Source organism: Pantherophis guttatus, chromosome 2 (assembly GCF_059756535.1).
Source record: "Pantherophis guttatus breed Tessera chromosome 2, ASM5975653v1, whole genome shotgun sequence".
Classification (NCBI taxonomy): Eukaryota; Metazoa; Chordata; class Lepidosauria; order Squamata; family Colubridae; genus Pantherophis; species Pantherophis guttatus.
In genome coordinates this window covers 41,113,556-41,185,644 of record NC_142064.1, presented here as the reverse complement: position 1 = coordinate 41,185,644, position 72,089 = coordinate 41,113,556, and the positions used below count along the sequence as shown (strand labels likewise).

Here is a 72,089-nt window from a genome sequence, read left to right as displayed (position 1 = left end):
GTAAAAATAGAAAATATTTACAGATTCTTATATACAAATTTACATTTCCAATACTTATTGATTACCATAATTATACCATCATCTATAATTATAATCATTTATTATTTTAAATGGTATTTATTATATATTGTTCTTACTGGCAGACCTTCCTTAAACTCCCCCCACCCGCCCCCGACACACACAAATATATTTTATATTTGCTTATATTTCTGAGTTATTCCTAATCTTTAATTTCTTTTATGTATGGAGAGGTGAATAGTTGATGAATGTCTGGAGGTCATCGAAACTATCCTGGTGATTTAGTACTCACCTTTGCCCCATTCAAGAACTTTGACATCTTCCTTGAATGTCAGAAAATAGCCTGGTTAATTAAAATAATTTACATTGAGGATCCTTCACATATACAGCATTTATGCTAGAAAAGGTATAGCATCACTCTTTAATTTTGGTGAAAATAATTATCTGTATAGGACTGCTGCTATGAATAATTGGAAAGTCGCCCACACATTACATCAGACATTGAATCAACCCTGAGACTGATCTTTGAATTGTAAATAGCATAGAGTTTGATGGCAATGCCGTATCTAGCTTCAAATGTCACACGTCTGTACTATTGCAGTGCACAATAAAATCCTTACAGTTAGCACACACCAGATACCTTAACTTACAAATATAGGCTTCCCACTGACGGCCAGGCATTGTGTTAATAATATAAAACACACTTGAGACTTTCAAAGAAAATGCAACAGCCTTGAAAAGTGCATTTAATATCTACATGAAAGCTCTTCTATACAAGACAGAATAATGAAGTCAAAATAAGATACAACTGCAGATAAAGAAGGAAAGAATGCCTAGAAGCTAATAACACTTTAGTAATAATTGGTATAACAGGACCATTATTCTGTTGGTAATACAATTTCTTACTTTGATCAGGGTGATGTTTTGAATTTTGAAATCTGAGTCGCTAACAAGTATGGAGTTCTCCTCTGCCTCCAATATCTAACTAATACTAAAGAAACAGCTTCAGAAAAACATTGTGCCAATATAGTTTAGCATATTATTCTCCCTGATCCACAAAATGGCTATATGAAGTTCATGAACAGAGATAATAATAGACTTTAATTCCTACTTTTAGTCTCCCAAGATATCCTCTAATATGAGAAAGTTTATACCTTTTATGATTAGCCACCTTTGCTGGTTTCATGAATGCTTTTGTCTTAGCTCCTTTTAAAAAACAACCAAGTTAGTCTATGTCATTACACTGAACAAAGATGAACTGTGCAAAGAAAAAATTACTTTGATCTATATTGATGGAAACCTTATTCAGGTTCATTGGATGATTTTGGGTTCACTGTTATAAGTACACTGGGGAAATATCACATTAAATCAAATTTCATACTACTTTATCATACTCACCTTAATCTACATTTTTTTCTAAAATAAAAAAAAAGTCTGAGATGTACCTTTTAGATATACATATTTTCTAGTTTCAAAATATCAGTTTCAAGATGTGGTGTTCAAACATCTGGCAAAGATGAAATTCATGATTATTAATTATTTTACATAAAATACTTTTATGATGATTTATCATAAATTTGTACAAAGGCATTATGCAAACATTATGTAAAAGGCATTATTCCTTTCTTAATGTTCCTAACTATATTTTATATTTTCCATAACAGACAAAATTGTGTTATTGTTTTCATCAAGCCATCTGCCATAACCACTTTTCTGATCAACCACGATTATATTTTATAATTTTTGTATCATATTTCTATTTCAAGTCCATCCCCTCATTTGAAAGGAGGGAAGGGGAGAGAGAGAGAGAGAGAGAGAGAGAGAGAGAGAGAGAGAGAGAGAGAGAGAATATGAGGGAGGAAGGAAGGGAGGGAGGGAGGGAGAGAGAGGGAGGGAGAGAGAGAGAGCGAGAGAGAGAGAGAGAGAGAGAGAAGACATATTGTTTAGAGAACCTTCCCTGCTTTGTCCTTCTTTTCTTTGTCAAACATAAAATGAAACAAAATAGAATAGAAAAGTGCAAATATTGACAATATATATAAAAAAATCTTTTGCTGCAAATCAGGTGAAAACCTTCCTTCCAGAATCTTTATCATTTCCAAACATCAGGAATATAGTAAAAAAAGAAGCTAAGCATCCTCAACATACAGTTATTAATATACCATAATATATTACCAATTCTGTTATTTCAACATGTGACTATAGTAGAGTAAGTCCAAACGACACATTGAATGTGCCAAGTCTTGAGTTGAATTTCCAGCTGCAAGACAACTGAAAACAACCATTGTTAAATATTACCTGAAATCTCTCTCTCCTTCCCTCCCTCCCTCCCTCCCTCCCCCCCCCCTCTCTCTCTCTCTCTCTCTCTCTCTCATACACACACACACACACACAAAAGCACACGGGAGAGGGTAAAGAATTATTTTCAGCAATCATAGCAACCTCACTCCACAACAAGTAAAAAGGTCCATCTATATATTGTGTAGCAATCTATTACCTATATCCTTTCATTGAAAGAATTAGATCTGATACAGATTTACTGGACCTGATGCATAGAAAACAATATTTTTATCATATGTTTTTCCCAAGGAACATCCATCAGGAAAAGAGTGGAGAGCCAAGTCAGAACAGATGTTTTCTTTTCAGGAGGTCTTCAGTTCAATGATGGCATCTCTGAAAGACTTTTAAGACATACTTGAGAATAACCTCTATATAAAGATATGGTGACTTCCATTTGATATATATGATTCTTACAAATCTCCTGAATTTCAGGCCCACATTTAAACTATCTATTTCTTGACCAATTCATTTATATTTAATTTTAATTTATAGCACAGTTAAACTGGATTTTTTGTATTTGGGATAAAATAAATAAAATCTACAAACTTAGTAACATTACACTATTTATATCTTCATTCTTTTATATGTCTCTTGTTTGATTTTATCCAAAGAAAGATTTGCACATGATTCTCAGCATTTCAGAAGCCATTGTTTGGTCACTATATATACATTATTCATTGTCATATGTTAGCATGGTGTCAAAGATAAAATATTACATATAATTTATATTGACCTTAACCAAAATTCTTGCTGCAAGTAACATTTCTCCATGTACAAACTACTTTTTGATATTCTAGACAATGAGCAATGGGGAAGTTATATTCAAAGACACATTCAATTGCCTAAAATAAATCTATTTAAATGGTTAGCAGACTATTTATTCCAGAAATACCTTATAATATATGAAAATTCAAATGACAAAAAAATCCAAATGATGGTATCATGTTGGTAAAGATATAATATGATAAATATAAGAATAAATATTATGCTGTGCCAAAACTGCTGTTTGAGAAATATTGATTGATGTTTGCTAATGATAGATCTAGTCCTCATTTATACATTTACACTGAAGAAAGAATAAGAATTTGAAAAAGGCCTCACTTTTTCCTTTTTCTTGCATCCAATAGGAGTTAAGTGCTATCACCTACTCATCATTTTTACTCTTAGCAATCGCATAGATAGACATACTCCAAAATACTATGTCCTCAATCTGCCCCTGCAGATCTCCCAACAATACATCCACTGACATCATAATCAAATATATCCACCTTGTTTGTTTATTTATTAAATTTATATGCCACCTATCTCACTGTCCTGAGTGACTTGGGACAACTTTGGTCATCCTCTTCTTCTCTTTCTTTCTACTTTTCCCAGCACTATATGCTTCTCAAGGTAGGTGGATCCTCACTTAATGCATCCAAAAGTATTACTGTTATTATTACTTAATACTAAGGTAATTTCTTACTTACTACTAAGTAAGGTGATTTAAATTTAAAAAAAGTTCTTCCAAACACATATTTAATTAAGAGATTTTTTAAAAAAACACTTTAACACTGATCACAAGGAATTTCCAGAAGAAGACATTTTGTTCATTTTTCAAAATTAGATTCTTCTTTATGAATTTTTAAACATCTTTTTTGCAAGTTTCATTTGAGGTAATATTATTTTGGCATGGAAATTTAAGCTTCAAATCAAACAAAAATATCAGAAAATTTACACTAACATTTTCTTGTCACCCAAAGTATAATTACCTGAAACTTTTATTATGGGGTGTTTCAGCAACCAATTCACTGCTTCATGCATATATTATGTGCCTAATGTAATATAAATTAAAATGTGTAATATTGGCATATCCTTAAGCCCCAGTACACAAATTTGGCTATTTTGTCATGATCAACATTCCAAGATATATGTATAACATAAATAATGTCCTCTTCAAGGCAAGTTTTGTTTTTGATGACCACATAGACAATTTGAAATTCTTTTCTTGGCAATAATATAGAAATGGTATGCTACCACCTTATCATGCAACTTTTAAAAGTTTTTCAACTTTCCAGTTTAGTTTATAGCCTTGAAATTGTGATATGCAAATCCTAATGAGGCCTTTTTTTTGTCAATAAGCCAAATGTAGCTCATTGCTACTAATTGGACAGAAACAGGTATACAGATATTGAAAAATGTATGCACACATTTAGGTATGATATTGCTAAAGGGAACATCTCTGTAACATCTGTATTTGCCTTACCTAACAAGTATTCTCTAAAATTCTCATTTTTTTTCAACTCCTAAGAGGTTGGCAGAAAAAGGAATTAAAATACAGAGTTTAAGGTAAATTCTCTTTGTATTCTTATTTCTGTTGTACCAGATTTACTGAAAGAAATATAATTTTCCCCCTACAAATAATTTCTTTGGAAGTTGGATTGTGGTGTTATCTTATAGCAATAAGTAAATAGCATAGTAAGAATAGTGGCAATTTCTAAAACCAGTATCTTTTGCTATTTTATATCTGACTGAGCAAAATACACCAGTACTTTTAGGGCTGGCTTTAGGGAAGTTTTGCTTTATTTTATTTATTTTATTTTTTTATTCTGATTCCAGAATAAAATGATAATGTTTAGGCAATACTTTTTAAACTTAGCAGGACCTTTACTGTTGGCCTTACAATGGGTCAAAAATATTTACCAGGATGGGACAAAGTCTCAGTAAAGCCACAGTTCAATATAAGTCTTCATTATCATTTCAGTAGATTATGGCAGAAAAGGTGCACATTACGTCAGTCTAACGTATATGTTTATTTGCTTGTTTAATTTATACTCTATCTGGACTGCTGATTAATCAAGATACTACAAAATGTTTTTAAAAAAACAGCAAAAAAACCCACAACAAATTAAAATGAATTATAAATAAATACTACTTAGTATTCCACTTTTCACATTTAACTGTCAAGTTCTGCCATTTTTCCATCTAAAATGAAAAGGAACGAAAAGCTGGAGAATGGAGAGCTATAGGAGAAAACACCCTTATAGCTGACATTTCATGGAAGCGAAAAGAAGACTGTTCAAATATAAATATAAAGTCTAATTATATTTATTTGACCATTTGTGTACACTGGAGGGGTTAACTATGAAGACCAAAACCACACATGGGCCTTTGAAAATATTGGATGCTGCTTTCAAAGCTGTTCCAGTTGCTGCCAAACTATGGGACATAGGGCATTCAGCAATATAAAAAAACTCATTGCACAAAAGACCTGTTGTAAATGTAGCCTAGTGGATTTTTGAATGAAAATAGCATTAAGAAAGTAGGATGAAGCTTATGACTTATATTTTGCATGGCAGTTAAAATTGTCACTAATGTAGTGCTTCTAGATTTCTTGCTTTCAGATCAGAGGTGGGTTTCAGCAGGTTCTGACCAGTTCTGGAGAATCGGTAGCGGAAATTTTGAGTAGTTCGGAGAACCAGTAAATACGACCTCTGACTGGCCCCGCCCCCATCTATTCTCTGCCTCCCAAGTCCCAACTGATCAGGAGGAAATTGGGATTTTACAGTATCCTTCCCCCGAAGTGGGATGGGAATGGAGATTTTACAGTATTCTTCTCCTGTCATGCCCACCAAGCCATGCCACACCCACCACGCCACACCCACAGAACTGGTAGTAAAATTTTTTGAAACCCACCACTGTTTCAGATGCTAAAAAAATAGTGCAAATATTTTACTTAGAAATTTCTAATGCATTTCATTTCTCTTCAGCTACAGTTGTTTAAGCCAGGAGTGGGGTACCATGGTCCTTTTATGAATTGTGGATTTCAACTCCAGAATTCCTGAGCCAGCCATGCTGGGTCAAGAATTCTGGGAGTTGAAGTCCACAAGTCATAAAAAGGCTATGGTTCCCCACCCCTGCCTTAAACCAATGTTATACCCAGATGCAGATTATTTTCACAGTGTATAATTAAATCTTCTAAGAGAGACCATAGTTTAGAAAGTTAAGACTGATGACCTGGATATTGCTGTGGTCAGAGAGCCATTATGGATTTCTTGAATTGCTGACTTTTTTTTAGACTTGATTCCTTGTAGAAAGAGATAAGTAAAGAATGAACTTTTTGAAGACTTATTCTTAAGTGGTGGAGAACATTTGGCCAATGCTTCATGCATCAAAGCTGGTAGATTGGTGATGATAAAGAATAATCAAAACTAGCAACTTTCTAGTTGCTAGTGTACTGCTTAACTTTTCTGAATATTAACAGCTCCACTAAACAAAATATATCACTAGGAATAAAATAAAACAAAGGCCAGTCTAAAAAAAAAAGAAGAAACCTTTTTGTTTTAGTGCAGACTTTAATTGAAGAAATGTATTTTTTAAAAAAACTTAGCCAGGTTTTCAAAAGCATGCATTAGTCACTAACAATATAGTCTCATGCATATGCTCAATATTTAGGCAATTTACTATTTTTATCTTAATTAAGATATATCTTTTCAGCCAGCAACAAGCCAAGTCATCTGTACTGTCATTATGTTAGTACAGCTCTAAATTCATGGGTCTGTCTGGCATTGGGGGATACTTCTTAAGGTAATTCTTTAAAATAATCTTATGTACATGTAGTTTTATTTTCTGGTGGTTCTTTAAACAAATGAAATTTAGCAAACTGATAATCATGTCATTTCTATTATATCTTTATAGTGCTGTGCCATGCTTCAGCATTGTCCAGATTTCAATGGGCATCTTTGACAGCTCTAATAACCCACTTCCTGCCCCAGAATATTTCTTCCTCGAGATAGATTTATCTTTAGTTCCATGCAAATCTCTGTGTTAGTCCTCTGTGTTTCAGTTCAAAAAATGGCTTGTCTTCTGATCCAGTATGGTGGCAAATCAATTTCCATGTTTAGGAAGTTTTTTTTTTTCTTCTCTGACATAATTTTCTGTATTTCTGGTTGATTCTCAGAGTGTTTTAGATTTTTTTCTTTTTTAGAATTGTATGTAATGGTAGGAACTTTCTTTATGGTGAGGTAGCTGAGGGTGCTGCTGACATTTCTTTGCATTTTTGCATTTGACCATCTGCAGCTTCAAATGTCCTGATCATCCTTCTAGATCAGAAAAGGTCAATGGGATGAAATTCTTTTTAGGATTTAATTGAAGGATGAGAAATCAGGGATATTGCAATCTAAGCCGATAAGCATAAGTAGTCCTTACTTAGTGACTATAATTGGGACCTGCAATTTGGTCTCTAAGGGTCATGGTTGCTAAGTGGAAAATCACATGACTGTGATGGCAACTGTGATTCACCTTTGGTCATTAGGCAAAGTGTTGTGGTGGCTAACCAAAAAAGATCACATGATATGATTTATGATTTTCCTTCCACCATTTCTATTAACTCTATTATATACAAACTGATTGAGAAACAAGCTGGTGCAATAATGTGGTTGCAGAATGCTGCAAGTCATAAATGAAAGAATTGGTCGCAAAACTATTTTTTACACTGTCATAACTCTGAATGGTTTCTAAACAAGATAATTGATAAGCAAGGACTACCTGAATAATAAAATATGAGACATATATACATATACTCATACATCTACATCTTACCCACTTTGGACCAAGTTGCTTTCCTGCAGCTAACCAATAGGAGAATATGAAAAATGGCACAAGGTAGCATTTTATGCAGGAATTCCAGCCTAGCCCTTACCACAAACACCATCTTCTGATATAGCACAATTGAGTGGCAAAGAAATTGTCTCAATTGCACAACAAAGTATTGTGCAATTGGAGCTAATCTGGAAGTGGCACAAATGTGCAGGTATCCTTGGTATGTAGTATTGGCTCAAATAACTGTTGATTAATAGGATGGATCAGTGGTGAAATCTAAAATTTGTTACTACCAGTTCTGTGGTGGTGGTGGGGGTAATGTGACTGGGTGGGCATGGCCAATTTTTTTTTTTTTTTTACTTTTAAAACCATTTTTTCTACAACCTCTTCGGCAAAGAGGTTGTAAAAAAATGCTTTCAAAAGGCTCTGACGATCCCAGCTGAGTTGCCTGATCGGCAGAGATTCTTTTTCTTTTAAATGCCTCTGCCGATCAAGCAACTCAGTTTGGATCGTCAGAGGCATTTAAAAGAAAAAAAGGTTTTTTTCTTTTAAAAGCCTTTGATGATCCCAGCTGAGCCGCGCAATCATCAGAGGCTTTTTTTTACTTTTAAAAGCAGTTTTTCGGCCGAAGAGGTTGTAGAAAAAATGCTTTTAAAAGTAAAAAAAAAGCTTCTGATGATTGTGCGGCTCAGCTGGGCATTGCGGGGGGCAGGGATTTTTGCTACTGGTTCTCCGAACCACCCGCCTCCATCGCTACCAGATCGGATGATCCGGTCCAAACCGGATCGGGTGATCCAGGAGCATTACACCCCTGGGATAGATAAGCAAGAATTCTGACAACTTTAATGCTGTATTATTCCAACAATTTAATAGGCCTTTCAATATTTTCTTCACACACTTAGTCTGTGCAGTAGTGTTTCTCAACCTTGGTGGTTTAAAATGTGTGGATTTCCACTCCCAGAATTTCCCCACCATCATGAGTGCTGGGGAATTCTAGATGTTGATCCACATATCTTAAAGTTACCAAGGTTGAGAACATTGCTATGGAGTAACAATTCCAGTTCTACCTTTGTGCACAAGGATATCCATTTCATTTTTAATTCTATTGGTGTGTAGCCAGCCATTTCAGATTTGCTTTCAACTGTTGTCTTTTTTCATTTGTAATGATGATTGGGATGGTAATAGTAAGGTTTCTGATTTTGACGGGTGAAGGGGGGGTGGAGGTAGGATGGTGCTAAAGTGTTCGTTGCAGACTTCTTGTGAATTTATCTTCATTGTTCTTCAAATACACACTCTGCTATTACTAATCCTGTCAGTGAAACCCATGCTTAAAAGGCTTTATCACCTACCCCAGTGCCTACATTTCAACGGGATTATTAACACAGTAAGATTGTGACTATCCATTCTCTCCCAGTTGGCAGAACAGTCATGATAGTAGGAATTAGTCTCTTTTGAGAATTCTTATGAATTTTGAAGCTTGTTCCAATGTGTGATGAATGTTCAAGAAAGCCAAGATAATGTTTTGATCAAGGAGTAGGATATTCGTATAACTGTTACAACTGCAGTAAGGATAGCAAAGCATTATTTCTACCACTATGGCATTTAATAGTGCTAGCTACCAAAATATTTCTAAACAATGTAAGATCACTTTTAGTTACCCTAAAATGTCTAAATTTTTGGTAGTATGTTATGAGTGTGTTAATCATAATCAGCATTGCTACTTGGTATTCAGTGGGCACTTCCAGTCAGGGCAGAGGTGGGTTTCAGCAGGTTCTGACCAGTTCTGGAGAACCAGTAGCGGAAATTTTGAGTAGTTCAGAGAATCAGTAAATACCACCTCTGACTGGCTCTGTCCCCATCTATTCTCCGCCTCCCGAGTCCCAGCTGATCGGGAGGAAATGGGGATTTTGCAGTAACCTTCCCCTGGAGTGGGGAGGGAATGGAGATTTTACAGTATCCTTCCCCTGCCATGCCCACCAAGCCACACCCACAGAACTGGTAGTAAAAAAATTTGAAACCCACCACTGAGTCAGAGGTATCTTTTTCCAGTTTTACTTAATTGATGAACCAAGACTGTTCTAACAATACATACTTGGTTAATGTTCTGTAATATGTAAGGGAAAAATCAGACTGGGGAAGGCTGTTGTATAAGAAAACATGCTTACCCAATTACCATATACCATAATCCCATATGACAAAGGAAAGAATCACTGCTAAAATGGGATTTCTATCCACTCTAAGGAACTGGTTCTCCTTCCCAATTAACTATGTCACACATTTTTACCAATCAAAATACTAATACCTGGTCAATTAATGTATATAGAAAGCATTATAAGGGCATTATAAGACCCTTATAATGGCAGAAATATTATTCTTTTAACAGAGCAAGAGATCTAGTAATTGGAATAACCACATACATTGCTGGGGATCCCATATTTCATCAGAATTTTTTATTGCAAACTTTGAGTGAGGAAAAGTCCATTTGGGGCTTTTGTAATTCTGCAACACACAAAGATCCAAATATGAATTGAAAAAAATGTTTGATGCTAGACTAGAGCTGGGACGGGAATGTTTATTTTGCTTTCCAGTGAATATTCCTCTACATGTCTTTCTCCTATATACATCCACAGCATTGAATTGTGTGGTTTTAATCCCTTTCACACTTAACTGGGAGATGGCTCAGCTAAGTTCCCTTTGCTATGTATATAAGAAGTGGTTGCCACTTCATCAAGCTGAGACTGGCATGGATTCATCCATGTGAGTTTCTTGGCAACAGTATAGAAGTGATTTCCCATTGTCTTCTTCTGGAATATTATTTTAACTTTCCATTCAAGCCTATAGCCATGGGATTTCTTTATGGTTTCCTATCTAAGTAGCCAGGTCTAGTTCTGCTTACTTTTTTTTTTTTTTCCGGCAAGTTTAGCATCTGGTGTGGAGTCACTTCTATAGAGGTAATTTGAATGTTCCAGAATTTAAAGAGAATGTGGCTAGGAATGTCAAATTGAGAAGGAGTAAGCTTTGATTATACATTTGCTTCACTGAAACAATGACACCAGACATCTTATTTGTGGTAACATGTCTGGTACAGCAACATTTAGGAATGTCCTAGTCAGCTTTTACATCTTCTGTTCTTTTATCAGTGTTTCCTCTTTATGTGAATTCTTGATCTTTATTATGGAAATACCCAATTTCAAATCAATACCTGAAATACTTCCTTTACGTTTGGGGATACAAAGATTTGATGAGCTTTAAAATATATTTTAAATTGCTTGAAACAAACAAATGGACAAAAAAATAAGAATGAGTAAATTATTTGGGAGGGGGGAACAAAAAACATTTCCACTTTCTAGGTCATTGCTGGGAAGTATTTATTTACAACATTCTGTACAACCCAAGACATATATTGATAGAAATTATTAATGTAGCAAAACTAGTAAGTAATTATGTTTTATTAATCTTTCATATTAGGATATCTCTACTTCTATCTCATCTTTCATACTAACTTTCTGTATCAAGTTTCATAGGATATACTCAAATGAGTTCTGATACTACAAATATATAAATATTGCTCAGAGGAACATATCTTTTTTTTTTCCTGAGCGATTTTATCTGCATGACAAAATTGCTCAGATTCGGGAGGGTCTGGACTCTGACTGGGTAGATCCGGATGGGATGATGGAGGTGGGTCTTGAGAATGTTAGCTGGGAGGAATTTGACCTTGTGACTCCCGAGGACGTGGACAGGGTTCTGGATAGGTTGAACGTGGCCACATGTTTACTGGACCCGTGCCCCTCCTGGTTGGTGCTGGCTTCCCGGGAGGTTACACGAGGCTGGCTCCAGGGGATTGTCAATGATTCTCTGAGTGAGGGTTTCTTCCCCGCTGCCTTGTAAGAGGCGGTGGTGAGACCTCTCCTCAAGAAGCCTTCTCTGGACCTGGTGTTTTATCAAACTATCGTCCAGTCTCCAATCTTCGCTTCGTGGCGAAGGTTGTGGAGAGTGTGGTGGCGCGACAGCTTCCCCAGTACCTGGATGAAGCGAACTATCTAGATCCGTTCCAGTCAGGCTTCAGGCCTGGGTACAGCACGGAAATGGCATTGGCCGCATTGGTTGATGATCTCTGGAGGGCTCGGGACAGGGGTTGTTCCTCTGTCCTGGTCCTATTAGATCTCTCAGCAGCTTTTGATACCATCGACCATGGTATCATGCTGCGTCGGTTGGAGGGGTTAGGGGTGGGGGGCACCATGTTATGGTGGTTCTCCTCCTTCCTTTCTGACCGTATGCAGTCTGTGTTGACAGGGGGGCAGAGGTCGACCCCGAGGCGCCTAGTTTGTGGGGTGCCGCAGGGGTCGGTCCTCTCGCCTCTCCTGTTCAACATTTATGTGAAGCCGCTGGGTGAGATTATCCATGGCTTCGGGGTGGATTTCCATCAGTATGCTGATGACACTCAGCTGTACATTTCCACCCCGGGCCACCCCAATGATGCCCTTGAAGTGATGTCCCAGTGTCTGGAGGCCATACGGATCTGGATGGGGAGAAACAAGCTCAGGCTCAACTCCTCCAAGACCAAGTGGCTGTGGTTTCTGGCATCCCATCATAGTCAGTTGGTTCCATCACTGACTATAGGGGGTGAGACCTTGGCCCCTTCAGAGAGGGTTCACAACTTGGGTGTCCTCCTGGACTCTCAGCTGTCTTTAGAAGATCATCTGATGGCTGTGGCCAGGGGGGCTTTTTATCAGGTTCACCTGATCCACCAGTTGTGCCCCTTTCTGGACCGGGATGCCTTGTGCATGGTCACTCACGCCCCCATCACTTCCCGTCTGGACTACTGTAACACTCTCTACATGGGGCTCCCCTTGAAGAGCACCCGGAAGCTCCAGCTGGTCCAGAATGCGGCCGCGCAGATGATTATGGGGGCAACTCGGTGCTCCCATGTAACACCGTTCCTGCGCGAGCTGCACTGGCTCCCAGTGGTCTTCAGGGTGCGATTCAAGGTGTTGGGTGCCACCTTTAAAGTGCTCCATGGCATAGGACCTGGATATTTACGAGACTGCCTTCTGCCTCCGATAGCCTCCCACTGATCAGTACACTCCCACAGAGAGGGAGTGCTGCTGTCAGTTAGACAGTGTCGACTGGCGACCCCCAGGGGGAGAGCCTTCTCTGTGGGTGCACCCACCCTCTGGAATGAGCTGCCCCCGGAGATTCGTCGGATTTCCGACCTCCGTACCTTCTGCTGCACCCTTAAAACGCTATTATTCCATCAAGCAGGGCTGGCCTGAAATATTATTTTAATGGGTTATTGTGTTTTAGATGATTGGCCAAACTATCTAATAATTTTAAACTGTTTTTAACTTTTATATTGCTGGTTTTTAACTTGGCTGTACACTGCCCTGAGTCCCTTTGGGAGAAGGGTGGTATAAAAATTTGATAAATAAATAAATAAGAGACTGTGAGCCGTTTGCAGGTTTTTGCATTTTTGCCAGTATCCATGGGGTTTGTGTGACTCTGAGTAAGGCAAGAGCAAGAATTCTAATCATAATTGAACTGGTGATTTAAGCAAAAATTATGTGATTTTCATTTTAGTATGTACACTCTGCCCTTTTTAGAGTTGTGATTAGGCATAATCTACTACTTGTCAGTGGGCAGATAAGTGTGGCTGAGCTCCATGGAAGTTTTTCTTTCAATACAGCAATTTCTTGGAGTCAGCACATATGTATCACAGTTCCCAACCAATACTTGGTTAGGCTTTTCTACTATAGTCCTGCACATGTTTATTCAGTAGCACTAATACCCTTTCTATGAGCAAAGGATGTGCAGATCTGAGATAGGGCACTGACATTCCTATTATGACGTGGGGCTTCTACCAGCCCTGGATAGCAAAGCTGATGAACGCTGCATTGTTCATCACATTGATTGGCATAACTGCCCCTCCAGAAATAATTTTGTGATTGCAGCTGCTCAGTGCTTTGTCTGGGGCTGAAGGGAAGGAACACCTATGTCAACCTGTTTTCCTTGCTTTTGGGCTTTCCACATCCCACCAGCAAGGGAGGTGACATGCAGGTAGTCCTCGACTTACAATCATTCAATCCGACTTACAATCATTACAATCATTACTAACCATCTGAAATTACTGAAATAAGTCACTTTGAAAAAGATCACTTCAAAGGTAGGGCAGAGTCTTTCCTGGCACTATCTCAAAGAGTAGGAACTCTTACAATCTATTTCATGTCTTCTCACTTCCTGCTTTACATCCTTGTTGGTCTGCAGTTCTGCACTAATTTCATCCATTTCCTAAGCCAAGGCTCCTTGCTTTGCATATCAAGATGATGAATGGTTACCTTATTTTCATAAACTGTGCATACAAGAACCGTATCACTCTTCATCTTCTTTTGTTTATAGACAAATGCATGATAGTATAATGTAGTCCCAGGAAACATTACACCAGGCAGGACAAGAAAGAACTTGGGTGAGAAGTAGCGAATAAGGAGAATTGAAAAAGCTATATTTACAATGGTTATGTAAATTGTAAATTATCCTGTAAAAATTCAACAAGTTTCAGAAAACAAGGCCTTCAAATCTTCCAATCTGTCTCTGAATAAAGAGAAATTACGTTAACAATAATTGGAATGTAATGGTCTTATGGAGAACAGCTTGTAGATCTACATCCATCTCTCCAAAATAGTAAATATGTGTGGGCACACTACTGAAAATGGGCACACACACTAACACTGTATGACTCATTCTATTGATTATTGATTATTAATAAATGCAATGATTAATATTTAGAATTACTTCTCATACTGTAGAACCATTACTATTATCAGTACTATCGGTAATAATATTGTAGCAGTTTTACTGCACAAAGAGTATTGTACAGTCGCTATGTCACTCATTTAACAGATTAATATAGTGGATTTGCACTTTAATTTAATATTATATTCACTCTAAGTTATTTTCATGCAGATCAGATTCAGAATGCAGTTTGAAGAATCAGTGGATAAAAAAAGACTAAATGAAAATCCTTCTTGCTGGCACTGAATGATAAAGACTCTAGGAATAGATATATAATAAAGTTAGATGAATAGTTAAAACTCTTGATACTACCAGCATTTCCAGTGCAAGGCAAGCCTTTATTTTGCTGATCTTTGCTTTTCTATATCAGTAATACTGTTCCCTCCAAGATTTAGTACTTGGAGTACTTGGGGGGTGGGGCGCAGAACTGGTTTGGTGACATCATATCGTCACCGCTACCGGCTCGGGACCGGGCCAAACCTTGGTACTACAGGGGTTTAAGGCACCCTGTTATTAAGCTTATTAAGACCAGCTGCCTGCAATTACTGCAGGTTCGAATCTCGCCAAGGCTCAAGGTTGACTCAGCCTTCCATCCTTTCTAAGGTAGGTGAAATGAGGACCCAGTTTGTGGGGGCAATAAGCTGACTTTGTATAAATATACAAAAGGATGAAGGCTATTGCTGAGCACATTGTAAGCCGCCCTGAGTCTTCGGAGAAGGGCGGCATATAAATCAAATTTAAAAAAAAAAAAAAAAAAAAACCAGGAGGAACCCACCACTGATATGCTCTCAGTATACATAAAAAGAAAAGATACATTCATTAAGAATCATAAGGTACAACACTTAATGATAGTCATAGGGTAAAAATAAGCAATCAAATCATACTAGGAAACAATCAATATAAATTGTATCTGGAGGTCAGGTAAGGTACCTTTTCATCTGAACTTCTGAGTCTAGATCTGATTTTTTTTTTCAATGCTTTAGCCAATAATAATAATAAAATAAAATCCACATTTGTTTCCTTTAAGGAAACATCCCCCTTCACTACATTCTTTTCCTTTTAACTATTCTAAACAGGGAATGCTAGTGTTTTAGAACTTTTATTACTGGAGTATAAAATACCTATGATTTTCTTATGCTTCCTTAACCAGCAAATGATGTGGTAAGATTGTGGGTAGTGGCAGCCTGTGGAACAGAATCATTTTAATTTGTCCCATCTGGCATATTAACATTAATAAAAGATGTTTAAAAAGAAAGATGCTTTGAAAGGCTTTCACCTACTGATTTAACAAGATAATAAGAAAAGCTTGCAATCTGCTGCTCAATCTAACTGATAAGAATAAGAAGGAGCTTAAGATGATGCCCAGGGAGATTAACCTCTGAATCACTGATATTAAAAAGCCTGCTGATTTCAAGCCAGGAGTGGAAAAAGTAGTTCTTAAAAACCACTTATTTTTGATTAATTGAGTAAATCCACCTATGCAGAATGTATATAAAGCTAATTTAAACAATATTGCCAACCATCTAGGGATATTTAGGCAACCAGGTCACTGCAAAAATTTGAGCATTCTTAACCTCAGAAATCATGCACAAAGGAAACCTCATGCTGTGTTATTAACAACTCTTTAATTGTCCCATTAACATTTAACTATCAAAGACTTCTATTTTAAGACTACGCTGAGGGAATAGAAAACAATATTAACTCCACTGGCACAGTTATACCCAAAGTTATTGTAGTTATTTGGATTAAAATTTTCTGTGCCTGTTAGCTTTCTGGGAAAGGTAGAATTATTTGCTGCTATGGTATAGTACTCTGTTAAAAATGGATGAGGATGCTACAGTTACCTATCCCTTAGGAACAACTTCAAACAAACACAACACAGAAAGTAAGGTCTGTTTACGAACGATATTATATAAACATTTCTCTACTGTTACAAGCTTCCTTCAGTTTAAACTAGGGAACTGGTCTAGAGACGGATGAAAATGAATTGTACCATGAATTCTACCATGAATTTAAATATTTCTGTACTAAATCCACATCAGATCCATGAAGGGAATATATTGATCAGAATGACGTCAGGGGAAAAAAATAGAAGTGGTACAGATTTTCTAAAAACAAGATGGGGCAAGGGAGTTGTTAAGTTTTTAAAAGAGTGACATGTTTACCATAGCTCTTGATTCCTAGAAAGTGCTAGAAAGCCTTTGCATTGTACTTCCTGTGGCCATTCCCTGGTTGTATGGGCGGTCGGAGAAATGCCAGGAAAGAAAATTCTACATCGGAATGGAAATATTGATATGCATGCCATTGTTAGTTGGTTGGCCACAGAGGATATATAAGTCATATTTCTCACTTTCCTTTGTGTGCCTACTAACACGAGGCCTTCTAAGGGAGAGGGGAAAGGGAGGGGGAGCAAGGGAGGGAGGGGAGGGAAGGGTGGGAGATGTGAAAGAGAAAGACAGACAGACAACTAGAAGTCAAAGCAAACATAGTGGAGACATAGCAATGCCATTTCATAAACACAAATGTCTTTGTGTCTGGATGTCTGGATTCTACTAGTGTTGTGCCTAATTTGCCTTCTGCCTATGTTTTTCAAACATTTCCTATTATTTTGATTGAAAAGAAATTGTGCTTTTTGTTTTCACAGAACACAGCAAACTTAGAGGACTTTTATGGGTGGAGCAGGGAGTCCTTTCACTTTAGTCATGAGATGGTCCAAGGGAGCGTGTCATTGTCATATTTCATTATATGAACATCTCCCTGGCAACCTGCGGTGTCCCTGGCTTCCCACACTTCAATTACATCCCAAGAGACAAATCATAAAAGATTTCCTCATATGGAGGAGGGTTGTTTTTTTTTTCAGATTAGAAATTAAGGACAGCCAGAGAAATTGAAGAATGACCAACATGAGCAGCAGTCTGTCCTCTTTTGCTCACCAAGGCAAATCAAAAGTTCCTGTAGAATGAAGTAGAAAAACAGTCACCTCTCTCACAAGAGATGAAAACTTTCAGGAAAATGGAGGAAAGATTTTGGCAGTGTTATTACAGAGATTTTAATCCTGATATGTATTCAGCACTTGTGTCCAATTCTATTATTCTGAAATGTTGCCAGTACATTCCTTTCTTACAATTCCATGTAACTCCATTTCCTCCTCCTCCTCCTCCTCCTCCTCCTCCTCCTCCTCCTCCTCCTCCTCCTCCTCCTCCTCCTCCTCCTCCTATTTTACAGTCCAAATCTTGAGATCCCCCTCTTAAACTCTAAATATGGTTCATGTTAAAGGATGATCAGCTTAGGTTTGCCAATCCGCACTATTTATCTATCAATTGCTCAAGTGTTTGTTTTCCCTTCTCTGCAACAAGAGGACAAAAAGAGGACAAGAGAACTGCTTGCTGTTACAAAAATCAGAACCTTCCTTCTGTGCTGAGAACAGGAACAAAGGTGTACTACCCAGGAGGAGCACAAATGTTAATAAAGCTTCAGGAATTGAATATCTGAACCTAAGATACTAATTATCCAGCTTAGTTTTCTCTGTATTTATATTTGAATTTAGATGTGACTCTTGATTTCAGATTTCTGAAAGGCCACTTTCCAGGGCAGAACATTTTTGTTTTCTACCATTTTCAAGATGGGATGGAACATTCTTAATGCCAAGAAGCAAAAAGCAAAATGGTCAAAGACTTGTTCACTGAGATCAAGTAGAAGTTGTAGAAGCTTCTTAAAGTAGCTTCTTGGTCACTCATCCAAGATTTCTCTTTAAATTGAGTAAAACTATTAATCTGTCCCCCCCCCCATACTTAAGAAAAAATTAAAGCAACATTTTATTTACTCTTGAGCATAGTGACTAACAATAATAATTAAATAAGACTGTAAAATAAAAAAATGTTGCAAGTTCTGTGAGGGACCGCATCTCTAGAATGGTTTCTGTCATTTCATTAGATTGGGGAAAGTGGGCAAGTTCTGCATTTCATTGGCGAAGGAATGTTACTTGGAGACTCCCAGGAAGAGTGTCTGTCTATCATGGCTCCTGTCTTGCAGAGTAGCCTCTTCCATGACATAAGGATGGCTTCCCACACCATTAAGCTTCATTAAGGCTGCACTGGGACCAGGAAGTTAATGACACTCTGATGTTGCTGAGGGTGTGCTTGTTATGCTATTTTTCAGGGGTCTTTCTTTAATGGATTGTGGATCTGGTCTTGCTTTTCTCTTTGCTCACTACTAAGAGAGTCTTTGGGAATGTAAAATAAATAAATAAATCCAGCATTTTGCCAATTATAATATTATTCATTTGTCACTGTCCTAACATTTCAATAAATAAGATGATTTATTGGTAATGGGGAGACCCCAGCTGACTATCCCTTTATCCTAGGTCAGGATAATTATTTATTTCTTTATACAAAAAATTAATTGAAGAACTTACATGATCAGGTATTTCAGAATAACTGGATAATATAGAGAAGAAATGTTGTTTAATTTCTTGTTCAGTTTCAGTAAACAACCAGCTGTAGTACAATTTCATAACAATAAATTATATGTATGCAAGTTACATATGGAAATGCTGAGAATGTTCACATTATGTTATTGCTCTATTATATTAAATACCCTTTCATTTATAGATAGAAGGAGGTGAGTTGATCTGTTTTTTTCTTCCTTTTCTGGTCCAAGTATGGCCACTGTGAGTGACTGAGTGCATCATTTTATATCCGAAAACAGCCTTTAGCATTCTACTTTTTCTGGTAAGCAGCTGCAAATTTTCATGCAAAGAAAATGAAATCTGTGTATGCATTTCGTAATTTTAAAAATCACTAATGGGTTACTTCGGATTTGTTCTCTAAAATGACTGGAAGGTTGAATGGAGCTGCAAAAGGGACCCACAAAAAAGAGTTTTCCCATGTACAAAATTCAGTGCCTCTCTAGAATTAAATTAGAGCAAGATTCTTTTTTTGTGTGACTTCAAAGCACATAGTTCCATTCTTGAAATCCTATCCTGCCCTATTTAATGCCCTTGCTATTCCAGTATGGAGGAGAGGGGAAACTGACCTGACAATCTTATAGCTCTGTAATATGCTTCACAAGTGGCTGGGACTAAGACCTATTTTCATCTGTTTCTAAGGCACTAAATTTTTTTCATCAGGAAACAATGGATCACATCACCAAATATATGAAATATACATGAAAATAATTTTGCTTCAGGAAAAAAGAAATCTGTTTTGTGAACACAGTAATTTCCATTAGCAGCATAAATAGAATGCCGAGAAGAAAATGATAACAATGAAACAATGCTGGTAACATAGTGGTGACAATGCTGAGACAGTAAGAATAGAGGGTATGGCTGTTTACTGAAAGTATAGGTTTTTATTTAGCATATCTATTTTCATCCAGTGGTACAGAACATATATTCTAAATGCATTTGGACCTGCAATTTGAGCAGGCCTGACAAAGATTCATAAAGAGATGAGTAGAGTGTTCAGTAGAGAAACCTGAAACACCCAGCAAATTAGTTCCACAAACAAAGGTAGCTTTGTGCATGCATTTCCAAAATATTATGCCACATGGCAACATCCTCGTTCATCTGCTCTTTGCTTATCTCACTTATATCCAAATTTTTGGCCCCAGTAGGTCTCAAAGCAACTTAAAAACAAGGTTGCATTTCCTGCCTCCTGATGTCACCTATTAATTCACACTGAGTTGTCAGAGGCATGCCAGCATGACGTTCTGAAGCTAAGCAAGATTTCTAAAGCAACTTACAATATATTAAAAAGTGGTTAAAAGGATGAAAAAGAGAAAAAAAAGTTAGGTTACAATTAAATTAAAAACAGAAAATATAAGCCTATTATGGGTTGCTTGTTTATGGTTTCCCATGTTGCATAATCCCAGCTGCAGGGATTTGCAAAATATTGTTTATGATTAATGAGTCGTGATTAATCAGCTGTGGAGGCATAGTGGTTAGAATGCAGTACTGCAGGCTACTTCTGCTGACTGCTGGCTGCCTGCAATTTGGCAGATAGAATCTCAACATCCTTCCGAGGTCGGTAAAATGAGGACTAAGATTGTTGGGAGCAATATGCTGACTCTGTAAACTGCTTAGAGAGGTCTGTAAAGCACTGTGAAGCGGTATATAAGTCTAAATGCTATTGCTATTAAGAGTATCTGGAAGCATTAGCCGATGCAAAATGTGGCAGCATCTGCAGTTATGTGTAGCCCTAGAACCGTGATGGTGAACCTATGACATGCGTGCTGGAAGTGACATGCAGAGCCATCTCTCTGGGAATGCTAGCCATCCCCTGTTGCTCTTCTGGGTTCTGGCACGCAAATGCATACTGGCCAGCTGGTCTTTACATGCACAGGAACGCCAGATACCGGAAGAGTAGCTCCCTGGCACGCACACATGCACGTGCTGGGAAGCTGAACTTCTAGTTTCCAGCACACACATGCGCGCTGGCCAGTTGGTCTTTGTGCACGCATGTACACCCAAAACCGGAAGACCAGGTGACCGGTGCACATGCACAAGCCAGAAACCAGAAGTTCAGCACGCACTGGGAAACTGCTCTTCTGGTTTCTGGCGTTCCCCATGCATTTGTGCGCTCGTTCACCAACACTGCCCTAGAACAACAAATATTGCACTTCAGCTGTGTAAGCTGCATTGATTATCAGTTTGCTTCCAGGTCAGCTCTGGTTTTGATCTTGAAAGCCCTATATGGCATGGAGCCAAGTTATTTTTAAGAAAATATCTTACAGACATTAATTTTCTGCTTCTATTAATCAAATGTTGAAATCTTTTAATTTCCCTGCTTCGTATATTGGTGGCAATCATGACACCTTCACTTTCAAATAAGTACTATGAAATGTGTCCCATTTATAATTTTCCTTTCATGATATAAAGTAAGTGACTACTTTGTGTTATTTATTATATTTCTATGCCACCACAGTTCTTAAGGACTCCTGGTAATGCACAGTTAAAACACATTACAATAAGTCAAGAAATCATCGCCATCAATCAATGGCAATGAAGCCACATATCCAGACAGAATTAAAAGCTAACATAACTTTATAAGATAACTGGTGTCTGCCAACTAATTTTGAACTATATGCTCTATGCGCAGTGTTTCCCAACCTTCGCCACTTCAAAATGTCTGGACTTCAACTTCTGGAAGTTGAAGTCCAGACGTCTTGAAGTGTCCAAGGTTGAGAAACAGTGCTTTATAGAATACCTCTATTTTCAAAGTGTTCCTGAAGTAGAGGAGTGAAGGTACATTACCAGAAAGCTATTGCAAATGGTAAACATACCTCACTAGAAACACTCATTCCTTGCTCTCCCCAAATTTCAAAATTCCATAACTTTTTAGTGCAAAACCTGTCACAACTCTACTGAAATTTCATTACCTTTGTAGGACTAGAAAAGGAATAGTTATTTGGAATTAACGGTACAATTCTACCTACACGAAGCACTCCAACAGGTTGACATTTTTTACATCCACTTGTTAGCTGGGGAAAATATTTGTCCAGCACTGCAAAACTGCTACTGACGGTTAAAGGAGAGGTAAGTGGCTGTTTGGAAGTTTTCAACTCCCCTCCCCATGCCCCCAAATTGGTAAACCTGTTTTATTTCTGATTTGATCCAAATTGGACTGAATTGTAGCTGTTGGATATGTTGAATAACAGCTCAGGCCACACAAGTATTTGCTTGTTCATATTACCGTAATTCTTGTTTAGTGTCTTTCTTTCCAAGCAACTTGGAGGAAAAAAATTGATAAAAGGTGGTTGAACAAATCAAATAAAAAACAAGGGAAACTAAGAAGCACAATATTAGAAATAAATGAGGAACATGAAATTATTTAGAACCGAAGCAGGTCATGAATACCTCGCTGCCTAATCAAGTTTCCACTCCCTTTGCAACGGTAGAGAAAAATTCCAGTCAAATTGACTATATTGTCAGACTACTCAACAATACTTAAATTGCATTGCTCAAAACAACAATAATTTCTCAAGTGAACATTGTATAGGACATATATAAAACAGCCCTCTCCGTCTAAATTAAGTAATCCTTCCTCCAGGACACTGCTTCAGGCCTGTATTAGAGCAAAGAGAATGGAAATTGAATTGATTCAGATATTGCTCCAAATCCCTGTTTCTTGTCTATGTGCTCAACTTTCATCTCTGTATGTCTGTCTCAGTGTCTTTTTAGCTCTTGTTTCTTATCTGCTGCCAGTTTTATTCTGCTGCCAGCTTAATAATTCATCACGTCCCTTCCTAGTGCTTGCCAGCAGAGTTAATGGAGAAAACTGAAGAAGTAGCAGCAGAGACCACATCTGTAGAAAGTCATCATGCCAAAGAACCATGCTTCTTTCAGATTATCTTGAAATTAAAATACATATACTCTCTATTTTTCACTGTAACTTGGTGATGGCTGTGGTGATGTTTGCAGAATCTTACAAAAATAAAGGACAATTATTCAGTTCCTGCAATGTATTAAGAGCAAATATTTCCTGGAGGAAAAAATTCTTATAAGGGGGATCATTTTTCATGCTGCACACATGAAGGAAAAAAACATAAATATCAATATTGATTTATTTGCATCCGTTATTGTTATATATCGGAGCCTGGCTAGGTGGCTCAGTGGCTAAGATGCTGAGCTTATCAATCAGAAAGGTGGGCAGTTCGGCAGTTTGCATCCCTAGGGTTAAAACTCCTTCTGAGAGGAATTAGGACAGTAGTTCACTAACTCAGTGTTTCTCAGTTACAGCAACTTAAAGCTAGCTGAGGGATTCTGGGTGCTGAAGTTCACACAGTGTATAGTTGCTGATGTTGACAACACTGCACTAACTTTCCATCTCTCTTCTTTGATATACTGTACAGGTAGCCCTTGACTTATGACCATTCATTTAACAAGTTACAACGGGACTGAAAAAAATGTTACTTACAGCCAGTCTTCACAATTACAAGTCTCATAGTATCTCTACAGTGCCATGATCAAATCCAGAAACCAGCATGACAGGACCGTGTGATTCCTAACTGCAACCTTCCCAGGGGATTTTCAACCAAGTTAATAGGAAAGCAGGATCCACTTAATGACTGCAGCAAAAATGGACATAAAATCAGTCATGACTCACTTAACAACCACATGACTTAGTGACAGAAGTTCTAGTCCCAATTATGGTTGTAAGTTGAGGACTACTACATATTGACTGACTGGTATCAATTTCTAGGTATGCATAGATTTGTGAACATACAGCAACTTTAAGGTAAACCTTTAATCGCTGCTGCTTCTACACCAAATGCATTGGTGTAATTCAACAGATATTTTATCTTTGCCTGGTTCCTTCTTATTTGCCAGCTGCTCTGGTCTCTTATATCTTACTTTCTAACAAAGTCATTTCCTGAATATATTCTCTGTCTAAAAATCATCCTGTTGTCTACAATCCATTTGTGGTCTATTAAACTTTCAGAATAATTTTTATCTTATAACCTAATTTCCTTCTGTTAGATTCCTTCCATGATTATCCATGTGTAGGAGTCTTCCTTTAGCTGTAAATGTTCCTGTGATTTCTCTGATATTTTTTTTAAGTCTCATTTTCTTTCCTTACCATTTTCTTCTTTTTCTTTTTTTACATTTTGAATGAGGTATGTTTTCTTGTCCTTTCATGCCTGACATTGAAAGTCATTGTTCAGTTTCATTCTTTTTAGTGTTCAAGACTTTCATCCATTGCTATGATGATTTTTTTTTATTGAAAGCCCTTGAGGTTTTTTTCTTTTTTGAAATTTTGAAAATAGTTTTCAAAAACTATATTTGTCATTTGGTTTACAATTTTCAACATCTTCCACCATCAAATACACCTGTATAATATTGAATTATATTAAATATCTACCATTTTATATGTGAGGGTGACATGTATTAAAGTGTCAGACCCCCCTTCACTTTTGTCAATTTTGTTATGCTGCAGCCTGATTCTACAGTTGTTGAAATTCATTTCATTACTCTTTTGCTCTGTTACAGTATGCGTTGTCAGTTGTGACACCTTTTGTAGAAGAAGAAGAAGAAGAAGAAGAAGAAGAAGAAGAAGAAGAAGAAGAAGAAGAAGAAGAAGAAGAAGAAGAAGAAGAAGAAGAAGAAGAAGAAGAGGAGGAGGAGGAGGAGGAGGAGGAGGAGGAGGAGGAGGAGGAGGAGGAGGAGGAGGAGGAAGAGGAAGAGGAAGAGGAAGAGAAAGAGGAAGAAGAAGAATTCTTTATTGGTCAAGTGTGATTGGATACACAAGGAATTTCTCTTTGGTGCATATGCTCTCAGTGTACATAAAAAGACAAGATACATTCATCAAGAATCAAAAGGTACAACACTTAATGATAGTCATAGGGCAGTGATGGCTAACCTTTTTGCCATCGCATGCCAGAAGCGGGGGAGCGCAGGGGGGGCGCATGTGCGTACCCCCATCCATAATTCTATCTACCCCCCACTCCCCTCATTCCTGGCACACAATGTCATGGTGGGCCCAGTTTTTCTCTCTCCCCAGGCTCCAGAGCCTTTCTAGGAACCTGGGGAGGGCAAAAACGGCCTTCCCCACCCCCCAGAGGCACTCCAGAGGCCAAAAATGGTCCATTTGCCAACTTCCAGTGGGACTGGAAGGCCTGTTTTTTGCTCTCCCCAGGCTCCAGAGCCTTTCTAGGAACCTGGGGAGGGTGAAAACAGCCTTCCTCACCACCACCACCTCCCAGAGGCCCTCTGGAAGCCGGAAACGGCCTGTTTGCCAACTTCTAGGCCCACCAGAAGTCAGCAAATGGGCCATTTCCAGCCTCCGGAGGGCCTCCGGGGGGCTGGGGAAGGCCGTTTTCGCCCTCTCCAGGTTTCTAGAAAGGCTCTGGAGCCTGGGGAAAGCAAAAAATGGGCCTTCCCCACCACCACCTTGAGGCTCTCTGGAGGCAAGAAAAAGCCTGTTTCCCTACTTCAGATGGGCCCAGAAGGCTTGAAAATCAGCTAGCTGGCACGCACATGCGCGCCGGAACTGAGCTCACATGCCCACCGATATGGCTACACATGCCACCTGTGGCATGCATGCCAAAGGTTCACCATCATGATCATAGGGTACAAATAAGCAATCAAATCATACTAGGAAACAATCAATAGAGAGATATGTGCCTTTCCAAATCATGCCCAATCAATTTAATTTACCAAGCAATGGACTCCAAGCAAGGTATAAAAACTTGTAAGCACCGATCAAGAGAAATGGGAAGCACGGAGCTAAATTTCATGTGTTGTTGCAAAGGGTGTGACTACTTATGTCAATACGATATTTCAGTTTTTCAATGTTGAGACTTTGGAAAAAGTGCAGAAAAAAACAACTAAGATGATTAAGGGCCTGGAGACAAAAACATATGAAGAATGGTTGCAGAAATTGGGTATAGCTAGTCTAGAGAAAAGAAGGACTAGGGGTGACATGATAGCAGTATTCCAGTATTTGGAGGGCTGGCACAGGGGTGGGTTCTACTTACCTTTACTACCAGTTCGCAACGGGGCCGTGCATGCACAGAAGCATTCTGATGATGTAGGGGTCGGTGGGCGGAGCCTCCCTCTGGTTTTACTACCGGTTCTATAGAACCAGTCAGAACCGGGGCAACCCACCACTGGGCTGGCACAAAAAGAGGGGGGCAACTTATTTTCCCAAGCACCAAAAAGCAATACAAGAAACAAAGGATGGAAACTATAATCAAGGACAGAAGCAAGCTGGAATTAAGGAGAAACTTCCTAACAGTGAGAATAATTAACCAGTGGAATAGCTTGCCTTCAGAATTTGGAAATGCTTCATCACTGGAGGTTTTTAAGAAGAGACTGGACAGCCACCTATTTGAAATGGTGTAGGGTCTCCTGCTTGAGCAGGGAGTTGGACTAGAAGACTCCAGGGTCTCTTCCAGCTCTATATTTGATTATATGTTTGTCATAGTTATTTGTAAAAATAATAAAGACAGGATATAAATAAAAAATAAAATAAAAAAGTTCTGTGCAACGCTGTCCTTGTGTTTTCCCTGCTACAAAGAAGTCTTAGCTCTCTTCTCTTTTGCATGGATATTACATCTCCTGAAAGCAGACAATTCTTTCCTGCTAGGCTGCGATTTTCCTGCCACCAGCAGAGCACTGACAGTATGTGCCTTGTAAAATGAGGAACTTCTCTTTTAACACTTTTAATCAGTGATCAACTTCATTTGCTACTTTGGCCTTGCCATGTCACATTCCCAGATCTATTTGTGAAAGTTTGACATTCTTCCCTTGTAACTTGAGGATCTTAGATCTGGAAGATTTATCACTTGGCACTCAATCTTGTCTAAAGGTTTCAGCCATGTCTATACAATTTTCTTTGACAAAATGCAGAAGTGGTTTGACATTCCCTTCTTCCAGGTGGGTTCACTACCATCATGCCTTCAATATATCACATTATCCAGAGTTTTCTGCCCTCCCTTTTGACCTTATTGGTTGCTCTGTCAGGGCCTCATGCTCTAGCTGGTATTACTCTTTGTTTCAGAAGCCACAAAGTCCTCTTACCCTAACACAGGGGTCTCCAAACTTGACAACTTTAAGATTTGAAGACTTCAACTCCCAGAATTTGTCCGCCAGCAAATCTGGCTGAGGAACTCTGGGAGTTGAAGTCTTCAAAAGTCTTAAAGTTGCCAAGTTTGGAGACTCCTGCTCTAACAAGTGGTAATTCTCTAGGAGGAAAGGCAGGATATAAATCTAACCAATAAAAATAAAATATACACAGCACCTCAACTTGGTAGGGAAGTCTGTGGTATGAAAAATCGGTAAGGGGCAACGGCTATCGGAATCTCTAATAGCTGAACTTCGCTCTTGGCTGAATTATTTACCACCAACTCCAGGTCCTGTGATGTTTTGCTTCAGGGACAGAGTAGAAGAGCTATCAATAGCCTACAAAAATGAGATGTTCAGATCCTTCTTTGTTACCTTAATCATTCACAGGAAAGTATTTGCATTAATTATTGGTATAATCTATACTCAGAAACAATGTCTTATATTATTTTGTTTTTTTGTCAAAATGTGCTGCTTAAATGTCTGCTGATTTTAGATGGATAGAAGGAAGGATGTATTCCATCCAATTTTTAGGACAAATACATGAAATTTGCACTGATAAAAGGTTCCTGGACTATTTCTTGGTCAAATCAAGTCATGGTCCTTTATTGCATTTTAATCTTTCATCTATGTGTCATTTAACGCCAGCCTTCCCAACCTGGTCATCCAGTCCAATGGATTAGACTAGTGTTTTTCAAACCTGGCAACTTTAAGATATGTGATCTTCAACTCCTAGAATTTCCCCACTAACATGAAGTCTACATATCTTAAAGCTGCCAAGTTTCAAAAACACTGGGTTGGACTATACTACTCATAATTCCCAGGTATTATGGACATGGGAATTATAGGAATTAAAGGGCAACATATCTAGTGGGCACCACTTGAATTAACCTATTTCCTAAAAACTGTAATTACAAAGCACTGGATCACATTTGTGTTTGGCTCAGCACCTATACTGCTGCTATAACAGTATTGTAAATATCTTCTCTAAATACCACTATCTATTTGTGATTATTAAAAGGCATATTTTCTGAAGTTCTTCACATGGTATTCTTCATTGCACATTAGATTAAAAACTAGCTATCACCTGTCAATCACCTATGCATCTCCATATTGCCTATAGGCATTGTACAAAACAATATAATTTGAGAAAGCCATGATAAGAAAAAAAGAAGCTTGCTGCTAAGAAATAGCAGCCTAAATGTGTCAAGCTGTCCCCATCCTCATCCATAATCTATAAAAACATTTACCATCATCCTGATATTGTCACATAATGTATTTAAGGATGAGTGAATACCAAACTTGAAGAGGGCTTGAAATGAGAGCATTTCCACCGCACCACACTCCACTCTCACTATTCTGTATGTCAATCTAATACTCTGCAGGTCTCGACTAATTTGCTTTTAGTTTGCAATTTTTAAATTAAGTCGCCTTCCCTGCTGATCCCCTCATTTCCAAACAAAAGTGGCAATCTTCAGGAGTAGATAATCCAGCCCCTAAATTGACAAACTATCTACCTTTGGTTGTGTCTCCAAATGGAGAAGATAATATTATGCTTCCTTTTTTGGTAAAACGGGGTTTCTTTGCTTGAAAAAGGTGAGAATTGGCCGAGGAGGGGAGCAGGGGGGGGCAAAACCATCTGATTTTGCAAGCATTCCTTTCTCGTGAACGACCCTGACAAAACCCTGACAAGTTTTGCAAGCCTTTGCAAAGATTGCTTGCAAAACCCAGATAGCTTTTTGATAGGAGAGGGTGCTGTTCAGCCATTTGTTGAACAGTGAATTGTCAGGTCTGCTAAACCATAATTGTTATAAGATAACAGACAGAGCTCCCCCCCACCCCCCCACCCCATTGGAACTAGAATAACATGGAACAAGAGCTAGAAGTGCAGTAATAGATTAAGAGGACACAAGTTGAATTTAATTACATATTATGATGGTCATCGTTACAATATATAGTGGGGACCTTCAAACACACTTCCCTTCATGTCAGTTCTATGCTACTGCTCATTTGTCTAATTAGGAGTCTTTTAATAGTTCTCAAATCCACTACTTTTCTTTTTTTAAAAAAACTAGTATAGAGAATATTTATTAATATAATGCCAAAATCTATTTTCTAATTTCTTGGAAGTTTTCTCTCTGAAAGAAGCAGTAATTTTCAAACTCTTTTTATTATTTATTAATTTTGGTGCTGTTTTTTGAACTTACTAAGTTACTAACTAGTTACTAAATCTGCATTACTATTAATCTTCTCATCGTTCCTATCACCCATCTCCTCCCACTTATGACTGTATGACTATAACCTTGTTGCTGGTATCCTTAAGATTTATATTGACTGTTTCCTAATATGATTTGATTGCTTTTTTGTTCCCATGACTATCATTAAGTGTTGTACCTTATGATTCTTGAAGAATGTATCTTTTTTTTTATGTACACCGAGAGCACATGCACCAAGACAAATTCCTTGTGTGTCCAATCACACTTGGCCAATAAAGAATTCTATTCTATTCTGTTCTGTTCTGTTCTGTTCTATTCTAATTGTAGCAAGAGGTGGAAAATGCTGTCATTCATTTTTCTCTCTGATTTCCCTTCCTGTCCTGTCTGAAAATTGACTTGTGGGAAGAATTCCCTCTTGATATGACATGGGGAACCAAAGAAGCTGCAGACCATTGGAGAGATAAGATAATGCAAGATTAGATACTCATACCTTTTCCTCCTTTGACAAATTACCACTAAGATAAATATAAGAATTCAACACTTTACTAATATTACTCCCCATTTGTAAAATAAAAATAAAAATCCGTTCACTTTTCATCAAAGTGAGCAGGAATTATTAAAAGAAACACATAAGAAATTTTGAGTAGAGCTCTCATCTTTACATAGCTATTCTGCCACCATCTCGCACAAAGCAGGCTTTTATCAAATAAATCTTCTCTTTTCCTTTGCTATGAAACAAATCAAGAGAAAAAAGAAACAGCACACAGTTATGCAAATAAATTCTTGTTTAGTATTAGAGGTGAGCATTGACCTTACACTCAAATGCAAACTGAGAATTGTCACCTGAAGAAAAAAAAACATACAAAGAAATATCTTCTTTCCCAAAAAGTTTGCAATCATTTTTTTTATTGTTATTATTTTAAAGCCTGCAAAACAGAAAGCATCAACTAGAGGGTGTGTGTTTTTCTTGCTTTTCCATAAGGTTCTACTTTAAGACCTCCATATGCTCAGTTTTAATAATTTGTTTTCAGAAACTAGGAACGGTTCCAAAAGCAATTTTTGAAAATAATGTGCTTCTTGTTAAAAAGGAAGAAAGAAAGCTGAAATCCAGGTACTACATCACTGCAAGGTACTGTAGGAGATATATTAAAAGCAACTTTAGTGGGAAACTAGTTACTTGTACATAGCAGTTGGGGGGAATTTTATTCCTGTTTCAAATAGTGGGTTTCATTAATTGTTAGTTAAGATTCCATTGGAGAGTTGAGGTCTTTCAAAGTGGTTATCATTTAATTATGCAGATTATTATACATTAAGCAGCAGTTTCATGTCACTATTCCCATTCCCATGGTATCTGTTTTTATAATATACACTGTTGATGTATTTTTATATTTTTCTATGTCTGTGATTTTTATATGTAAACTTCCCAGAATCACCTTCATAAATTAATTAATTAATATTTACTAGGATGGAAATGCTCTGAGACCGTAAAATCTTTCTCCTTCCAAGTCTTGTACTCAAAGATAACAATGTAAACCAATCAAGGTTCGCCTACAATCTGTCCAGTTAACTAACAGGAGAGTGCAAAGAATGTCATTCAATTAATCCCCTACTTCCTGAACTGAAGTCAGTCAGGAAAGAGAAATAAATAAATATTGCCAAGGCATCTACTTCCCCTATTAGTCCATACTCTTCTGCACTCACATTCACTTGTGTAGTAGTTGAACTGCCCCTCCCCCTCAAAAAAAAGCTATTCACTTGCCATACTGCCAATCCTCAAATGTATAAATATTTTGTGTCTTGTGAGAAGACATGCTAGTAATTCTACAAAGAAGCATTTTTCTCAGGAGTTGTGACTGTGACTGTATGTTCTTATGATGTCTGCGAAGAAAGGCAGGTTCTAAATGCATGCACAAAGAGATAAAGTTTAAGAACAAGATGCATAACCTCTCTGAGAGAAGTAAAGAAAAGTGGCAGGAGGAGAGAGAGAGAGAGAGAGAGAGAGAGAGAGAGGGAGGGAGGGAGGGAGGGAGGGAGGTTTAGTACTATTGCTGTGTAATCAGGGGTGGGCTTCAAAAATTTTAGTAAGAGGTTCTCTGCACAGTTTCTGGGTGGGCATGGCCATGGTGGGTATGGCCTAGTCTGCCTCCTGCACCATGGCGGGGGGGGTCTGCCCTCCCTGGGCTCCGGAGACTTTCCTCAAGCCTCTGGGAGGGCGAAAACGGCCTCCCCAGGTTCCAGAGGCCCTCTGGCCCTCTTCCCAAACTTCCAGTAGGCCTGTTTTTCACTCTCCCCAAGCCTCCACACGCGCCCTGCACTTACCTGCATCCAAAATGGGCTGCGTAGGGACTCCTGGGAGAGGAGGGGCAGGGTGGGCAGGGGCAGCCAGGAATGGGATTTTGGGGTTCTCTGAACTGCACAGAATCTTAGAGGTTCTCCCAAACCCCTGCGAACCCCCAGCAGCCCACCCCTATGTGTAACTATTAAGTTGACTCAGGAGTTGGAAATTAAACCAATAATGTTTTCCAATAGGAGATGATGTTGATGAGAAAAGGAAAGATAAATAAGTAGGCATTTCAAAAATAGTTCCACTTTCTCTCGTTAACACAAATGATGTGAATTGTTAAGTTGAATTTGAGATGGAAAAATGAATGTCAAGAAAGTTAGGCCTTGAATAAATAAGTAAAAGTAATTTGAAAATAATGAATCAGGCAGTCCAGGGAACTATCATTATGGTAATAATTTAACTATTAGTTTACCAAACTCACCGAAGGGTGTCCAAAATTTTTTAAAAGATAAAACTTAATTTATAATAAATATACAAAAAATTGTCTACATGGTTTCTACCCATGGAGTGGGATTTATATACTGCTGGGTTGGAAGAGAACATCAAGTGCAAAGAATACTTATTAGGACCAAAAGAGCAACATTAAATCTGATTTCAAATATTTAGATCCAGTTATTTGGCTTTCTAATTTGATCTTGTAGCTTTGCTTGTAAAATATGTACACAGCTTTATCTGTTCTTGTTTTATCTTATCTGGAATATTTACCTTTTAAATATGCCGAAAGCACTACTGCCAACAACTAAATGTTTTGCAGCACTCTCCTATTATTACTATGAAAATCAGGACATAGAGTATATTTGAAGCTTGTTGTTTCTGGAAGACATTTCCATTGTGAGTCCTATCACAAGGCTATCAAGGGAATTCAGGCATGAGAAAGGGTTGTGCAACATGAATGGAACTTCCAGATATAATCTCTTGTGCAGAAAATATATTGGAAATTAGACATCCCATGCTTGGGAATGAAAGCTTGCTGCTCTCATTCCATTTCTCTGTCTTTGTTTGCATATATGCTTACAGAGAAAGCCAGCTTCAACAGAGCTGATTGGGTTGGGGAGGGGGCATAACTATTTCCAGACATGTTTCCTCTTCTTCCCTTTCTCCAAAACATGTTGGTGTGAGAATATCCCAACATTATGTGAAGGGATTCTTCTTTGGATCCAGTTTCTATGTCAATCTTCTCTGTGTTTCATTTGTTTTGAAATGCAGCTGATACAACTAGGAAAACATTAGCCTGGCTATGCAACATTTGCTTATCTGGAGCTGTTAATTGATTGCAGATCTTTTTTAGCCAATTAACCATGTGGCTTTTAATTGATTAACCAATTAAATGTTTTTCAGTTATGACTTTTTTATCGCATTAGTGTGTTCATGCTGTCAATCATATCCTTACAACTAAACACCATTCTAGCCACAGGGCTATATCTGGTATGCACAGAATAGCATTACAAGCCAAGAAGGGAAGCAATGTGAGTCTTAGTTAAGAAGATCACTGTTTGGGTCATTGGCAGTTTAATGTATTTTCAGGCTGGAGCACTAAGAATGAATGCAGGAATGGGAAGTTTGTATGACTTTCCCCAGCCATGAAAATTTGATTGGTATTTTCAATATCCATATGCATATAGGTAAGAAGGGAAAAAGAAGTAGGAAAATCCCATTGATTTCTGTTCATATTGTTTCCCATACATGCACTAGTGCTTCCAGGAGTTCAGTGATGCCCAGAAATGTATTTGTTAGATGTCTTAGTTTACATTTTAAGAAACGTATTTGAACCTCCAGAAAAGATCATTGTCACATGGCTATTGGTTGGCCAAATTAAGAGGGAGAATTTCAGACATGGAATCTAAAGCTTGAATAAAGGAATATATTCATCAGGGACATTAAAATCACATCCATAAAGTCTCCATGCTTTTTTATTATTATTATTTTCTGATTTGCACATTTGGGGAATGGATGCCTAACCAAAAAGTTTTATATAAGTACAGTCTTGTGTCCAGTATTTCAAAAGTTTGAAAAAAATACATTATCTTCCCATTCTGTAGAAGTAATGTGGTCTGAGAAATGTAAAATAAAACCATCTCTATTTTTTCATGTTCAAAAAAGAGAAAAAAGATTAGATATTTGAGCAGTTACTGCTAGAGGAATGTAAGACAGAGATATATGCTAAGACTTATTCAGGCATAAATATTTCACAGTGCCTGGGGTGAGGACTGCTTGAGATAAAGTTTAGCATTTAGCTCCATTTATCTAAAGGTAGATTTGAGTGACAAGTGTTTGTTGTAAGCTGCAATTAACGTGTCAATTGTTTTTCACGTCACAATGATTTTTCACACATAGTAATGGGTGTATAGCTTTAAATCAATCTAGCACCATGGCAATAAAAACGCCTGAATGGTTTTCCCTTGGGATCTGGGAAACTGCTGCACTTTGTTCTTGATCCCTACCAGTAAGTCAGGTAACAGCTCTACTATCAAATGGGTAAGTGATGAGAAGAAGGGGGAGGAAGCACACCCACAGCTGCCTCAGCTGTATTGATAAGCATTGGGGGTAATACTGAAAAGAACTTCAACATTTATGGATATGCACTGGTGTGAATGAAGTTATGATCCAGTTCTTTTTTATAGACCAGGGATCACCAATCTTTCAGGCCTCAGGACCACTAAATTCATAATTTTAAATCCCGCGGACCATTAATATGATCTGCCTAATGACCGGCTGGGTGGGCCATCGGTAGGTGGGCATGTGATTGGGTGGGCATGGCCAAATCAATGTCACTCACATCGAGGGGCGCTTCGCCAGCCTCTACTAGCCCCTCCCCTGCCAGCCACTCCTTGCCTGCCTGTTCGGGCTCCTTAGGGCCCCAACAGGAAGCAGTTAAGTAGCCATCATAAGAAAGAGTTGGCAAAATAGCTAAGTTCAAATTGGATCTGACTGAGAAGGAGGCTCAGTAGAAGCACCTCATTGAGGACTACGAGCATAGGCTTTCCAAGCAGAGGGAAGACCTGCGGGAGTGCAAGGTCAGGTACTGGCACTTGGAGGCTCAGTGGGCTGAGATGGTCAGCCAGTTCCAGGCCATGATGCAGTCCCATTGGAACGAGACCCTCTGGTTCTTTGCTACCAGCATTGCTTTCCTCCAGCCTTCATCCAAAGCCCCACACCAGGAGGCTGAAGCAGACCCCAAGTCGGAATTTCTGCCCTCCTCCGACCCACACAAAAAGACCCTGAAGGGGGAGACTCTCTGCAGCAATACAAATGTTCATTGCCCGTGTCTGTCCCAGGGGTCGTAGTTTGAGGACCCCTGATTTAGTGCAATGTAAAAAATGCAAATAATTTTTCTGCGGACCACCAAAATTTTCTTGAGGACCACCAGTGGTCCACGGATCACCAGTTGGTGACCGCTGTTATAGACAACAGTCCTGTTATGGTACTTCCTTTAGTGATATGAACAAGGTTGAGTAGTTTACAGTATAAAGCAACTTGGAGTTAGCATTGCAAAACAAGTTTGGAAGTAATTGTTGCAAAATACTGAATCAGCTATTTAGCCTAACCATTTCCTGATGTGTAGAATCTAGGAATAGAATATTACCAATACCTGGACCACCAGTTGATACTAGAAAACTCTACTTGTCTAATGATATCTAATCTGGACAACCATTAGATAAAGGAGAATATTTGAGGCTTGGGGTGGACATGAGGGATCCTTAGTGTTCTCTTAATTAGATTGTTGCAGACAGTTCATTACCCGCTATAGCATTAATACTACTCTAGCACTGATGATGTTACCTAGTTTGGGTAATGAAATGTCTGCAAGAAAACAATCAAGTTCGGAGAGCACCAAGGAACCCTCATTTCCCCGCTGCCCTGAAAGAGGCGGTGGTGAGGCCTCTCCTCAAGAAGCCGTCCCTGGATCCAGCAATATTGGCTAACTATCGTCCTGTCTCCAACCTTCGCTTCATTGCGAAGGTTGTTGAGAGTGTGGTCGCGCAACAGTTTCCACAATTCCTGGAGGAAACATCCTATCTAGATCCGTTCCAGTCGGGTTTCAGGTCTGGGCACAGCACGGAAACGGCATTGGTCGCGTTGGTGGATGATCTCTGGAGGGCTCGGGACAGGGGTTATTCCTCTGTTCTGGTCCTATTAGATCTCTCAGTGGCTTTTGATACCATCAACCATGGTATCATGCTGCACCGGCTGGAAGAGTTGGGGGTGGGAGGCACTGTGTTGCGGTGGTTCTCCTCCTTTCTCTCCGACCGGTCGCAGTTTGTGTTGGCAGGGGGGCAGAGGTCGACCTCGAGGCCTCTCATTTGTGGAGTGCCGCAGGGATCGGTCCTCTCGCCCCTTCTGTTCAACATTTATGTGAAGCCGCTGGGCGAGATCATCCGTGGCTTCGGGGTGAGATACCACCAGTACGCTGATGACACCCAGCTGTACATCTCCACCCCAGGCCACCCCAACAATGCCCTTGAAGTGATGTCCCAGTGCCTGGAGGCTGTGCGGATCTGGATGGGGAGGAACAGGCTCAGGCTCAACCCTTCCAAGACTGAGTGGCTGTGGCTCCCGGCATCCCGATATAGTCAGTTGACTCCATCACTGACTATTGGGGGTGAGTCTTTGGCCCCCACTGAAAGGGCTCGCAATCTGGGAGTCCTCCTGGATAGGCAGCTGTCTTTGGAGGAACATCTGACGGCTGTTACCAGGGGGACCTTTTATCAGGTTCGCCTGATTCGCCAGTTGCGGCCCTTTCTTGATCGGGATTCCTTGTGCACAGTCACTCACGCCCTCGTCACCTCTTGCCTTGACTACTGCAACGCTCTCTACATGGGGCTCCCCTTGAAGAGCACCCGGAGGCTCCAGCTGGTCCAGAATGCAGCAGCGCGGGTAGTGATGGGAGCAGCATGGCGCTCCCATGTAACACCGCTCCTGCGCGAGCTGCACTGGCTCCCGGTGATCTTCCGGGTGCGCTTCAAGGTGTTGGTTATCACCTTTAAAGCACTCCATGGCATAGGGCCTAGCTATCTCCGAGACCGCCTGCTGCTACCGATGACCTCCCATCGACCTGTGCGCTCCCACAGAGAGGGCCTCCTCAGGGTGCCATCAGCCAAACAATGTAGGCTGGTGGCCCCCAGGGGGAGGGCCTTCTCTGTGGGGGCTCCCACCCTCTGGAATCAGTTGCCCCCGGAGATAAGAAGAATCCAGGACCTCAATGCCTTCCGTCGTTCCCTGAAAACCTTCCTTTTCCAGCAAGCCGGGTTGGCTTAAGAAGAAATTTTTAAATTCTTTTAATTAGTCTGTGATTCTTAACTTTCGGGCCAAAATTTATATATATTTTTAAATGTTTTAATATTTGTATTCTATGTTTTTTATCTTGGCTGTACACCGCCCTGAGTCCTCAGGGAGAAGGGCGGTATCTAAATTGAACAAAATAAAATAAATAAATAAATAAAATAAATAAATAAATAAATTTCAACCCCAAGCCTCAAATATTCTCCTTTATCTAATGGTTGTTTAGCACAGTGGTCACCAACCAGTGGCCTGCGGACTACTGGTGGTCCACAAGAAAATTTTGGTGGTCCACAGAAACATTATTTATATTTTATTTTGCACAAAATACTATTTATCTTTTTAAAAAATTCATATTAGTGGTCCGCGGATTTAAAATTATTATTTAGTGGTCCCTGAGGTCTGAAAGGTTGGTGACCCTTGGTTTAGCATACGAATGAACACTAATGGGACTGAAAAAGATGTCTCAGAAAGAGGGAAGGGGTGATGTTTCAGAGAGAAGCAATAGGTGCTTCCCTTCTTGCCACACCTAGTTTGTGCTTCAGGCCTCCCTAGCAGGTACTCCCTAGCAGGTACACTCCCTATAGATCAATTTTCGAGAACTGCAGTCCTTGCCAATAGAAAAGTATTGTCTATCCCTACTTTAAGTAAGAGAGGTCTGGAGAGGATATTAAGAGGAAGCTACAGCAGTAGTATTTTGCAGTAATAACTTAAACTCAGACCACATTTTACGTATATCTTCCATGGGTGGTTGAATAGAATTTAGTCTCTCTAAGCATCTCCCCTCCTGTAACACTCTAATACAGAGAGATAATAATACAGGCTTCATTTATAAGCTTGTTGTAAAGGAAAATTGCAGATATAATACATTCAAATCTTATAATTGCTTCAGTGGTCACCATGGAATTCTGTGAAAATCATCTACAGAAGACTCAAGATTATTATTGCTTGTACTAAGCAATGTTTTACGTTTAATTACAACAGAAGTATATTAATATAGCAATATGTTCAGGTAGAATTAGTGAATTTTAGCAAGCAATCAGGAAATACATATTTCACTGATATAAATTAGGAAGGTCTGAAGTGTGCACCTTTCTTATTGATTGTACTTTCTTTTGAAAAGGAGATAATCTCCAAATGTGTTGGGTCAGTATGTATCTGTTTATCTGGAGCAGCTTCTTCTATTTTTGTAGAGTAGAATTGCAGTCTGAATACTACATACAAACCTCTCCTTTATTTGAGAATTGATACCCAACATTTCAATCCCAGAGATTCTTAGAACAATTAGAATGTGAATGATTATAGCTCATTAAAAGTTTTGTGCCAGTGGAAGGAGGGAGGGAAACTTTAGTAAAGCCTCTTTCTACACCAAAACTCTGCTTGAGGGTTGAAGAACCTTTTAGGTTGGTCTAAGACATGCAAGCAAGACAAAGTGGCAAAGAGGAAAAGGTGATTTACTTCTTGAATGGCAGTCCTTTTTTTTTTTTTTTTAGCAGAAGCAGACTTCTAGGTCTCAGAAGGCCCATGGTAAGGCAAACAATCCACAGAGTCATACAATAGCTATTGAAAAAAATGTCAAAGGCAAAAAAAGATATTTGAAGAAGTATTTTGATTCCCACAGTGTTTTTATAGCCATCTCTTTATAAAAATAATGTATGTTGCTCTTCATTAAAAAGTGTGCTCAGGATAAAGGCTCTATCAGTTTACACAAGCAGATTAAAAACTCAAACTATTTTTTTAAAAAACCCACCAACAATTGTCTGGTTTATATTCAGCTCTGCAGCTAGCCCATTAAAACATATTAACAGTCTCTCTACAAAACTCCATAGCCTTTCCTTGTGTGTGTGTGTGTGTGTGTGTGAGTGTGTGTGTGTGTGTGTGTGTGTGCGCGCGCGCGTACGTACATGAATGAACATGGATTTCATTTTTTTTCTCTGTTTCTTCTTTCAAACATGTGCTCACCGTCTGACCTTGAAGAAGTTCCCTTTTTCCTTCTCAGCCTTAGTCATTTTTTCTGTTTCCTATCTATATATGGTAATACTACAGTGACCCACATTTTAGATATAATGTCAAGACAAGCCTGATAAAATTGAAAGAGTCAGGATTTGTTTGTGAAAAGTTGTTCTCATTTACCCTAGCCTTAGGGTAAGGGAGAGGAAAAAAGAAAGAAAAGAAAGCAAAAATGGGAGGTGCAAGAAATGTTCATTACAATTAAACAATGCAGTCCCTTGTGCTAGATAAAAGGTGGAGAACTTTACTTATGCCTTTAGTTTTCTTTCATTTAATTCTGAAAATCTCTTCCACAATTTAAAAGAAATTCTTATTCAATCAGATGCAAAAGAAATGGCTTTCGGGCAGGGTTCTCCATGTTTTGGAAAGATCTCCTATTCTTATATTTGAGAACTAACTGTGGCGTTATTGTAAACTTAGTGGTTTACCTATGCTTTTTCCATTGAGTATGCATGTGTATGTTTTCTAACTCACATGTTTACACTTTTTAATTGTTGAACTGATTAAAGCACTTTCTGGGTTTATTTTAGTCACTGCTTTAATATTGTTGTAACACATCACATTGGGATATGACAGCCTTAGCCAACCTGTAACTAAAATTAAGAAACTTTTCTCTCATCTCTTTGAAAATGTCATCAAAATGTCTTCTTCTCTCTCTTCCCCAATTGAGAAAAATATGTCAAAGTGGTGTATCACAACAGATTTTAAACAAAAGTAACCAAGAATGTAAGATCATTTAAAGATTTGTTAGCTCCTTTACAGAAATCAATTAAATTTAAATACACTTAATTCAATCTAGATTGTGCCCAATGCTAAAGTCAGAAATCACAGAGAGAGAGAGAGAGGGAGGGAGGGAGGGAGAGGGAGGGAGGGAAGGAGAGAGAGACAGAGACTTCTTTCCTTATTAGTTATTTGCTAACAATCTATGCAAAAATTGCAATTGCAGAAATCCAGATACATAGTGGAAGGGAGCAGACCTACAACTTCCTTTGCTACTATCTTCGAGTCATACAGATTTTTGCTCCTTGTTTAGTCTGCTTAAAATTGCACAATAGAGTTGTGTCTTTGTCTATGTATGTTCATCTGTTTCCTAAGGGCAAAACAGTTTTTTCCCAAGTAGGTTCCAGTTGTGCCTGCTTACACAGAAGTAATCATTGTCCTTTCAGGTTTTAGCTTTCTCATAATATGTACTTTCAAACCTAGCTCTGAATATGTCACAGCTCTCTGTTCAGTAGCCTCTTCAATCTTCAAGTGACATTGCAAAACTTGAGTCTTTTGATACCTATCATTTTGAATTTGAGAGATTATGGGCACTATTTCAGAAAGAGAAAAGGAGACCCCAAAGTCAACCTCTGACATAATGTCTTGCCCTTTATTTCTGTATTTCAGTTTGATAAAACATGTCATAAAGGTCATGTAATATGACTAAAATAAACCAATAATTAAATAAGCATGAGCCAATCATAGGATGATTTAAACCTTTTCACTTGCTTTTACAATTTTCTAGCATTTTATTAAGCAATTTTGCACTTACAAATCAAGAAAAGCTCTATGGTTGTGCTCTTTTCTTTCTTGAACCCATGTGCAACTTCTTTTTTTTTTTTAATAATTGTATAAACAACAGTGCAGAAAAGATTAAAAACTGTATCGTGAAAAGGAGTCCCAGTGGTAAAGTTTGCTATAGTGGCATTAGGGTAAGTGTTCCCAATTGCGAACAGGTGGTAAAAACACAGATCCTACTGAGAAATAATGAGATGTGTATACATAAGTTTAGGAACCTCCTGTGCATCTTTTTCAAATGACATAAGACAACTTGAAATTAAATTTCATTTGATGCCAGATGAAAAACAAATGTTTCAGGGGAAAAGTTTTTAATACAAAATTAATTTGTTGTATATGTGCATGCCAGCACATGCCAGGTTTATGTGTGTGTGTGTGTATATATGTGTGTGTATACACACACACACACAAATCTTTTATAAAATTTTCCTAATGAGCACATACATGTATAAGCATTCTGCTGGTACTCCAATCCTTTGTCCTTTTTTCACTATAAGGTTGTTGCATGAATACACACATACACACACTCTTCTGACTGAGTTCTGATAAGAGGGAGAGGTTTCAGACTGAGGCTAGATGACTTTTTTTTTTTCAAAGCTACTATGTTTGCATTCCATGTACAAAAGGTAGGATGGCAGCAGAGGCATCTCCAGGGAAAGTCAAAAAAGTCAAGTTGGGGGCAGATGTTTCAAGCCGTGCCTCTTACGAGTGTCTTTTTATAAGGATACTTTTATCAGCTCTATGCCTTTGTTCTGCTTTGGGCATATTTCAAGGGAGATTATATTTAACCAATGCATGATAACTGTTTTTATGAACAGAAAACACAATGTAAGTATTTTAGATCCAAAATATTTTTTAATGGAAATTAATGAAAGCCTCCTATAGTTTAAGATTTGTTTTACCAGTTTAGATAATGTTTCCAGTGGTAGGAAACCTAGATCATAGAACATAAGACTATAAATGAATACCATGTTATACACTTTAAAATCACATATAATAATAATACTTAGTTACAGCTTACCGATTCAGCTTTATGAACCCTACTTTTTAACTACACCAGCCCATTCCTAAGGCACTGGAATATCTCCCAACAGCACCTCAGTAGGAAAGACAAAGATTTGAAAAGTCGTTTCTGCTATGTATCATTTGACAGGAAGTCATGCTATCAGAATGAAGCCTCATAGGAATCAATCTTACATCCATACATGGCACATGTCCTAGTTACTCTACAGATATGAAAAGGGCCATTAGGGCTTCTTATCAGCTATATATTGGTGTAATTAAAAGGTTTGATAGCATTAACCTGAACTGTGAAAGTCTCCAGACAATGCACTCTATCAGTCATCTGACCCTGCACTTTAAACAGTGTCTTTCTCCTCTACTTTTCAAAGGACACAGAGGTGATTTTACCGACTTATTTCAACTATAATGCTTTTTAAAAAAATATTATTTCTGTGTGTGTTTATGTATCTTAATTCATCAAACTCAATAAGACGCCAACCTGATCTGATCATGTGGATTTTATTGTACTTTGGCATTCTAAACTAATTGTTTAATCATGTTAATTAGCATGATGCAATTAACAATCGGGGACCCTACCTCTCATTGTAACTTACACTTGCTGTGACTTGTACCTACTACAATTTGCATTGAATTGCAGGCAAATACATTTTACTCACCCTATTGTCTTTGAAACAGTACTTGGAAACATTTCCAGGACTGCATATTTGAATTTTAGGAGGGTTTACATCAATTTCCTGAAGACAGGCTCTCTGCTCTCTTACTGCTAATCAATGAAAAAAGGTGGTGAAGTTATGCCCTGGTGATCTGATATAAGGCAGTACAAAGTATTCACATTACAAAAGAAAAAAAAAAAGACAACATTTCTCTTAAAGATAGATCAGGTCAAATGTTCTATTGTTGCAAATTAAGTGTTGCCAGCATAACAGTAACTAAGCTTAGGTGACTGAATTATTCCACTTCCAGCAGTCATTCATGTGCTGAACCAGTCCATGCCATGGCAGATGGGGAAAAGATCCATCTACTTTATAGGTTAGTTTATTCAGCTTTTGTATTTTCTGAACTGAACTTTCACTTCCTGAAATCAGCACTCTTCCAAATTTGTGATGCAGGTCATAGTTAAAAAAAAAATGTGTTAAAAACGGATATGTGAGAAGAAGATATACCAAATACAGTAAATTCTCATGCAAAAAACGTGCATATTTGAAAACATGCATACCAAAAACATCTATTAAAGAGAAGTGTGTATGAAATGTATTAATACAAAAGTACACAAATTAATCTACAACCAGGATGGAATGCATTTAAGACAGGAAAAACAAGAACTGGACTGAACTGAATGTTACATATTTGCCCATTTCTTGTGAAATATAGGCTCTCATTACCCATATTGAAGAGGTTGTCTGGAAGAGAGAATGGCCATGTATACATTTAAGGTTTTTAAAAAAGAATTCATAACACATGTGTATGCAGATTAATGTCTGTCCCGTTTTAATTCTTTTTCTTTTTTCTTTTTTTGCTCATCACTGGTGCTAGGAAATGCAACAATTTAAATTTGCATGCATTTAAATTAATTAAAATCAAATGAAAGTGCCAGTAGGTCACAATCTTAATTTAATGCCCTATTACCAGCTGCATATCCTGTTGAAAATAATATTCCACGGAATGAAATAAAAGCACCTGTTTCACTCAACTGCAAAAATCACTTTCAAAGAATAACTTCTTGTTGGTTTCTGTTTTGTGTGCATGGAAAAGATGAAGCTTACATCCCTTATATATTAGACTAAGCCAGGACTATTCCCACACTCCACCACCCATAAAATACGTGACCTTATGGGATCCTTTGTAATTCTCACAGGAAACTATAAATTGCCAAATGCATTCTTCCCTCTTGACTCATAATTTGTGAGAGGATAATATAGAACAAAACAGCCTGTGATTTACTGTATTTTTTTTGTGTGTGTGCACTGTTTAACTTGTGAGAATTGGCCATAAGCAAGCAAAGTAATGGGGAAAGACTGTAATAGATTTGTACCAATTTTTAACTTCAGAAAAGCCTGTATGTTTGGCCCTTTGGAGAGAGCAGCAGGGTGAATTTTGGAGATAAAAAGGAAATGTTTTAGCATCAGTCTTAGCAGTCCCAGAGAATCATATTCCATATTCCATTTGGAATGAATAGGATAGGTATTGTTTAATTTTTTTTAGGTTACTGGATATGTAATAGAGAGTTTAGATACAATTCTTCAGTGTAACACTCCCTCCATCACCACCAGCTCTTTTTTTTGAGATAACAATTCATCACACTATTGACATTTGGTATTTTATTATCCTAACCATACAAGATCAGCATTTATACAACACATTTGAAGTACACTTGCTTGCTAGTAAATAGGTTTTCAAAACTCATAATGCAAATTAGGTAGCACCCTCAATAGCCTTGAGAAAGCAGGAGGGGCAGAAGCAGCAATGGGAACAAAAAGAATAATTTTGAAATGGCTGCATCGTTTAGCTGGTGTTAAAAAGTTGTAATATGCAAGATATTCTTAGGACTGTGTGAGATCATGTTGGATGAAAATGTATATATAGTAAAAATGTACTTTAAAATTATATTGCCAATTATACCGTTAAGATGTGTTGAACCTTGCAGCTTTCATTAAAATTTACTAGGCTTCAATATATTCAGATCTAGATTTGAATGCACTTATGGTGGATTCAATTTTGCATTAAATAAATACTAACTGAACTCTAGATCTTCCTTTTGCAGATTAGAACATGCTATGTACACAGCTCCATTCAAAGGAGAATTCTATTCTATTGCTAGTTCTATTACCGTAACTATAATTCTAAAATACCACCACTTGAAAAAGATGCTACTTTGATGAGTTAATTCCTCAGAGGATCACCATATTTTTTCTAATGTTCAGGCTTGACCCTAAAAAAAAATCATCTGAGTGGAAAGATTAATGAAAATTCTTCATTAAAACAGCTGTGTTCATGTGAGATCTGAAATACTTCTGAATCTTTTTGAAGATCCATAATCTAACCATAAAGATAATCCATAATCTAACCATAAAACACTATACATTTGATTGATATATCATAGGGCTGATATTTTAAATAGCATCACATGAAGCAGGACAAGCTACAATACAAAGCTAAGTATCTTCTTCTTCTTCTGCCATATCCATCATCGGACGTTGGCGATCATGTTGGCAATCCTATTTTTGTCAACAGCAGTATGAAAAAGTGCTGCTGAGTTTTGTCCAAACCAGTCCCTTGGGTTTTGAAGCCATGATGTTCTTCTTCTGCCTGGACCTTGTTTGCCTTCAATCTTTCTCTGGAGGATTAAGTGAAGGATGCCATATTTTTCTCCTAAGAAAAATAGCTAAGTATGCACACACATAATTGTATTTTTTTTTTCATAGTCTAAATCGCCGCAATGAATGCAGAAGAATAAAAATACAGGAGAGGTATTATCTTTTTCCTTTCCTACCACAGTCCTGCAAAAAACTTACCCAGACTTTGTACTTGTTTCTGAAGGACAATGCCGTTTTAACATACAGTAGTATGCAATTAAACAATCAGGTATTTGTGTCCTACTCCCTTCTAGATTTAAAAACCATAAATGTTTTGCATAATGCTCTCTACAAAGACACTTGGAAGTTCAACAGTACTCTTTCCTCAGTGCTCTGCCAAGACTGCGGTCTCTTATTTCTTATCTCTCAAAACTTTGTGCAGAATTCCTTATTACCATAGAATAAGCTTACTTAGTATGGATAATGTGCACACCAAAATTGACATTAAAGTATTGTTTTCATAATTATTATCTATTCTTCCTTAACTCTGTTTTTCCCTTTACTTTATGTACATGTGCTGGCTTGAATGGTAAGCATTTCCTAACCCCCTATACCTAGACATGGTAAAACCCCTTAGAAACCTTACAACTTAGTTGTAGTAGTTATACAACTGTTCCTCAAATTTCCAGATAGAATTGTCATTGTTCATGGTGTATTGATATTCAAGGGACTTTAGTCCAAACTGTCTTGTAGTTTGGGGAATGTTCTAGAATGGTATGCTTTCATTAGCAAGAGATTTTCAATGTTGATCCAAATCATTAACCTCAATGGGTGAGAACTACAACTTCTAAAATCCCAAGATCATGTTGGATAGGAATTCTGGGGATTGGAATACCAAAAAAGCTTGGGCATATCAAGTTGGATAAGTTTAAGCAGCCACATGAACTAATTATAGGCTAACTATTTTCATTAGCAATTTGATTGAGTTCATATTTTATTCCTCAAGCCTTTTTTTTTTTCCAGTGACCAATTGATGTCTACCCTTGGGGAATCTAAGATTGTATCTCTACAGTTCTGGCCTTTTTCCCATCTGAAAAAATCTCAGTGGAAAAAGCCTTTTTAAAAATCAGTCAAATCTTATACAGCCTTTAAAACTTAGTAAAAATGGCCAAAGGCAGATAATTATGCTTGAAAGAGAAATTATTCCAAAATGGAAATTTATGTAGATGAACTCATAAAAAATGAAGCAAATTTCCCTCCAAGTATTCTTATTACAGTTTTCCTGCTATGTATGTAGCTTTACCCCATTAGCATTAGCTTTCTAATCTCAGTCAAAATGGATTGCAAAGCCCATGAAAATCATACCAATATTTTATGATGATCTTTGTACTGTCACTTGCCAAATTCAATATGATAGATATAATCTGGATACTTAGCCAAGTAACCTAAAGTTCTAAACATATTTATTTATTATTTATTATTTTTAAATCAATTTATATAGTTGTCCATATCTCAAACAAGTAACCTGGGTAGCATCAACAGAGCTAAAACAGTTAATAAATACATTAAAAACTATAAAAATCAAGCTATTGTTTTTTCATTACTACTGTTGACTATGTTAACAACTATTAACTTGAAACCTTTGTCTTCTTTTTGTGTTTAAAACGTATTTCAGTGGCATTTTCAGATCTGCAAGTCTGTTTCAGTTTCCTCGGCCTGATAAAGAAATCTTGCCCATATATATTTATAATTGTTGTCATTACCGTATTAGAGATCTTACAAGGTATCTCATTATTATTCTTTATAACAGGTAAATGTTTCACCTGTCCACTTGTTTTTGACTATAAGGGGTAGTGCTCACTTCCAATTCTTAGCAGAGAACAAGCAGAACAAGCATTGCCCAAAGATATTTCTGTGGTCATGTGGCGAGCATGACTGTATACGGAAGTGCATGGAATGGTGTTACCGTCCCTCTCTGAATTGATACCTATTTATCTACTCGCATTTGTATGCTTTCAAACTGGGTGTACATAAGCTGGGGCATGTAACGGAGCTCACCACTTCATCTGGCACTTGAGTCTCAAACCCGGCCTAACAACTCTCCAGCTCTCCAGCTCAGCCTCTTTAACTGCTGAGCCATTGCACCTCTATTATTCATTATACATTCCCACTATTAATACTGCTGATGTTATTACTGTCTATTTCATGATATGTTGATCTTTGAAACTAATATTTCAGAATTTAAAAAAGTAGTCCAACTAGCTTTTTGCAACTAAAAAATGAAAAATCCAGGGAAAATTTTAAACATTAATAGTGGCATAAGCATTTAAGCCATGATATTCGTTTGAGGCGCATGGACTCTTTCTTACTTTTGAACTTAGAAGAAGCAGTTCAAATGGGCAGCTTACTTTACGTGTACATTTTCCTCACAAGATTCATATTAGGCCATGATTACCAAAGTCGGGCATTCAAATGCAGAACAGAAAAGAATCAAAACATTCCATCTTTGTTTCTTCACAAGCAGAGGGAAAAAGTCAAGAATGGAAACTGGATGGGTTGCTTTCGTCAAGGAAAATAAATTGACTTCTGAAAACAATGAAAGAAAAGGAGAAAACTTTGAGATGACTTCCAATCAACATCCTACCCTTCAGGGTGTCTGTAGGATATGGTCAAATAAGTCACATTTGTAGCTCCAGTGATGCAATTAAAGTTCCATCCCATTTTTTTATGTGCACTAATGAAAAATAAGTGGAGCTTAATCACACTGTAGTTGTCATTTTGACTTTTTTGAATCACCTCTTCCAGACATCCCTGCTGTTCTCCTGTATTACAGATCCCTTCTTTAGAGCTGTGATCCCTGTCTTAATGTTGACTATTGCTTTGAAATGTGATTGTATGGGAAGCATAGAACTATAGTAAAAGCAAATACATAATAAAAGCAACAGCAACTGTCCTTTTTTTTTTTTTGTAAAGACCTATTTCAAGTACACGTTTTTAGCATTTCTGTGCAGAAGAAGTACCTCTTGGGTTAGGAATGTCTTTCAGTGCAATAAGTAATTGTAAATAGTAGTGCTATCTACTTTTTAAACATCTTGCATAGACATCCTGCATATATAGTAAAAGCTACAAAAATTCTTTTCACATATGAAGAAGCATGCATACACACACACACACACACACACACACCCACCAGCTGCTTTTAAATACAACTGTGGAGTTGACTGCCAACCACAGACCCCTTGAAAATTTACCGGTGAGATATAGCCCAAAGACTATGATGTGGGCAAATGCTGAATGGCTTATAATGATACAGGATTTTTTTCTCAAGTCTCAGAAACTACTGTGGTTTGCTAGAAATATGTCAGCCCAAAAGCCAGATGAAAAGACAAACAAAATTGCCCACAAACACATGGTTCTTGTACTTTTTCTTGCCAGATAAACTGATCAAATTGATCAGGAGCAGCCTACTTCAAGTAAAATATAATGCCATAAATGTATAGAATATTTTCACTTAGTTCTTGCTTCCTCAGCTGCAATCAGAAGCCTTAAACTACCATTGAAATTAATGGCAAAGCTCCCAGAAGTTTGAATGTTATCTAGAATGCACACACAGCCGTTATTTAACTGATGTTCTTCTCGCTGCTACTGGCTGATTTCAACAGAAATGTAAAAACGCAGTAGCCATCACTAAGAACTGAGGTTTGGAGGAAACATATTTTTTTTATTAAAATTGAGATTGCCTTGCAAGGTTTGCAGAGAAGACTGCAGTGAAAGAGGTGGTATGGAACAAATAACTGATAAGAGCACAGAAGATTCCATGTGCTGGATCCAAATTAAATTAGTTGCAATTACACTGCAATTGTAAATGGCATTGGAATAGATGCATATTCATATAGCTAAAGTTATTCATTGCTAATAATGCATGGATTTTTTTAAAAAACAAGTCTACTTTATAGGAGAAACTGAAAGATGGATATTGGCATAGCATTAATCAAAGTTCCTGGATTTTATGATAGGAACTATCTAAATTGAAGCTACATCAATTTATGTTGGCCACATATAACAATTCATCCAACTCTGTCCTCATAATATCTTAAGAGCATCTAATGATCACGCAGTATGTGTTATTGCTGACTCTTGTTTTTGGCCCAATCTTTTCCAACATCCTTTACTCTGGGATGCTTCTGACTGAATCCCTATCTTCAGAAGGTCATGCATATGATCTGACATGCTGCATCAGTAAGCTCAAGCTAGATGTACTCTAGATATTCTTTGCATTGATTTGTAGAGTTACAAAGCCAATTATACTAAGGGAACAAGTAAATTTTGCTTTAAGAGCTGGCTGCGTGGTTGTGAAGAAAACCTTCTGTTGAATTCCTTTTTGACAGCAAATCCATTGCTGTGATGGGCAGTGATGTTCACACAGCCTCTGGTGAGTGTTTTTTATCATCCCAAACTGATTAAAATAATCATTCTCATCAAATATTAACAGACACCACTTTGTCCTGCTAGATGCTAAAGGCAAGCTGCCTTTTCCGTTTACAAAGGTCTAAATCAAATATCAGATTAGGTGCATTGTTCAATCAGTTTCCATACAGACATGGCATCTTTTCTCACAAAAGCCGCCAAATTAATTGCCATAAAATACAAAGGCAAGCATATGAAGAGGTACAGTTAGAGAAGACTACTCAGGAGTGGCCTTAAAAAGCAAAACCTAAAACAATAGCAAAGTGATTAACTATTTGTAAAGGGAGAAATGGTTTCTTAAAATGACAATGGATAAAAAATAGAGGACTCATATTAACAGTCAATTATCTAACTTTAATCTGTCCTGGGTTAAATCACAGTCACCTAAAAGGAAGTCCCTCATAACAATCTGACAGTGCTTTTCTGTCTTTCAAAGATGATCAAGCTGATATATCTCACATTGCAGAATCCACATCCATTTATAAAATCTGGCATATTCATGACTATAATGCTATTCATGTGTGAGGAAGGCTAGAATCACAAGAGATCAGAGAGACCATGTCGCTCTGATCTATGTACAAGGTAGTCCAAAGCTTTTCTTCTACTGGAAATCTGCTTCTGCTTTTCTTTTCTTTTTTTATCTTTGGTGGTTTTTTTTTTTAGGTATTATTATTATTATTATTGCAAAGTGGCAGATGATACTGTTGTGGCACTTGGGTGGGGTTTTGCTTTGCTTCATAGAGGGGGATTTTTTTGTGTGTGCTTTTTTGCTTTGTAGTTATATTGGTCCTCAACTGCCAATGCTCAATCATCTGAAAAAAAGAGGTACAAAATCCTGGAAAGATGATCAGGTAAAGACAAAATAGTCATGCAAAATCCTTGATCAATCTATGCCTCAATAAACAAATAAAAATGTATCAACATTTATCTTTGAAAATAAAACAAAAAAATAGTAAAAATTGAAAATAGTAAAAAAGAGTAGAGCAGAAGGTTATGGCATAATACTACATAAACAGACATTGCTAATGTGCACTGCCAATAGCAGACCACACCAACTAACTGAGTCTTTTGGTCATAGTGGCAATGTGCATCTAAATTTGGAACCAACTGATGATGTGTGTATCTCGCTCAACCTGGATCACACACACACACACACACACACACACACATATCTTCTAGTTTTTTTATGATATATTTCGATTGTTGCATATATGTAGAACTGAAGAGCCAGGTTTACTGAAAAGTAGAATGACTTGTATCATAATACTAATCATAAGTCAGCTTCTAAAAAGCATATGAGATGAAGGGGTCTCTTCTTTTAAGCTCTATCACCCTTTTTGATTAATTTGAATGCCCAGCCCTAAATACTACGCTATACCTCTGCTCTAAGGCAGTCACTTAAAAATAACTTCAAATTATATGTCATCCTTTTCGCTTTGCTTCACTTCAAGAGCAAAATGTATAGTAGCTCTGCAATTAAAGTGCCATTTTTTTTCTCTGCTGCATTAAGAGACACTCTGGATTGTCAATTGCCACTGAAATAGCTCTATATAAACTATGCAATCTTCTGCACAGAAAAACTCTTATGAAAGAATGAACATTCATTGACCATGGCCAATAAATTATTTATAGGCAGGATGGTTAAAAATTATACAAATATTCAAATTGCCTCCTGTTTTGCTCCAGAGAGAAGAAAATATCCAATGGATTTAAAGAATCTGCATTTTTCCTATGGCAAAGGAGAGAGGAACTTTCAATTTCTACAGGGGGGTTTATTTGACTTCGGCTACCTTGGCTATCCTGGTTCAAAAGACAATTTCTCTATTTGCAAACATCTACACCTTATCTAGGCCAAAGATTTATCATTTGCATACTGGCTTTGTAGAATCTTAAAGTTTATAGAAAATTTAAGGAAAAAAAGCACTACCACCAAAACATTGGTAAGAATAAGGAATCCTGAAAATAAAGCAGGGAAGGTTGTTTCTGATTAGTCACAGTGAAATGTTGACCTATTACTTGACAGAGAGAGAAAAAGAAAAACATAGAAAAAACAGTTGGAGAGGAGGGGGAGTATCAGTGAGAGAGGTCAAAGTCCAAAGGTTAAATTGGAAGCCAGGACCAATAGGAGGATAATTCAATGCAATAGTCTGAAATAGAACAAGGCTGTGATGGCAGTATAGAACTAAAGTAATCTGTATTGCCCTAGGTCTCTAAATGTCTTTATATTTGCTTTAAATTTAAGAGAAATTTCATTCTTTATATTCTCTTCTATTTTACTGATAAAAGCCTCTGGCTTTAGCAGCCCATAAAATATCAATAAGTCAAAATTTCAAGACACCAAAAGAATCATTTAATACTTACGGTAATGCAGTCTCATCAGAATTACTCAATCTTCCTCTAAACTGCTAGACACCTAATCCTTCAGAGCGGGATGGGAAGATCTAACAAAAGAGGATGTCATCCCCAAAAGTGTCAACTAATGAAAAATGCCCACAGAGTTTAAAATTTTCTTGGGAACTTTTCTAACATGATCATAAGGTGAATTGAAGGAAGAAAGACAGAGTCAGAAAAGACAGACTAGAAAAGTAATACAACTATTATAATAATTAACATAATCTTGAATATAAAACAGCATATGTGTTTTCCTAATATTTCTATTAAAAATACAAATAAAACCTTTTTGTCACTGCCTTAATCTACCTCCTGGCCTCCTCTGACAATGTCTCTGTGGAAGCGTTCCACACTTCAGGGTAACAGATCCAGCAATATGTGGAAGGAATGTCTGCTCTGAAGTGGGACTTGGCTGCGTCTCCTCTCATGGGTATTCAATGTGCTACATTTGGCTCTACTTGAAAAAAATCCCATTGCAAAGGAGCTGCCAAAGAAAGCTGGCAAAGGTTGGATGGAAAGGAGTGTATGGGATGAAAGAAGATATATTGACTTGTCCCCTCAATACACTGTTTGGCCATCAGAGGAAATACACCATACCCTAAACTATCTGGAGTGATGCAAATGCTCCCACATTTTTTACACAGTTGCCATCCAATTTAATGAAAAAGAATCTGCCTTAGATATTCTTTCACATCAGAAGAGAATTTTAGATTAATTCTCACAGGTAGAATTACTATTACTGCATTTCTAAATTATAACCTCATCAACAGACTACAGCCTCTCTTCCTATGATCCAATTAAATCCCACAGGGAAAGATCATGACAGGACTCCTTCTATTGTACTTTTTCAGTCCTGGTTTTACTATCACAGTTATGAGGGCATCCTACCCTTGAGATATTGCTAGAGTAGTTCTTCTCTTGAAATATTGACAGAAATTTTTCCACCTATTTTCTCTGCCCACCAAAATTCATTTGCTCTTTACAGAAGGTTCTGGTAATGCTTTTTTTAGGCATATTGGTCATTCTTTGCAGCTAAAGGATGTTACAATTCCCTTCCATTTGCAGTGTAAATTGGACCATCTGTACCCTTCCATTACATACCTCAGCTGCTGCTTTCTCCCTTTGACCTGCATCTTTGTTCCTACATGGTCTTCAGTGACTAAGATGCTTCAGAAGAAAACCCTCCTACAGCAGCTGCTACCTTTTCACATTAGGAATTATGAGGAATGCTAAGAAACCCTCAGTGCCTGTTTTTCAGCCTAAAGCATGAAATGGATTAGTGAAAGGAGCCAAACTTTCCAATCCTCTAGCTCAGGAATGTCAAACTGGTGGGCCATGGGCCAGATATGTAACGTGCAGGCCATGCCCACCCCGGCTCCGCAAAGGCAAAAAAAATCACGATACGTCACGATACATCATGTGACATGATTGAGTTTGACACTCATGTTCTAGCTCTTGCTCAATTCAAAATACGCCCTCACTTAAAATAGGCTACTCAACAGAGACCAAAGACCGATCATATTTTTAAATACACATCCATCAAGAACTTCCTTCTTGGGCCTCTTTCTCATTCAGTTTATTTATTTATTTTATTTTATTTCCAATTTCTATACCGCCCTTCTCCCTGAGGACTCAGGGCGGTGTACAGCCAGAATTAAAAACATGCAATACAAATATTAAAAAAACAATTAAAATATCTATAAATTTGGCCCAAAAATTAAAAAACACTACCAATTAAAACATTTAAAAATTTCTTCTTAAGCCAGCCCGGCTTGCTGGAAAAAATGGGTTTTAAGGGCACAGCGGAAGGCACTGAGGTCTTGGATTCTCCTTATCTGTGGGGGCAACTGATTCTAGAGGGTAGGTGCCCCCACAGAGAAGGCCCTCCCCCTGGGGGTCACCAGCCTACATTGTTTGGCTGATGGCACCCCGAGGAGGCCCTCTCTGTGGGAGCGCACAGGTCGATGGGAGGTCGTCAGTAGCAGCAGGCGGTCTCGAAGATAGCTAGGCCCTATGCCATGGAGCGCTTTAAAGGTGATGACCAACACCTTGAAGCGCACCCGGAAGACCACCGGGAGCCAGTGCAGCTCACGCAGGAGCAGTGTTACATGGGAGCGCCATGCTGCTCCCGTCACTACCCGCACTGCTGCGTTCTGGACCAGTTGGAGCCTTCGGGTGCTCTTCAAGGGGAGCCCCATGTAGAGAGCATTGCAGTAGTCAAGGCGAGAGGTGACGAGGGCATGAGTGACTGTGCACAGGGAATCCTGATCAAGAAAGGGCCGCAACTGGCGAATCAGGCGAACCTGACAAAAGGTCCCCCTGGTTACAGCCGTCAGATGTTCCTCCAAGGACAGCTGCAAATCCAGGAGGACTCCCAGATTGCGAGTCCTCTCTGTGGGGGCCAAAGACTCACCCCCAATAATCAGTGATGGAGTCAACTGACTATATCAGGATGCCGGGAGCCACAGCCACTCAGTCTTGGAAGGGTTGAGCTTGAGCCTGTTCCTCCCCATCCAGATCCTCACAGCCTCCAGGCACTGGGACATCACTTCAATGGCATCATTGGGGTGGCCTGGGGTGGAGATGTACAGCTGGGTGTCATCAGCGTACTGGTGGTATCTCACCCCGAAGCCACGGATGGTCTTGCCCAGCGGCTTCACATAAATGTTGAACAGAAGGGGCGAGAGGACCGATCCCTGTGGCACTCCACAGATGAGAGGCCTCGAGGTCGACCTCTGCCCCCCTGCCAACAAAACTGCGACCGGTCGGAGAGAAAGGAGGAGAACCACCGCAACACGGTGTCTCCCACCCCCAACTCTTCCAGCCGGTGCAGCATGATACCATGGTCGATGGTATCAAAAGCCGCTGAGAGGTCTAACAGGACCAGAACAGAGGAGCAACCCCTGTCCCGAGCCCTCCAGAGATCATCAACTAATGCGACCAATGCCAATATTAGTTGTGATTCCTATCAAGCAATAGTGATATTCAGAGGAAACTGGATAAAGTTATAAAAAGAAAATAATAATACTACCTATCTGAATAGTCTGACGCAAAATACTCACATACATACCCACATCAGTACTCATAGGAACATAGCAATCTGTTTCATTATACTGAAGTGGTTTTTTACTCTCAGTACTATCTAACTGACTGACAATGACTCAACTATTTTATTCTGGTACACAAAGACAAAAAATAGTGTGAGTTGGTAATGAAGTAGCCAAATAAGGCTTCTTCATGAATGCAAGGCTGGGCTCTGCTTCAGAAGATGAAAGTGTATCATCTGGAGATACCCTTTTCCAAATGTACCTGTTCCTTTCAGACAATTTAACTGCTGGTAGGCACACTTTAATTACAGACAATTTTGTTATTGCACTGAGAGGTGCTCCAGTGGCTTCAGGAAACAATGCAAAAGGAGAAGAGGGAATTTATATAAATAGCATTTTAAGTGCAAGAGGAAGCTTGATTAGAGAACCAGCCATTCTTACTTCAAGCAGCGGATGGACAGGCTCTGCGGGATAAAGCTGATCCTGACATCTTAGATTCAGAATAGAGACATTTTTCTTCTACTGAGAAGGCATGATGGGTGCCTTCTCCTCATTGGAGTAAATGAAATTGGTTGTTATTCTTTCCAAAGTAGTCTCTAATGCTGACTGCAGCATTTACTATGGTGTAAAACCATTTAAAGTAGCCACATAAAGAGTTTTTTCAGCTTCTCAACATATATCTTGGCTTTATACTCAGGACCAAGAGGAAAAGTTTCACAAAATCATACAGATTTGTTCTTTAAATTTGAAATTAGATGCTGCAAGCAACAATTTTACAATTGTGATTTTCTAAAAAGAAAAATAAACTGCCACAAAATAGTTTATATGTATAGTCAAGAACTGTTTCTAACTCAGACTCCTGGGTTAGATTTAGACTGCAAAGTGTGAAAAATCAACCAGCTGTAGTAGGAATCCAAGAAAGAACAAAAAAAAAAAGATGATAGTTAAAGGAGAGATATTATGTTTCTTATTTTGAATAATTTCAAGAATATCTCTTTCTAAAGAATTTCTAAAGATTTCTAAAGAATCAGAAAGTAAGCTCTTAATTAAGTTTTATTAAAATCAACTACTTCTTTTTAGTGCCTGCCATCAAAATTTACGTTCAAACTAATCTGTTCCAAGATCATGGAAACGGTGGAAGAAGCCATTTTAGTCACTTCATCAAAAGTCAAGCTCAGCATAGGAATCCCTATTAAAGCATGACCTTGGTCTTGCAATACACATGAAATGTGTGTGTATATCCATGTGTGCCTGCTTTATTTATTATATTTGTAGACCACCCTCTAAAATGTATAAGCAGTTAGTAATGGGAAAACACAGTATAATACATTTTGTCCTGGCCACACTGATCATTATGAGTCTTAGTCCCCTTAAAATCCACACCCTTTCCTTTCCCTCTAATTCAACCCTAAGAGAAACAAAACAAGAAAATATATTGAAAGGAGGCATTATAAGACCAATTTTGATAAAAGTATGGAATCTTTTAAAAACAATAAATCTGCTGGTTTCACTATTAGCTTCATTATCAATTATTTTTTACTTCAGGGACAACTACAGAAATAAAAATGTAACCATATATGCCAATCTGGTGCATCCAAGAAACAAACTAGACACAGCAAAAAAAAATGCTTAATGAATGTAGGAATGTATCATGGTTGATATATTTATAAATAGCTTGAAAAATAAAAAAGTGATTTCTAGAAGAAGGAAACACTTTGAAAAAGATAACAGAATTTGGAAGGCTTATGCAATATCAAGATTACTTACTAGGATATGTATGTAAATTGTTATTGAAATATGAGACAGAGATGGACAAATCAACAAGAGTATGATAAAGCAGATGCCAAATTTCAAAGAAATCAGCACAGTAACAGAATGGGAAGAATTATGGGAAAAATTGATAAAATTTATTTCAAATTATAATTTAAAGGAAAATTGATTTTAAATAATGTTATATAGATGATACATAGCTCCACCAATAATTATAAAGATCAACAAATTATTTAGCATTAATTTGTAACAGAGTTGGAAGGGATCTTGGAGGTCATCTAGTCGAACGCCCTGCTAATGCAGGGGACCTATACAAGGAATTTGAACCGCCAATAGGGTTGCCAGGTTTGCTTCCAAAAAATAGCAGAAAAAAAAAGGGGGGGGGGTTTAAGTAGTAAAAAAATAAAAAAAATTACAATTAAATTATATATTTTCTTACAAACATTCTAACACATATTAAAATAATCACTTCAAAACTTTACTTAAAATTCAAAACATCAAATATATTATAATAATATGTAAAATATTAAATTACATTTTACTTTGCTGTCGTGTGTATTTTTTATTTGACTGCACAGCTTTGATCAATTCTTTGTGTTTAAGGAATAATTCTTTAATTTCAGTACAACGTTGAGAAATATTAAAAAATATACAAAGTTCACTTCGAACTGATGGTACAAGCAGTCGGTTACATTCGTCAGTCCACAAATTTCCCATGACACTGAAAATTCATTCAATGTTTGCATTTGATAACGGAATTGATGCACAATACTGGAACAGTTTCAGTAAACTCAGAGCTGGCTCTTTCTTGAAAAAGTACATCTACTTATCAAGGGATGAATCACCCTGCAGATGAACATAAACTTTTTCTAAGGCAGAAATTTCATCAAAGAGTGTGTTGGGTGGAAGTTCTTCTCATCATGTTGATAATAACCAGATGTTCGTCATTTCTTCTAAAGTTGGAGGATTATTGCGATCAATTAGATTGAAACAATTTAGCATCTCATATACTGAAATTATACCACTTTTCTAGGTAAGCAATGGCTCTTTGATACACGTTGATGGCTTCTTTCTTGAACTTTTGAACGGCATTCTCAGGCAAATGTTTTTAACATAAGGCAAATAAAACTTTCATTCCAAAAAACTGCTCATCGTATTTTTTTTGCAAAGAATCATGCAGCTTACACATGATAATGTGAAGAAGACATGCAAGAATTTTCTTGCTTTCCAGCTTCAGTAGGGTGTCTTGCATTATTGACATGAAGAAGTGCGTGAAATATAAATACAATTCTGAAATTGTTGGTTCATCGTCCTTTGCGAGTTCATTTTCCTGATCCGAAATAAGATTCCAGATAACCTTATGGCACTCATCAGATCCAAGAGAAATAAAATACGATTTTAGAGGTATCCAGTTTAAAAGAAGTCTTTCGACCGCTTTAAACAAACTTAACCAACGTGTTGGAACATGGCGCAAAACTTCATGGAATTCTGACTCGCAAAACTCAAAAAATGATTTCAACTCTTCTCGTTTCTTCGCAGAATTCAAAAATTCGGCAAAAACCTTCAGCACTACATTTTCGATATCAAAAGATAACTGCTTTAATGCATTTTTTGCACTGTTGTGTAAAATGTGATTATTGCAATGAGCAGCTATAATATTGTCATTTTCCAGCAATAATTTCTGGTAAACAGATTTGTTCACTCCATAATTAACCGATGCATTATTTGCTGAGTAAGCTGAAACATTATTTATTTCCAATTCGTTATCACTAAGAACTCGACACAGCTGATTTTTATTGATGTAGAATCTTCAAAAGAATCCTCATAAATTTTCACACACAGTCCTACTTCACAAGTAAAATATTGTGCAACAACGGGATACATTTTGCGATTTCCCTTGTTTGATGCATCAGTGGAGAGAGAAAATGGAATTCCAGTTTTAAGATAATTGAGAACCAACTCAATAGAAAAAGGATACAAAACCTCATTGACAATAGCTGATGATTTGGTTCTTCCACAAGACATCTTTTTTACAATTTCTGAATCATCAAAAATTTGCTTCATTAACTTAATACCGCAATCTTGAGCCAGGAAAGAAATATGGTGTTTGATCCCATGAAACTTGATCCCAAGTTTCAGCCATTTCAGCTACAGTCACTTTCTCACTGAAAGAGGAGTCTTTAACAATGAAAAACGAATTGATTCACTTGTTGCTGGAAGCTATTTTCTCCTTAGCTAAATGATTTTTTGTGCTTGCATGCTGTGTGACAGCTTTTATACCATTATATTCAATTGTGAACGATTTCTGACACAATTTACAGTAGGCCGTCGTATTTGTTCTGTCGGTTTCATTGTTGGTAATCCATGCAAAAGTAGCTTCCCAGTCTTTGATGTATTTGCACACTCCTCTCTTTCGTTTTAAAGAATTCGAAATCTCGCCGCTGTCACTCTCATCACTCGACGCCATTTTAGGTCAGTCGACACAAGCTACAATACATTTTAAAAATGTGAACTGTACATAATTTTATAATATATTTTTATTGGTTAGACCTTTGGTAGACATGTTTTCTTTAATATTTCATTATTCTAACAATAAAAATAACCTAAAGTAAACAAACTAATTGTCCTTAAGATATTTCAAATTACAATTTACCAGAGCAAACTAATGGGTCTCTCTAATTAGGATTTCTGTTCCAGCCAGATGCTAAAGGGAACTCCACAACTGGGACATAAGCACAGTTGCATGCTCCCAAAGTGTTTCTTAGCAACTGCTATTGGAAGTCTCACTGCCTGTGACAATGGAAGAAGTACCATGCAACCACAGTGGTCATTTTTATTTTTATATGAGAGGGACACAATATACTGTATGTATCCTTCTATCTTTTGGAAGGGATCTGTTCTCCGAGCTTGCCATTTAGCTTCTGGATATTTCATTACCAAACTAAGTAACATCTTCAGTGGGGTTAACATACTTCTTTTTCCACACAATATTGTGCACGATCTAATACGTCCAGAAACATTCAATGTAAAAAATTACTGTGAGATTGTCAGTTTCACTTTTGCTTCTTTTCCTAAAAATCCCTGGCTGAAGACCTCATCAGCGTATATTTATTAATGTTTCTGACAATATGAGTCATTTTACATTCACTTTCTGTTGAACTATATTTGTCATTTTATTACTAAGACATTCAGTTTGGAAAGATCTCTTTTTGTGCTCTTTAAAATACTTTTGGTTTGAAACATACGCATAATCCTGAATAATCAGCAAATTTTGGTCATCTTGCGGCTCATAACTACATCCAGGTCATTTGTGGATAACTTAAAAAGCAATAATCCCAAAACAGAACCTTTGCAGAGTTACTGTTTCTATTTTTCTACTAGAAATACATTTTTAATGTTCTGCTTAAATTATTTTTAAAACAGATAGTTACCCTAGAATTATTCAATTTACTCAGAAGCTCTTTTTGAGAGACTTTGTCAAAAGTGCTTTGGAGATCCTGATATACAGTTTCTACTGGATGAATGGATAGGGCACACATAACTCTTTTTTTATTGGTGAATTCTCTCTTACTATAAATTCCAGATCCAGAGGAGAGCTTTTTACTCAGAAAATAAATTTGAAAAAAAAAATGGAGAGATTTTCTATGTTATTCTCAACTAATGTAAGCTGAGTTTTTTATTTTTTAAAAAACTATATTTTAATAGTAAATATAAATTCCATGTATTCTACAGTTAGCCATAAATTGGTTATATGTCCTATAATATATATAGCTGGTTTTAAAAGTGGTACCATAGAAGTTCTACTGAATTTAGCCATTTTTAAAGTATACTTTAAAAAAAACCTGAAAAATACTGAACAATGAATTTATTTGTATTTAGTAATAGTTTAGACAGTGAAAGGGGCAGTGTATAAATGTGATTAATTAATTAATTAATTAATTAATTAATTAATATCAAGTGACTTATTAGATCTTGCAACATACACACTCCAGAGATGCACAGTGTTCCCTGACTGCCAGGGACCACTGAGTTTAAAAAAAATACGAAGCTTAAAATGGTGCAGTCCTATGGAGGTAGAGGCATTAATCTATGGTTACCTCCCTCTTCATAATCTTAGCCAAAGAATCATGATCCTCTTGCCATTTAGCTAGCTGAAATCTCAAACCTTTGCTAGGTGCTAGAGTTATATCATTTCTGTGTGGGGAGCAAAGCCGAACAAAGTTGTGATCAGGACCACTATACTTCTTGAGTTCTCGCTAAATCCTCTCTGTTGTGTAGCTTAGGTTTACTTACATAGATTACTTACATTTACCAGTTATTCTATAGTGTAATAGAATCTGGAAAAAGTCATTGAGCTTGATCACACAAAGGCTACAAAGATGCAGTGAAAGAAACCCTGCACCATTATGACATTAAACCAAAGTAACTAGAAGCTGCAGCTGCTGACAGAACTGCTGGACAACTCTGTGCTATGAAGCCTCCACTGCAGGGGTGAAACTCAGCAGGTTCTGACAGGTTCTGGAGAACTGGTAGCGGAAATTTTGAGTAGTTCGGAAAACCAGCAAATACCACCTCTGTCTTGCCCAAGAGTGGGGTGGGAATGGAGACTTTGCAATATCCTTCCCCCAGGAGTGGGGAGGGAATGGGGATTTTGCAGTATCCTTCCCCTGGCATGGGGTGGGAATGGAGATTTTGCAGTGTCCTTCCCCTGCCACACCCACCAAGCCACACCCACCAAGCAACACCACTCCACCAAGCCATGCCCACAGAACTGGTAGTAAAACTGGTAGTAAAAAAATTTGAATTCCACCACTGCTCTACTGCAAAAACTGAAAACTGAATAATATCTCAGAATGACACCCACAGTCACTACAACAATGGACTTCCAGAAAGTCCATTGTACTCGATTCTGCACATCGAGAATGGGACTGTAGAGCCACCTCCATGTCCACTGAGGAACCACAAAAGAGGTGGTTCCTGAAGTACTGTCATACGACTTACTTAGGATTACTGTTGCAAATTATAGCACAACAGCATATTTTTATTAAAAAATGCCATTGATTTCAATAGAATTTTGCCAAGTAATTCAATACAGAATGGAGTTTTCATAAACTGAAATCCTACTCCAAATTCTCCAAATACATCTGTTTGCTAGTTTTGGGGGTGATTTTCTAATTGATTTATTTTGGGTATGAGTGGATTTGTGTCCAGATTAAACAGCTGGAATACATCCCTGCTTCATTCATCTGTATGTTATAATTTCATTAATTACATTTTAGTTGGTGGTTTATAGCATTATGTTCCCCATCTTAAAACCTTATTTCCTTCCTTCCTTCCTTCCTTCCTTCCTTCCTTCCTTCCTTCCTTCCTTCCTTCCTTCCTTCCTTCTTTCTTTTTGTTTCTTCTGAAGTAGTTGGTTCCATTACTATTAATTACTTTTTTAAAAAATGTCCAATAAAGATATGCTGGATCTTATTCAGAAAAAGGTGTTTTTCTGATTTAAAAATGGAACAGAAGAAGACTAGCAATTAAAACCAATATAGTTATTCTGGTTTATGAGTTGGAAAACATTTTTTTTCTTTTGTTGATATTTGAAATTGCAGCAGACTTTTAGCAGCAAGTATTATAATTCACCAGAAGCTTCTCCTTCATTAATTTTGCTATAGTACTGAACATATTAAATATGTTTTGCTTCAATTATAATTAATTTTAATACAATTTAATAAAATTTAATTTTCATTCTGTTTCCATTCAAATTTGCATCAGCCCTGCCCTTCTTTTGAGGTTCAGCTATCAGTAGGTCACATAAAGTTCAATACTTCCTTGAACTGAACTATAGTTACTATCTTCTCAATAGACTAGTTTTTTTTAAAAAAAATAGCATACTTTAGTATACTGGATTTATTGAAATAACAACAAAGATAAATTCAAGGGAGGTACTCATCTACAGTTAAAGTGAGAATGTTATCTTAATTGCTATAACACTCTGATTAGAACATGAAACCTATGCCAAAAGCAATATGGCAATAATACAGCCATAGCCGTGGCTATATAACAACATGCTAATTTTTCCAGGGAAAAAGAAGATTTTTTTTTTCAGAAGCCAGATTGTTTCAGGTCCCAAGATGATAAAATGGTCTTCTGAAAATTAGCATATACTGACTGGCATTGCTTGGCCATGAGCCTCAGAAAACACTGCAAATAATATTTTTGAATAGCTCCTAAAGATGAATATTAATTGCATCTGTTTCCAAGAAATGGTGTGCAATTTAACAGTTTATGAGGAACATAAGGAGCTTGCATGAAGAAAGAGGAAAAAGAAAGGCAAAATGGCAAAGTTATCTTAAATAAGATATCTGAATATCTTAAGTGATGCCTGGATTGTGTGACTTTCTCTGTGTCATCATCACCATTGTTTGAATTGCTGTAAGAAATGTTTATCATTTACACAAGCAAGTGAAAATGGCCTTTCTCTATATTTGAGGTAATCAACCATTCTAAAAAATTAAATTTTCTCCCTTTCCATGGAACATGTCAAAGCAACAGAGATAACAAGTCCAACTTGATCCACTCCATGAGGTTAAGATTAAATGAAGCAGATAATTGACAAATGTTTTTCGTTCTATCATGGCATCAATTATTTTGTGGGGAGAACCCAGCCTTGAAAGGCCTAAAGTCAACTTCCACATGGGATATCCTACTTGAAAATAATGAAATCATAGTTGTCATTTTTCATCTTCCTTTCAAAAAACAACAAGGTAAGTGAACTCCAAGTTGTATGAATTAAGTATATAATTTTCAACCCATGTGCCAAATGGAAAATCCCATTATATTTAGTAGAGGTAAATACGCATAATATATCTTCTTTTTCACCACATCCATTTCTACCCGATACAACAGATTAGGATATACTCCTGGTTATTAAACTGCATAATGTTACTGTCTTTTCTATGCATTGGAATTTTCTGTTCTCTATGACAAATAGAGCCATACTGATATTCAGAAAAATAAACTTCTCATCCATCCATCACTTCTCATCCATCTGTATCTTCTGTTTTTAAACTTGCTCACTTACTAAGCTCTGGACAACTACAGAGGCTTAAAAGCACCAAGGTACAAACTGACATAGTATTAACAACTATGCCTTGGGGAAATAATTGTACCCCGTGCCCCTGCTTAGACTGTTCACACAACATCATAACTTGTGAAGACCTTTCCCTTTCTCCAACTACAACTCTCTTGCAGACATAAAATTTGTTCTTTTTCTTCTCCTCGTCCTCGTCCTCGTCCTCATCCTCGTCCTCCTCCTCCTCCTCCTCCTCCTCCTCCTCCTCCTCCAGTGCAGAGGTGTTACCTCTACCTACTTCTGTGGAAAAAAACCCTCAGTTGCTAAACTCATGTATAAAATGTTAAACTGCATAATAGAATATTTGACTAAAGCCCAAGAAGAGGAAACTTGATATTTGAAATTCTTTTGACTGTATATTTGATTTTATTCCCAGCTTCTATCATAGGAACAAGAAAGAAAAGATCCCTTAGCATTATGTGGAGAAATTCTTAGATTAAGTAAAGCTCTGTAAATTCCATTGTGCCAGTTCTTTCATTCAAATATACCTTCCCTCCTTACTTGTCTTCTTTTCTTAAGGTATATTAGAATACAACCTGAATCTCTGACTGCTTTAATAAGAGCAAAACCAACTTATCTGAACAGAAGCTATTGTTTTTATCCTTTTTTCTGTTTTTTTTTACAAAATGTTTAAGCACCATTAGAAACAAATCAAAGCCTAATAGACTTTATACTTTTTCTGCTCTGAACAATAACATTGTACAGTTGTGCTGCAGCTACTGCTGCTGTTTTGACACTATCCCTGTCCGAAGCACAGATCAATGGAGAATGTCATTTTATAAATCTAAAAAGATTTTTTGGGAGGGGGGGTTCTTACCTTCGAAAGCCTTAAACTATTATTTCATAATACAGAGTGTCTGCAGGTGCCAATAAGAAATGGATGTTATTATGGGAAATTCTTATCATACACAATTTAAGAGTCTATTCTTCCCTGGAGAGCATAAGCATGCAAGAAAGACAAAGAGTTGAAAAAAATGAAATAGAAGGAGGGGAAAACCACATTAACTGAATGGAGATGTCTAAAATCCCCAGATAGACCATCTATTTTTTGCCTCCCAGATAATTCTGTCCCTTGAGTGTCAGCAACTTGTTCAGAAAATGAATTATTTGCTTGCACAATAGGTCCCTTTTGCACATTACCTAGAGCAGTATTTAACTACTCTCTCTATGGTTGCTCCCCATATTGCTCCTAGTATCATCTTCTGCCCATGTGACCAGAGCATTATAGCCTGAAACACTTGATGTACGATCATGGTATAAGCGGTTACCTTGATTGGGAAGCATTATATGTTGCTTAACATAATTTATAAGCAGAGGTGAGTTGTTCCATTGCTGGGGCTGTGCTTTTAGTGCTATGGTTTCCCTGGCTCAAGTCTGAAGCAGCAGAATTATTTGAATGGCACACCAAAAAGAATATGTTTTTTGGAGAGCAGTTTAAAACTTTGCAACAAATGGGAACATAGGAGTTCTTCCTTATGGCCACATAAAGGAGCATTCCTTTAGTCCAGGGGTCTGCAACCTTAAACACTCAAAGAGCCATTTGGACCTGTTTCCCACAGAAAAGAAAACACCGGGAGCCACAAAACCTGGGTTGGTGTGGCCAACTCAACGTCACTCACTTCCATCAGTCACATGACCGCATAGCCATGCCTACCCAGATGGTCATTAGGCTTTTTTCAGGGAGCCAGCAAGCACCCTGCTGCCCATTGGGAGACTAAGAGTTTTGTGTGTTAACCGCTATCTGCACGCACTCTCACACCACCACCCAGCACAGATCAACTCCGTAGCCAAGACATTCATCTCCAGAACAAAATGCTTAGCTGACGAACAACACCTAAAAACTGAACTACACACTCTCACTAACGTACTGACATCCAATGGATTCCAAAGAAATAAGATTACCAACCTAATCCAAAAAGAAACCCCCACTAAAATCCAAGATAGAGAACAAGAAAACGGCAAAGCCCTCCTCCCATACATAAAAGGAACCACAGACAGAATCAGCAAGATCCTCCACAAACACAACATCAAGACAGCATTTTGCACAAACCAAAAAATATCCACCATCCTAAGAAACCCCAAAGACAAAATTGAGTTAGAAAATCAAGGAGTATATGAAATCCCATGCACCGCCTGCCCCACCACATACATCAGACAAACCAACAGAAGAATAAGTGCACGCATTGAAGAACACAAGAACTCAGTCAGAAAAGAGAAACCAACTTCTTCTCTGGTCCAACACCTCAAAGCCACAGGACATGACATTGACTTTAAAAAGACCAGAACTATCGCCAAAACTGAACACTTTAACAACAGAATAATCAGAGAAGCCATCGAGATAGAAAAACGTCCACACAGCATGAATAAACGAGATGACACCTCCCGCCTACCAGCCATTTGGAAACCCGCCCTTATTGACAAACGAGTCCCTAACACAAAGAATGACACCAGACCCACACTCACGAGCGCCATACAGGATGTAACCACCACACACCCACACAGAAAGCAGACTCAAACCCACACTGATGATGAAGCACGACCACGGACCAGAAGCCAGACCACAGCTGCATCATTAGCCACTTTAAACCCCTCCAATCCATACATGAAGCAGACTGACACCCACCATGAAGAGGTAGCACGGCCACGAACACGAAGCCAAACAACAGCAACACAACTCACCAGCTCAAATCCCCCTGCTACTCAGACTAACCCGAGCACAACCAAGCCCCCACCTAAACAGAACACACACCCATCCAATCAGAGCACAGCCAACCCCCCATCCAATCAGAGCACAGCCAAACCCCCAACCAATCAGAACACACCTCTACCCAATCAGAACACAGCCAAGCTCCCACCCAATCAGTCCACACCCCCACTGGCAGTTAAAAGGAAGAAACAGCTGCGATCACACACATTGCTCCTAGAAGCACAAAGCCGAAAACACCAGCCTGAAGATTGCGAATGAGACTTCGTCGAAACGTTGCGGGTGTGTATATGCAAAAAATTAAAATCTCGTGTGCTTTCCCACATCATGTTAAATAAGTTAGTTAAAATGTTTAAAATTCTGAGTTTCTCTCAGTGCAGGTCCCCAAATACTTGATAACCTAGAAGCGTCGTCTCGTCTGTTCATATTCTGAGGCCTCTTTTCAATTGCGATGGCCTCCCTGATTATTCTTTTGTTGAGATGTTCCTCTTTCGCCACTGTTCTGGTTTTATTAAAATCAATATTGTGTCCCATGGCCTTCATGTGTTGTACCAAAGAAGAAGTTTGCTCTTCTTTCCTCACTGCATTTTTATGTTCTTCTATACGTACACTTATTCGTCTATTTGTCTGTCCAATATAAGATGACTGACAGGAGGCACATGGCACTTCGTATATCCCCTGGTTTTCAAACTCAATTTTATCCTTAGGGTTTCTCACCATCATCGATATTTTTCTATCTGTACGGAACACTGTTTTTATTTTTTGTTTCCGTAATATCTTACTAATTTTATCAGTGGTCCCTTTTATATAGGGCAGGATGGCAGTTCCCATATTCTGTTCTTCTTCTTGGGTTTTGCTCTGTCCTACTGTCCCTTGCTGGATTATAGAGGCAGAGATTCCAACAAGCAACCAGTGGTCTGCCAGAATTCTTCCCTCTTTGCAGAGGGTGGCTAGCAATAGGGAGAGAGAGAGGATCAAGCCAGAAGACAGGCTGAGATCTCAACTAACAATCAAGGGTGCTGGGATGCCTACCAGAATCCTTTCCCCTCTACAGCAGACAGATAATAATAGAGAACCTGAGAAAGCTAGGCCTGTAACACGTAGCCAAACAGCCAGGATGAGGAAGCAGGAAGAAAAACTGCTGTCCTCCAATCAGGACACAGAGTTACAGGCTAACCAGCATACGTCAGCAGCAGCAAACATAGAAAAGCGACAGCTCCGACCTTGCAACATACCCATAGCTTCTAAACTAAACAAGAGCCTGAAGATGACAGGGTTGTGAGCCTGTCAAAATGTTGCTAGAAAGAAAAAGTTTTAAGGTACTGGTAGGATTTTAGCTAAGGTTTTAAAGGACCTTGCAGAGTGCTCTGTAAGGATTTTTGGAAGATTTTAAGCTAGGATTTTAACCAGAATTTTAAACATTTTAACTAACTTATTTAAAATGACGCGGGAAAACACCCGAGATTTTAATTTTTTGCATATATATATATATACATATATATATATGTGTGTGTATCTTCCTCCCTCCCTCCCTCTCTCTGTATCTCTCTATGTCGTTCTCTCTTCCCCTCTGTATCTGTCTGTCTCTGTCCCAGCTGGTTCTCCATCCCCCGGCGTTGCCCTTACCTTCTCAGGCCAGGCGAGGAGTGACCGGGAGGTGAGGATGAGGGGCAGAGCCAGCCAGTGATGGGATCACCTGACAGGGAGCCACAGCAGAGAGTCCAAAGAGCCGCATGCAGCTCCGGAGCAGCAGGTTGCTGACACCTGCTCTAGTCCTTGGTTATCCATCCCTTCCCCTCACCCAAATGGCCAGTATGCTTGTATTGATATGGGTGGTGCCTAGGATGGGAAATTTAGCCACATTTCAAATTTCCTAAGTGAAAAGTTGAAGGGATTGCTCTGTACCAGTAACCTGTCGGTTAAACTATGTCTGAAAATAGGTACCTGTCTCTGAAAACAAGTAGACCTTTGCCAAAAATAGCTTACCAACTGGCAGGTTGGTGGCAATGAAGAAGGTTGTGACAGGAGCCCATACAGTTCATTACTATATCCTTCGGCCATCATCCATACCACTGACCTATTAGCTAGACTTAGTTCCTAATATATTTACAACAGATCTCTCTCCCTTCTATACCTCAGAAAACTCAAACTGCCCAAGGAGCTGCTGATACAGTTCTACAGAGGAATTATTGAGTATGTCATATGCACCTCTATAACTGTCTGGTTTGGTTCTGCAACCCAACAAGACAGACACAGACTTCAGAGGATAATTAGAACTGCAGAAAAAACAATTACTACCAACCTGCCTTCCATTGAGGACCTGTATACTGCACGAGTCAAAAATAGGGCTGTGAAAATATTTACAGACCCCTCACATCCTCGACATAAATTGTTTCAACTCCTACCCTCAAAACGATGCTATAGAGCACTGCACACCAGAAAAACTAGACACAAGAACAGTTTTTTCCCGAACGCCATCACTCTGCTAAACAAATAATTCCCTCAACACTGTCAAACTAGTTATTAAGTCTGCATTACTATTAATCTTCTCATCATTCCTATCACCCATCTCCTCCCACTTATGACTGTATGACTGTAACCTTGTTGCTGGTATTCTTAAGATTTATATTGACTGTTTCCCTATGACTATCATTAAGTGTTGTACCTTATGATTCTTGACGAATGTATCTTTTCTTTTATGTACACCGAGAGCGTATGCACCAAAACAAATTCCTTGTGTGTCCAATCACACTTGGCCAATAAAGAATTCTATTCTATTCTAATACTTAGAAAAAACAACTAATAGAAGTCTTCAACTTTTGGGTCTTTCCAAAGGTGGAGAAAGTCACAGAAGCCTACTTCAAGGCTAATGGGAAGAGTAAAAAAATGTGTAACCACAGTAAGACCACCTTGTGCAGAATTCCTTTAGGAAGCAGAACAAATATTTTTCTCACTGTTACGATATTATTTATTTATTTACCCACCTTTATTATTTTTATAAATAACTTAAGACAGCAAACATACCTAATACTCATTCCTTCTTCTATTTTCTCCACAACAACACTGTGAAGTAAGTTGAGCTAAGAGAAAGTGACTGGCTCAGTTGGTGCTAGATATTAAGGGAAATCTACTCTTTTGCATGTCAAAATTTCCATTGTATGTGAACAGGGACCATATATCCGAGCTTCTTGTATGCCAAATAAAAGTAAGCAACATGCTGTGAAGTCATCTCAGCAAGGCAAACTGGGTTCAGACATTGAACTAATCATGGCTGCTTCATCTTAGATTAGCATGTGGCATTAACCCAATCATACCTGTTTGTAATATAAGGTTTCCAATATAACACAGTAACTGGACTATCAACCCCAACTATAGTTTATTTAGCAAATAAATGGCTAATAAAATGATGTCTTAGCATGAAATGTGAACTTATCCATAATATAAAAGGTAAAGGTTTCCCTTGTCCAGCCATGTCTGATTCTAGGGGGCTCATCTCCATTTCTAGCTGAGAAAGCCAGTGTTATCCAAAGATATTTCCATGGTCATGTGGCCAGCATGACTATACGCCAAAGGTGCATGGAATGCCGTTACCTTCCCACCGAAATGGTACCTATTTATCTACTCACATACTTTCAAACTGCTAGGTGGGCATGGTCTTGGACAAGTAACAGGAGCTCACCCCATTGCACAGCACTTGGGTCTTGAACCCGAGCTGTCAACTTTCTATCTGACAAGCTCAGCTTCTTTAATCACTGAGCCATCACACCCCCTTATCCATAGTATAAAGGCTAAGTACAGTGGTGGAATTCAAATTTTTTTAGTACCGGTTCTGTGGGTGTGGTTTGGTGGGCATGGCATGGCTTGGTGGGCATGGCTTGGTGGGCATGGCAGGGAAAGGATACTGTTAAATCTCCATTCCCACCTCACTCCAGGGGAAGGATAATGCAAAATCTCCATTCCCTCCCCACTTTGGGGCCAGTCAGAGGTGGTATTTGCCAGTTCTCCGAACTATTCAAAATTTCTGCCACCAGTTCTCCAGAACCTGTCAGAACCTGCTGAATTTCACCCCTGGCTGAGTAACAGGTAGCTGCCCAAGTAAATCAAGAATGGAGCCATCAAGTCTGAGTGGAGGCACCAAGATAAGGCATAAAGATTTCAGAGTCTTTTAGAAATCAATCTCTATTAGATAGTAATATGGAAGGAATTGCCTTCAGACCTCACAGATTAATATGACAGAGCTGTTAAAGTTGACAGCTAGAACAGGAACTGTAGGATAAGGGCCAACATTGTAGTCTCCTGACCCCTGAATTTCCTATTCAGAATTAATGAGAATTTTATTTGGCGTCAAATGTCAGATTTATATCTGAAATGGCACAGCCATTTTGATTGTCGTATCAGTATCAAAGTATTTTTTATCCCTAAGAGATATTTCTTTTTCCATGAGGAGAAAAGTCCACTTTATAACATGTAGAATGGTCATCATTTTCCAAGGAAGGCAAATAGCTTTTAAGATGCTTTATTACCCCTATGCTAGCATGGTTTATTTTATATAATAAAACTCTTAGTTGAAGTAAATCCATAGAGTTAAAAAAAATCATATTGACTTGAAGCAGCAAATCAAAAACACGAGAAGGGGGCAAAGCTGTTTGTTATTTCCTTGACCCCTTTCCTGCAGTGTCAATCTGACGAGAAAAACACCCCTTCATACAGACAAAGAGAAAAGTGGTTTGGGATAATGTGGGAAATAGATTAACCCTCTGCGGTTATCACATAAGTGTCAATAACACAATGTGAACAGGCTTCTGCATTGTTTCCTTTGAAATGTCTAGTCTTGCACCTGTCATACCTCCAGATAACTATCCATCATGGAGTCAAAGTGGCAAGCAACTGTGTGGTCCTTTGATAAGGAACAGTGACACAATTTGTCTCTTTCTCCTCCCACAGATTTCAAGTAATGGGCTAACAGCAGGTTAAGACAGCAGAAGAGTAAATGTGAGTGTTCAGGCAACAAAAGCAGGCACAGCTGCAGAAACTGCCTATAAAACACTTTGGTTGAGATGAATACTGGAAGTAGCATGTAAAATTAAAACTAAATCAATCATAAATCTGCTTTTCATAAAAGAAAATTATGTCCCATATATTGGAAGCTTCCTTAATAGAAAGCTATGGTAAAAGCCAAGCCACAGTCCTAGCTATTCATTATTACACAGCCCCGGGGGGGGGGGGGGAGACATTTCTAAGAGTAAAATGAATTCGTTTGGAAATGATAATAAAACACATTTTTAAGAGGATGATATCTTTCCTACAAGGTGGGGGGTGGGAAACATTTCATTTTCTCAGAACAAAAGTGTTCACTGTGTCTGCAAGAAAGCTTGTATCAGATCAAGTGCATTAACCTTGGCAGCTGATCTGCTGTGGACAATTATCTGAGCTGATATGGGAAGCTTCTTCTCTTGAGGTAGACATTTGATCCATCAACCCTGAATGGATGGACAGCATTTCTCAGGTTTGAGGTAGGGGACTTCTTTGTTCATGGTTGGAGATGCCAGAAACTGAATTAGGAATTTTGCTTGCA

General features: G+C 38.0%; 1 long non-coding RNA gene across 1 annotated transcript; it reads right to left on the bottom strand.

Annotated features, from left to right (window-relative positions):
* Positions 1 to 44,019: 44,019 nt before the first annotated feature.
* LOC148115089 (uncharacterized) lies at positions 44,020 to 52,035 on the bottom strand. The gene is made up of 2 exons (XR_015731884.1): positions 51,838 to 52,035; positions 44,020 to 45,085 (listed from the first exon to the last, which is right to left on the bottom strand). It is a non-coding gene; the product is annotated as an uncharacterized LOC148115089 (long non-coding RNA).
* Between the last annotated feature and the right edge of the window lie 20,054 nt (positions 52,036 to 72,089).